The sequence below is a fragment of the Chiloscyllium punctatum genome, chromosome 22 (genome assembly GCF_047496795.1).
Source record: "Chiloscyllium punctatum isolate Juve2018m chromosome 22, sChiPun1.3, whole genome shotgun sequence".
NCBI classification, from domain to species: domain Eukaryota; kingdom Metazoa; phylum Chordata; class Chondrichthyes; order Orectolobiformes; family Hemiscylliidae; genus Chiloscyllium; species Chiloscyllium punctatum.
This window is the reverse complement of record NC_092760.1, coordinates 30,900,027-30,972,115: the sequence shown is the minus strand read 5'-3', so window position 1 is coordinate 30,972,115 and position 72,089 is coordinate 30,900,027. Positions and strand designations below refer to the sequence as shown.

Here is a 72,089-nt window from a genome sequence, read left to right as displayed (position 1 = left end):
ACTGGGAGAAATGTTTAAGCACTATGTCCAAGTTCCCCAAGTGCTCTTTATTGGTTGTCCCAGTACATCACTCAGACAAATGGCAACCTGGGGTAGCCCTTGTAAAATTGTCTTCATGGTCTGCTGGAAAAGACCACAAGCTGAAGATGCGTCAAATGGCAGTCTTATATATTGATATAAAACCTCGTGGGTATTAATTGTAGTGTACCTGGGGACTCCTCATTCAGTTGCAATTGCAGTTAGGCATAGCTCATGTCCAGCTTCATAAAGGACAGCTCACACCCCCCACCAACTTTGCGTATAAGTCTTCTGTGCAAGGGTTCGGGTATTTATCCAGCTATAAGAAGTGGTTTACCCTTTGCTTAAAATGCCCACAAAGGTGAACTGAGCTGTCAGGCTTCACATTTAGTACAATTGGTTGCTACCCATTCTGGAAACTTCATCAGTTTGATGATTCCTTGTTGAGCCAATCCACGTGAATCTTCCTCAACCAATTCTGCCCCAATAGGCTTGGGCCTGAGCTTTTTACTACCATCAGTGATAACTGCACCTACAGCTTCTCACAGGAGACTGGAATCGAAGTTGTACCTTTAATTTGCAATAGCTCCCCAGTGCACGTTCTCAGTCTGACTGAAGTCTTGCGCAAATTTAAAGGTTGGAGTCCCAAAGTGAATCTTGTTAAAGACAGCTGCTGCAACCACTGATGCAGCTGTGTCAGAACTGATCTCCATGGGAACTGGGTGACCATTTAACCAAATCTTCATTTTAATAGACACTAATTTGTGTGTCACCAAGCAATAATTTGTTCCAACCCACATATATGGGAACTTTCCAGGGCGTGCACTCTCCAGGGTACCAGCCTATGAGTTTTCCTATTCAAGTCAGGCCTTGTAGGATCCCTTTGTGTCTCAAGTTATCATACCAGCAGCAACTACATGTCCAGATCCTGAATAACTGCTTCGCCAATTGGCCAAGACTTGCCAGTTTGTGGAGTTCTGTTGTGGGTTGGCCTAGGGTCCCTCTGCTCAGGACATGATCTGTGTGAGTCTTTGATATTGCCAATATTCTAGTGGTGCTCCCCAAGCTCAGTCGGACAGGTGAGGGTGTCCACTTCCATTGGGATGCCCTGTACTTCCCATGCTCTACTAGTTGCATTTTCTAATGACAAGACCAGCTGCAGTGCCTGTTTGAAGTCGTTAAGCTTCAGCTAGTAGATGCTTCTGCCTGCTTATGTCATTAATCCCACATTCAAAATGGAATCTCAGCATCTCATTAAGGGTTAACCCAAAAACCCAGTTGTCAAAATCTTGTCTGAAATCCCAATATGGATCCTCCCAGTTCTCCAACAGCTGAATAAAACTGAAAGCATCTCAGGACTACAAGAGGTTTGGGGTTGTAATATTCCTTCGCCAATTATGTCAACTCTTGAGAGGTTTTAGTGTCTAATGCCTTGGGGAAAGTGCTCCTTATAATCAAGAATGCTGTGCAATCAGAAGGACTACTCATTGCTTTTCATCTGCCCCAATGTAATCTGCCCAGAAAAAATATCTCATTCTTTCCACATTCTGGGCCTAGTCTTTGCAGCAGGATCAAATAAGTCAAGTTTCCTAAATAGAAGTGTGATGCCAGAAATGCTTACTGTATCTCCAAGATGACAGTTACAAGTGAATGTTCTTCAGGTACATCTTGTTTTCTCCCATCACCACTGGAATAATTGCACAGAGGCCAGGTGCCATCATCAAGCCCACACTGGCTGTGTGGTTGGTCAGCTGGGAGTCAGTCCTCGACTGAGAAGATTCTGACCTCCTGGTAGTATTAGGCAGCCAAGGCTTTCATGATTGGCCCAGGTTAACAACCCCAGTCAAGAACCTCACAGTCAATGCGGTCCACATGGTCCCAAATCACTACAGTTTCAAAGTGTGTTTTACCTGAAATCTCTTTGTAGAACAGAAGAAACAGACTGCAGACATTTTGAAACCCTTGAAAGCCTGCTATGAACACCAGGTGACCATAACTTCTGACTCGCATATGTTCAATATTAGGGCCCAACATGAAAATGAGTCTGTCAATCAATATGTGACTACATTCACACAGCTAACCGGATGAATTTGTGTAACTGAAAAATGATCTAATTACGGAGAGGACTGCTTTAGGAAAACTCGATCCTGCAGTGAAAGCACCAGTGAGACTGGTAAGAGAACCTAATGCAGCAAAGACAACTGATTGTGTATGCTTTAAGATGTTAACAAAGTGGAGCAACACTTTGCTCAAATTCAGAAAGACTGCCCGGCCATTGTATTTTGTTGTGAACATTTTCACTAATATTCACTTGGAATAGACAATGTGACAAGCATCAGAACAGTGTGTGCATAATATGTAACTTGTGTAACTCACAATATGAATGATAATTCACACAATTTGCATATTTTGTTATTTTTGTACAAAAAGAAGAATCTCTGGGACATATGTGCTTCCGGGCTTGCTGTAGTCATGTGATCTCTACGATGCGGTACTCAGTGCAAGCATCCATCTTACAGCCAGTTCAATAAAAACACAATATAAACTATACTGCCAAACTGTGAGCTCATAACAAACTCCCGGGAGACTCATCTTAAAGTTCTCATTGAGTTCCAATAGACCAAACCACTTCCCATATAATAGAAATACATGGTGTCAAGCTCCATCCATCCATTTCCATTGTATTAATTTCCAATCGTCAAAGCTCCTTTAATTCACTCATGGGACATGGGCATCACTGGCTGGCCAGCATTTATTGCCTGAACCAAGTAGCTTGCTAGGCCATTTCAGAGGTGAGTTAATAGTCGACCGCATAGCTGTGGGTCTGGATTCAGATGTAGACCAGGTGAGGATCACAAATTTCCTTACCTGAAGGATAAGAGTGAACCAGATGGGGTTTTACCCTCACAAAAAAAATGGTTCCATGATCATCTTTAGATTCTTAATTCCAGATTTTTAAAAGAAAGTTGAATTCAAATTCCAACATCTGCTGTGACAGGATTCAAACTCATACAGCCATTGAGTCATAGAGATGTACAGCACGGAAGCAGACCCTTCAGTCCAAATTGTCCATGCCAACCAGATATCCTAAACTAATCTAGCCCATTTGCCAGCACTTGGCCCACATCCCTCTAAACCCTTCCTATTCATATACCCATCCAGATGCCTCTTAAATGCTGTACCAGCCTCCACCACTTCCTTTAGCAATTCATTCCATATAAGCACCAGCCTCTGCGTGAAAAAATTGCCTTTTAGGTTCCTTTTAATTTTTTCCCCTCTCACCCTAAACCTATGCCCTCTAGTTCTGGACTCCCCCAATCCAGGGAAAAGACCTATTTATCCTATCCATGCCCCTCATGATTTCATAAACGTCTATAAGGTCACCCCTCAGCATCCAAAACCCCAAGGGAACCAACGTCTGCCTATTTAGCCTCACCCTATAGCTCAAGCCCTCTAACATTCTTGTAAATCTTCTGTGATATTTTTCAAGTTTCATAATATCCTTCCAATAGGTGGGAAACCAGTTTTGCACAAGATATTCCAAAAGTGACTGAACCAATGTCCTGTACAGCTGCAACATGACCACCCAACTCCTCTACTTGAAGCTCTGACCAATAAAGGAAAGCATACCAAACTATTCTAACCACCTGTGACTCCATTTCCATGCCTTGGCCAAGTTTCTGGATTAATAGGCTATCACCTCCCCTTGCAATTTATTGAACTCCAGTCAATCTAGCCCTGTCCCATTTACTGCTCCTCATAGTTTAGATCCTTGTGCAATATAAAGAACTCCTACTCTCAGTCGTGCTGTTTCTGATGTCAGCACAATAAATGAGGTTTGTCCAAATGCTGTCGACTAAGCAGGATATTTCAGTAATCTAATCAGTCTGTGTAAAGTATGGAACAAGATGAGTGGTTTCCATTGTTGCTTTGATTGACCTCCTGAAGGAAAGATTGATTTGGCTGAGGAACTAATAATTTTAAATGTGCCATTTTGCCAGCAGTTTACAGAAATGCTGTTGCCGGCAGAACGTGTGCAGCCTACGTTAAATTTTAAGAGTTTTATTAAGATCTTGTGGTCATATTGAGAGAAAAATCTAATTATTTTTACAATATTTGTTGTTTAGATCAATCAATTGTCCCCATCCTTACTCCAAAATGCATTATATCTTCGGTAAACCTCCATTATCATTTTTTTAAAGAAACATGCGACAACAATAGAGATATTGGAATAGAACAAATGTCACTCTCCTCACAGGAAGACTGTCACCTGAGGTCAGTTCCTACTTGCTCTGGAGCCAGAGTATTGACTATAACAGATGTGATATCTGCAGCAGTGTCATTTTTGAAGAAGTGGTCTAAAGGTGGGCTGAAAATTCATAGAATCCCTACAGTGTAGAAACAGGCCATTCGGCCCAACAAGTCCACACCGACTCTCCAAAGAGTAACCCACCCAGACCCAATTCCCTACCCTATTACTCTACATTTGCCCCGAACTAATGCACCTAATCTACACATCCTTGAACACTATAGGCAATTTAGCATGGCCAATTCACCTAACCTGAACATCTTTTGATTGTGGGAGAAGGCCAGAGCATCCAAAGGAAACCCATGCAGACATGGGGAAGAATGTGCAAACTCCAGACAGACAGTAGCCCGAGACTGGAATCAAACCCAGGGCCCTGGTACTGTGGGATAGCAATGCTAACCATTGAGCCGCCATGCACCCTAACATCAGCAAAGTTCTATTCTCTTCATAACCTGTAGAATAACTGGAAGAGCCTTCTGGTGTGTCTGCAATGTCATGGAAAGAACAGAAAACACATCCTCTCCTGTAAGGCAAGTGGCAGATAAGGGTTAGAAGAGATAGAGGAACTCCAGAAGGCAAATGCTTCTGCGATTCCAGAACCATGGTTAATTCTTAGCTTCTAGTGCCATATCCATTCCATCACCTATTTCCTCCTGTTCCGCGTCACACTTTTCCAGAACATCTGCTGAAATTCTTGTCCTCATCAGTTTCAGGCTTGACCATTCTAGTGCTCTTTGGGCTGGTCAAACACTCCTTGCACCCTCTAAACTTCAGCTAATGCTGGAACTTTCCAGCCTATATCCTATCTCACCACAAATCCCATGTGCCTCTAACCCCTGGCCTGGTGGATCTAAATCAGGATCAGGTCCCTCAACAAACTGAAATTTTCACCCCCATGTTTAAGTCACTCATCTCCTCACCCCACTTTATTGTTGTAATTTTCTCCAGCTCTACAATCTCCTCACCCAGAAGTTGCCGTTCCTTCAACTCTTGCTCAATTGCCACTCATTCTCTCTCTTAATTCTTCCACTTTAATCTCCTGGGAACACATAGAAAACCTATGATTCTGGAGTTTTCTGAATGCTGTGGAATTTTAACTCCACAACTTCCAGTCTCAAGGATTCCTACATCTACTAGTCAGCTTGGTTGACAGACTTGGCTTTCAGTCAAATGAAAGATACCCTGATAAATGGTGGCTGAGTGGTTAGCACTGCTACCTCACAGCACCATGGAGCTGGATTCAATTCTGTTTGGAGTTTGCACATTCTCCCCGTGTCTATGTGGGTTTCCTCTTGGTGCTCTAGTTTCCTCCCACAGTCCAAAGGTTAGGTGAATTGGCTGTGTTCAGGGATGTGTAGGTTAAGTCCATTAGCCAGGAGTAAATATAGGGGAGGGGGAATGTGTTACTCTTTGGCAGTTTGGTGTGGACCTATTGGGCCAAAGGGCCTGTTTCCATACTTTAGGGATTTTATGAACCCTATCTACGACATTTGAGGACGTTATGACACAAGAGGAGAAATCTGATCCCCAAAAGAGGGGAGGTTCGATTTCTGCCCTACTAAATTATCATGTAAATATATGGTTGGGAATGGGGTATGAAGGTTTATTTGGAGAACACTGGCTGACAGATGAGAACAGGAGTGTCAGACATCCTGTTCATTCTGACAGCTGGCTCTGAGGGAGCTGGATCACTATCAAAGACTCTCCATGTGTAAATAAAGGGTGATTTGGTGACGGCATACCAGCCTCTGTGGAGTTATTTCAGTACCAATGAGAAAAAAAGCACACTCCTGTCGAAATTTGCTGGCAAGAATTGTCTTTGAGTTGGGTTAAGCATTTCTGGCATCATGCCTTTATTTGGGAAGCTTGACTCGTTTGATCCTGTGTTGAAGACTGGGCCCAGCATGTGGAAAGAATGTGTCATTTTTTCCAGGCAAATGATATTAGGGCAGATGAAAAACAATGAGTAATTCTCCTGACTGCTTGTGGACTGCAGCTTTTTCAGTTTTTAAGAGCCTAATTTTTCCTGAGGTACCAGATACTAAAATCTTACAAGACTTAACAGATTTAGTTAAACAATATTATGATTCCAAACCTCCTTTGATTCAGAGATGCTATTGGCTTTGCGTGGCGATTCGAGAAATAGGAGAATCTGTTTTGGGATTTGTTACTAGATTAAGATGTGGGCCGGGGCATGTGACTTTGGTGCAACCCACAATGAGATTCTGAGAGACCATTTGGTATATGGGATTAATGATGCAACTATGCAAAGGCGCCTATTAGCTGAAGTCTCACTGAACTTCAAACAGGGACTACAACTGGCTTTATCATTGGAAAATGCAGCAAGTGGAGCATATGAGTTGCACGGTATTCTAATGGAAGTGACCACCCTTGCCAGTCTGACTGAGCTTGGGGAACACCACTTGAATGAAGGTGATTGCATAGTCTCACTCAGGACATATCCTGAACAGAGGGACTCTAGGTCAGCCCACAGTAAACCCCAAAGCAAAGCCAAGCCCCAGCCAAATAGTTAACCTGTTCTTCAGGATCTGGGTCAGCAAGCCAGTTGATGCTGGTATGAGACAGCAAGAGTCCCACAAGGTCTAAATTGAGTGAGAGAACTCATAGGCCGGTATCCAGGAGAGTGGACACACTGGAACGTCTAGCTACATCTGATCTGGAACAATCAAATTACTTCAAAACATTCAAAACAGAACCAATCAAAATAAACATCTGGTTAAATGGTCACGCGGTTCAAATGGAGATTGCTACCAGTGCAGCAATTTCAGTTTCTTTTTTATCCATTCATGGGATGAGGGCATTGCTGGCTAGGCCAGCATTTATTGCCCACCCCAATTGCCCAGAGTGCAGTTTAAGGGTCAACCACATTGCGATGCATCTAGAGTCACATGTAGGCCAGACTGGCAGTTTCCTTCCCTAAAGGACTGATCATTGACTTCAGGAAGAAAGGAGAACATGCCCTCATCTACATCAACAGAGTGGAGTGTGAGAGAATTGAGAGTGTTAAGTTCCTAGAAGTGATGATAGCCGACAGCCTGTCCAGGACTTCACACATAGGTGCGACGGTGAAGAAGACACTACAATGCTTTTTTTTCCTCGGGCGGTTTAGGAAATTTGGCATGTTCATAAGGACCTCACCAATTTCTACAGATGCAATGTAGAAAGCATACTGTCCGGATGCATAATGGCCTGGTACAGCAATTGCTCTGCCCAGGATTGTAAGAAACTACAGAAGGTTGTGTGTGCAGCTCGGAACATCACAGAAGCCAACCTTCCATCCACGGACTCTATTTAGATTGCTCGCTGCCGCAGAAAGGTTTCCAACATCATCAAAGACCCATCCCACCCTGGTAATGATCTCCTACAACCTTTTCCGTCCGACAGAAGATACAAAAGTCTGAACACATGCACTAACAGGTGTGAGAACAGCTTCCTCCCTACCATTATTAGACTGGACTCTCTAATTTCAAATAATGTTGATCAAGTTAATGTTGATCTTGCCTCGTGCACATTCTGTGGGGTGTAAACTGTACACCTCACTCTTTCCAAGTTTTTTTCACCCTACGATCTGTATGTTCTTGCTTACTATGATCTGCCAGCGCTGCTCATAAACAAAGCTTTTCACTGTATTTAGATATAATTGACAATAAATCACATCAAATCAAGGACATTAGTGAACTAGATGGGTTTTCCCAACAATCAACAATGGATTCACAGTCCTCAGTAGACTTTCAATTCCATGATTTTTAAAAATTGACTTCAAATCTCATCTTCTGTTGTGGCACAATTCAAACCCAGATACCCAGGCCATTCGCTTGTCTCTGGATTAGCAGTCCAGTGATAATACCACTAGGCTGTCACCTCCCAAGTGATCACAGAACCAGTCATTAATAAAATTTGCTCTGGACTCCAACCCCTGTTTGTGCAAGACCTTGGCTAAACTGAGAACCTATACTAGGGAACATTTACAGATTAAAGATACAACTTCGGTTCCAGTCTTGTATGAGAAGTAACTTTCTCAGTTATCACTGATAAAAGACACAGGACCAAGCTTGATGGGCAAAAAATTGGTTGAGAAAGATTCACCTCGATTGGTTCAACGTTTTTCAATTAGGAAATGGCTGCCTGAGTGAAGTCCTAATTAAACACCTGGTAATTTTTAGGAAGGTCTAGGGACTATCAAAGGAGCCAAGGCCACCTTGCATGTTGACCAGGAAGCAGTTCAATGATTCTGCAAGACCTGCCATTTGCCTTAAGAGTGAAAGTAGAAGCAGAAATCAGAAGCCTGGAAAGTGAAAGAATCTCCAATCCAGTCCAATTTGCAGAATGGGCAGAACTGGTCATACCAATTGTAAAGCCTGATGGGTCGGTTCACCTTTGTGGAGATTTAAACAAATGGTAAACTGCTTTTTGCACTTGGATAAATACCCAATCCCTCACACAGAGGATTTATAACAAAGCTGGTGGAGGGGCTGTTCTTCATGAAGCTGGACATGAGCCTGTGTACTTACAACTATGGTTCCTCTGCCTTTATTCCTGATGAAGGGCTTTTGCCCGAAATGTCGATTTCAAAGCTACTTGGATGCTGCCTGAATGGCTGTGCTCTTCCAGCACCACTAATCCAGAATTCCCAGAAGTATGTTACAATTAATACCCATAAGGGTTTGTAACAATGTACGATACTGTCATTTTGGGGTATCATCAAGCCTGATTAAGTCATCAGCTGACGATGGAGAACATTTTACAAGGTCTACCCCAGGTCTCTACTTAACTAGATGATCTGCTAATAACAGGGCAAATCAATACGGAACACTTGGAGAACTTGGACATAGTTCTTAGCTGTTTCTTCCAGGTGGATGTAGAAGGGAAAAATGTGTGTTCCAAGCACCCCAAGTGACCTACTTAGATTGTAGAATTGACTAGACTGTGTTAGACCCATTGGAAGGTAAAGTGAGGGTAATCAATGTGCCTCAGCTCCCATGTCCGTACCGGAGGTTAGGACTTCCATGGGCTGGTGAATTATTACAGAAAGCTCTTAAATAACTAGTGGTGATGGGGGAAATCAAAAGGTCATCACAACTCGAATTGAAATCTTTGCGGCACCGGATAGACCAGGTCACAGTAGAGGATGACATATTATTATGGGGAGCCAGAGTGATTGTCCTGAGCAAAGGTCACTGCCAGATACTTGCTGAGCTCCACCAGAGTCATCCAGGGTTCTAAAGTGAGGATGTTGGTGAGAGGATTTGTCTGGTGGCCAGGATTGGATGCAGATTTGACTGCATTGTGGGCAGTTTCCAGAGTGCCGGCAAGGACAAAAATTACTGCGAGCAGCTTCTCCACATTCATGCGAATTGCTGGGTAAACCCTAGACTTAGTTACACATGGACTATGCAGGTTCTTTTATGGACTCAATGTTCTTAGTCATTGCAGACCTCCACTCAAAGTGGCCGGACATGCACAGAATTCATTCTTCAAACATGGAGACGACAGTGGAAAACATGCAGCATTTTTCACAATACATGGACTTCCAGAAGTGTTGGTCACAGATAATGGGCCATTATTTACCAGCAGGGAATTGGAATATTTCCTAAAGTCAAATGGTATTCGACATATAAGGACAGTTCCATAGCATCCATCATCCAATGGTCTGGCAGAAAAAGCAGTCCAAACTTTGAAGGCAGACTTAAAGAAACAGTCTACAGATTAGATTAGATTAGATTAGATTACTTACAGTGTGGAAACAGGCCCTTCGGCCCAACAAGTCCACACCGCCCCGCCGAAGCGCAACCCACCCATACCCCTACATCTACATTTACCCCTTACCTAACACTATGGGCAATTTAGCATGGCCAATTCACCTGGCCTGCACATCTTTGGACTGTGGGAGGAAACCGGAGCACCCGGAGGAAACCCACGCAGACACGGGGAGAACGTGCAAACTCCACACAGTCAGTCGCCTGAGGCGGGAATTGAACCCGGGTCTCAGGCGCTGTGAGGCAGGCTTCGCTAGATACCAAACTATGCTGGTTCCTATTTGGATTTAGAACCACCCCTCACACAATTACATGGATAGCTCCAAGACAGTTTGTAATGGGGAGAAGAATCAGTGCCAGGTAAAATCCATTCCTGATGAAGGGCTTTTGCCCGAAACATCGATTCTTCTGTTCCTTGGATGCTGCCTGACCTGCTGTGCTTTTCCAGCACCACACTCTCGACTCTAATCTCCAGCATCTGCAGTCCTCATTTTCTACCAGGTAAAATCTGGTCTTCCTAGACTTGGGGGTGGAAGTGGTGGTGGAAATGGCATCAGGAATGTCAATGCTGGACACAAGACTCAGCTGAGTGAGAGAGACGGTTTACCTCAGGAGATGAACTTTGGTATAGGAACCATGAGAATGAGGATAAAAGGCATGGACAATGTGAGGTCAGGTCCAGTGACGTATAGTTCGGGTAGGTGCCATGGATCCGAACAAGCATGTGGACCATGTGAAAGGTGCAACATCGCAAACACTGCAGCAGCAAAATGTGCCCGGCTCTTCAACAGCCTTTCCGGCCGTTCCTGTGGGTTATCTCTCTTTGTCAAATGTTGAAGATATCTTGGAATCTGAGATGGACATGATGGATGTTGTTGCTTCAACATCTTTGCCATCCAAAGAAGAGAATGAATTTCTTCCGAGATGCTCCCGGTGCAAGAGGCAAGCTGGTTGGGCCGCCTGTTTCAGAGGCAGAGTCAGAAGACTCTAACCTGGTGCTAAAAGGTTCCAGGAGGAATTACAGAAAAAAGAATCGGTCCATGTCCTCAGTTTCAGAGAGGGAGGAATGGAGCGATTGTAATGAGGTCAGGCGGGTGGATTTCATAGAATAAGAGCTCCCTGATTGGGGCTGTTAATCCAACCAGCAGGGGAGCCCTAGATGACAGGTATAAACAGGAGGGTCAAAGGTTCTGTTCACTCTGAGCGCTGGCTCTGAGGGAGCTGGATCAGTGTCAAGGACTCTCCACCTGTAAATAAAGGGTGACTTGGTGATGGGATACCGACCTCTGTGGAGTTATTTCACTCACATTTCATGTGTGGTTAAACAAACTACAGCGTTCTCAAAGTAAAATGCATTGGAGAATCCAGAGTTGGGTAAGAAAAGTGTTTGTGTTAATTTTTTCGCCTGTATCAAGGCCCATTGAAAACATCTTTTCATTTACCATTATTTATAACTGCTAACTACCTTGTCACATCTCATTCACACCCACTCTAGGGAATTAAATGCACAATATCCAATCAGTTCCGGTTCATTTCCACTACATTGAATTTCTTCTCTAAGCACAACACATAAATGCGTAATCATGATTAAAGCAGAACACAATTATTCCTGATTTATGCATGTTTTATGCTTAAGGTTGTCAATCGAGCAGCTCAAATGTCATTTCTGCACTAATGACTGTGTTTAGAAATCTGTACACAATGTATGCTTTATCATTTAGATTTATTTCTATGCAAGAGTTCTTATGCACCACATCTCAATGCACTTTATAAACATGGAAGTCCTCTTGAAGCACAATCAATGCTGTAATATAGGTAAAACGCTGTGAATTTTCACACGACAAACTCCCACAGTTGGAAGTGAGGGACATGACTAAATGTGTTTGTTTTGAGATGTTGGCTGTGGGATAAATATGCCAGGGTACTGAGGAGAACACCCTGCTCTTTTGATTTGGAGATGTCGGTGCTGGACTAGGGTGTACAAAGTTAAAAATCACACAACACCAAGTTATAGTCCAACAGATTTAATTGGAAGCACTAGCTTTCGGAGCGCTGCTACTTCATCAGGTGGTTGTGGAGTACACAATTGTCAGACACAGAATTTATAGCAAAAGTTTACAGTGTGATGTAACTGAAATTATACATTGAAAAATACCTTGATTGTTTGCTAAGTCTCTCATCTGTTAGAATGACCATGATAGTTTCACTTTTTTCATATGTAATTCACAAAACCTTTTTAAAAAGTTACATTCTCAGGTTAACTTTAACAATTGGTGTCAGCCCAGATAATAAGTGAAGGTGTTAGCACCCTGTGTGCTGTTGTCTGTGCCATAATGCTTAGACTGATTCTAATCTAAAAAATGAGTTAACAGAGTCTTACATGGATGCATGCAGTTTTTGACCAAACATATCTAACTCTGCAAGTACAAATTCACCCCACAAACTTATATGTGTATGTGTGCATGTGGGTTTGTGCATGTGTGTGTGTCTGGGGTGGGGGGTTGTGAGTGTCTGTGAGAGAGTGTATATGTGTGTGTGAGTGTAAAGAGGTCTAAGTTTGTGAGAGAGTGCACATGTGTGTCTGGAGTGGGGGGTTGTGAGTGTCAGTGAGAGGGTGTGTGTGTGTGTGTGTGTGTCTGTGTGTCTGTGTGTGTGTGTATAGTGCAATGGTGGTCATCTGTAGTGTGACATGAACCCAAGATCCCAGTTGAAGCCCTCCCTATGGGTACCGAACTTAGCTATCAGCCTCTGCTCGGCTACTTTTCACTGCTGCCTGGCCCGAAGTCCGCCTTGGAGGATGGTCACCCAAAGGTCCGAAGTCAAATGTCCTGGACCACTCAAGTGTTCTCCAACTGGGAGGGAGCCCTCCTATCTGTCGATTGTTGTTGGTGCCCATTCATCCGTTGCCGTATCCTCTGCGCGGTTTCACCAATGTACCATGCCTCAGGGCATCCTTGCCTGTAGTGTATGATATAAACAACGTTGGCTGAGTCTCATGGGTCACATCATTTTAGATTAGAATCAGTCTAAACATTATGGCATAGACAACAGCACACAAGGGGCTAACACCTTCAACATCTTATCTGGGCTGACACCAATTGTTAAAGTTAACCTGAGAATGTAACTTTTTAAAAAGAAGAATGGGCGGCACGGTGGCTCAGCGGTTAGCACTGCTACCTCACAGTGCCAGGGACCTGGGTTCAATTCCTGCCTTGCGCAACTGCCTGTGTGGAGTTTGCACATTTTCCCTATGTGTCTGCGTGGGTTTCCTCTGGGTGCTTTGGTTTTCTCCCACAATCCAAAGATGTGCAGGTTAGGTGAACTGGCCATGCTAAATTGCCTGTAGTGTTAGGTGCATTAGTCAGAGGGAAATGGGTCTGGGTGGGTTGCTCTTTGAAGGGTCGGTGTGGAGTTGTTGGGCCGAAGGGCCTGTTTCCATACTGTAGGGTAGGGAATCCAATCCAATCAAAAGTGAAACTAACGTGGTCATTCTAACAGATGAGAGACTTAACAAACAATCAAGGTATTTTTCAATGTATAATTTCAGTTACATCACACTGTAAACCTTTGCTATAAATTCTGTGTCTTACAATTGTGTACTCCACAATCACCTGATGAAGGAGCAGCGCTCCGAAAGCTAGTGCTTCCAATTAAACCTGTTGGACTATAACCTGGTGTTATGTAATTTTTAACTTTGTACACCCTGATCTTTGATACTGATCTATTTGAGAGGTTAGTTGGAATGTCTATTTAACATCTCACCTGAAAGATTTAGTTATCTATCTGGGATGCTCTTTGGAGGGTCAGTGCAGACTTGATGGGCCAAATGGGCTCTTTTTGCTCAGTAGGGATTCCATGATTTATGGTCTACACTATTTCCGACCCAAACATTGGCAAATTGAATGTGTGCACTTGATTTTTATCATGGCAATCTTTCTTTGAATCCCTTGTTTTAATGTCACCAATTAAATTTCTTCTCCCGCCACAGGGCTCTTGTCAAAGTCGTAAATTAAATTCTATATGACAGTGATAAAGGTAAACTTTCCCTTCCCAATCTGTCTGCAGCCTTTGATATAGTCGATCATACTATTGTCCTCCAGTGCTCCCCTACTGTTGTTCCCCTGAGTGTTCCCATTTAGTTTCATTTGTATCTGTCTAATGGTAGCAAAATAGCCAACTGTAATGGCTACTCTTCCTCTCCCACACTGTTGTATCTGATGTCCTTTAAGAATCTGCCCTCTTACTTATATGTACGTTAGAAACACAGCTCTAGCTTATCACCAATTTTCTTAATTACTTTGTTGTATTTAATCTGCCAAATTGCTAAAGGTGACATTTGGGCGAGCAGATACTTTCATCAACTAAATAGTGGGAAGATTGTAACCATTATCTTTGGATCCTTCCACATACTCCATTCCTGAACCCACAACTCCATCTTGCTCTCTTGCAAACTTGGTGTCATGTTTGATTTTGGAATTAACCTCCACCCACAGATCTGTATCATCACTGAGACCACCTATTTTCAGCTTGGTAACATTGTCTGTCTCAAGGAGAAAGTGAGGACTGCAGATGCTGGAGATCAGAGCTGAAAATGTGTTGCTGGAAAAGCGCAGCAGGTCAGGCAGCATCCAAGGAGCAGGAGAATCGACGTTTCGGGCATGAGCCCTTCTTCAGGAAGGCTGAAGAAGGGCTCATGCCTGAAACGTTGATTCTCCTGCTTCTTGGATGCTGCCTGACCTGCTGCGCCTTTCCAGCAACACATTTTCAACATTGTCTGTCTCCCCTACACCCACTCCATCTTGGCTCAAATCCTGCTGAATCTCTCAATTGTCTTTTTGTCACAACATTCCCACTAAGCTGTGCAGTTGCACATTTACATTGCCCCTCCAAAGGCTGCATGGATGGCTGTCTTTCTGGCTCCAGAACGTCTTGATGCTTATGGGACTTGGAGGACCACGCAGCTGGAAAGAAAATTTGAGAGAATGCTGCTCCAAACTTGACTATTCCAACATATCCAGGCTGGTCCACACACTCTTCCAGCCTGGATAAATGCGAAGTGATGCATTTTGGAAGGTCGAACTCGAATGCTAAATATAGGATTGGCAGTGTGGAGGAGCAGAGGGATCTCGGTGTGCAAGTGCATAGATCCCTCAAAGTTGCTACCCAAGTGGATAGGGTTGTTAAGAAAGCATATGGTGTTTTGGCTTTCATTAACAGGGAGATTGAGTTTAAGAGCCGCTAGGTTATGCTGCAGCTCTACAAGTCTCTGGTGAGACCACACTTGGAATATTGTGTCCAGTTCTGGTCGCCCTACTATAGGAATGATACAGAGATTTTGGAGAGGGTGCAAAGAAGGTTTATCAGGATGCTGCCTGGACTGGAGGGCTTGCCTTATGAAGAAAGGTTGAATAGGCTCAGACTTTTCTCTCTGGAAAGAAGGAGGAAGAGAGGAGACCTGATCGAGGTGTACAAAATAATGAGTGGAATAGATAGAGTCAATAGTCAGAGACATTTCCCCAGGGCAGGATTGAGTGGCACAAGGAGTCATAGTTTGAAGACATTAGGAGGAAGGTATAAAGGAGATGTCAGAGGTAGGTTCTTTACACAGAGAGTTGTGAATGCATGGAATGCATTGCCAGCTGTGGTGGTGGAAGCAGAGTCATTGGGGACATTTAAGCGACTGCTGGACGTGCACATGGATAGCAGTGAGTTGAGGGGTGCGTAGGTTAAGTTACTTTATTTAAAATTAGGATTAAACCTCGACACAACATCGTGGGCCAAAGGGCCTGTTCTGTGCTGTACTTTACTGTGCTCCATGTTCTAAAGTCTGCTGCCCATGACTTATCACTCCCAGAGTAAAGCTTACTGCTCACCCTTACATTTGCTGACCTACATGGACATCTAGATCAAGCATTACCACAATTTTAAAGGTTTCTTTTTGTTTAGAGATACCTCTGTCACTTTATACCAGTGCATTTCTGTAATTTCCTCTTCCTCTACAACCATTGAGATATCTGCAGCCTCTAAACGGGTGACTTGAGTCCTATTTGTAATTGCTCTGTCATTGGTTACCTTGGCTGTCATTACTTTTGCTCTAACTATGGAATTTCTTTTCTAAACCTCTCTGCCCTGTCCTCTTTTAAAACATCAAAAGAAACATGCTCTTTAGAGTCAGAGAGTTGTACAGCATAGAAACAGACCATTCGGTCCAATCCAACCATGCTGACCAAATATCCTAAATTAATCTAATCCTATTTGCCAACATTTGGCCCATATCTCTCTAAGCCCTTCCTATTCATATATCAATCCAGATGCCTTTTAAATGTTGTAATTGTACCAGCCTCCACCACTTCCTGTGGCAGCTTGTGACATACACGCCCCACTCGCTGCATGAGAAAGTTGCTCCTTAGATCTTTCCCCTCTCACCTTTAACCTATGCCCTTTAGTTTTGTACTCCTCTACCCTGGGGAAAGGACCTTGTCTGTTCACCCTATCCATGCCCTTCGTGATTTTTTTAAACTTCTATGAGGTCACCTCTCAGCCTCTGACGCTCCAGGGAAAACAGCCCCAACCTATTCAATCCCTCCAACCCTGGCAAAATCCTTATAAATATTTTCTGAACCCTTTCAAGTTTCATAGCATCCTTCCTATTGCAGGGAGACCAGAATTGCACACAGTATTCCAAAAGTGACCTAATCAATGTCCTGTACAGCAACAACATGACCTCCCAATTCCCATACTCAATGTTCCTTGATCAAGCTTTGACCAACTGCCCTAATATTGCCTAGTGCAGTATCGCACCAACTTTGTTTGATAATGTTCCTGTATAAGACTTCGAGACATTTTACTATATAAAAGGTAGCGTATAACTATAATTGGTTATTATATCATTTAGCAACATGCAGTAAAGCAGATTTGGACTCCCTGCCAAATGGCACTATTGTGCAACATCTAATCTGTCACCCCACCTCACCTGCCTCTCTACCCAACAACCATTCTACCCATGTATATATTCTACCATAACTCTATAAATCCCAAACAACTTATGATATTAATTATGTCGACTTTTGCATTAAAAAATACATTAATTAAATGCATTAATGCCTGAGCCAGTTGTATATGTTATTAAAAAGCCTAACCAACAAATGACTAGCTCATAAAATATTTAATCTAAACATTAAATGCAAAAATCTTTTAATGTCTAAATCTTAGACATTATTCTCAAGGTTCCAGATGCCCCATCATCAGTTTGAATTTCCAGCCAGAAAAAAATACTTTGGAGCCATGGCATGAGGGGACAGGTCTGACAGAGAACTACAGGGTGAGGAAAGACATCTTGTGGAGGTCTGCTGGGTAAGCGAAGAGGTCTGACAGAGATCTACAGGGTGAGGAGAGAGGTCTGACAGACAATACCACAATGTCTTCCTTTTCAGCAAATTCTGTTTCATATATCCTGGTTATCATTTTGTCGAAGTCGGTGCAGTTGATTCCAAGAAGTTCTGAGATTCCTAGCGATAACTGCTGCACAGACAGAATACATTTGCTGTTTTGGAAGTGAAAGGTTATTTATTAGATTATACTGAAGTACACACAGCAATCAAGCTGACGGTGGCTTAGTGAGTATTTTGTTGTCTTGGAACATCTAACATTTCACAGGACACAATGAATCGCTACTGTCACGTTGCTTCACAACATTGATGATGGATGGAGGAGTGGACAACTTGCCCCTTGTCTCAGCAACATTATTATGCTGTTGCCAGAGATCTGAGTGATGCCATTGATGGCATTCATTCCCTACTCACCGAACTAATTGGACATTACAGCTACACTCCTACATTAATGTATTGTAATGAATTTCCAAGCAACTTATGACATTAATTATGTTGACTATGCACATTAAAGATGCATTTATGTGCACAGCGTATTCTTGGTGAGAATACTGAAATACCATAATGCTGGCTGTGTGTAAATTGGTAACCATTCCCAATCAGCAAAATTGGAAATCCAATGGAGAGAAGCCCAAGTTCCAGACTGAAAACTCCAGATTATAGCCAAACTTATGCATATTTGTCTGGGCAGCACAGTGGCTCAGCGGTTAGCACTGCTGCCTCACAGTGCCAGGGACCCGGGTTTGATTCCAGCCTGGGGCAACTGTCTGTGACGTTTACACACTCTCTCTGTGTCTGTGTGGGTTTTCTCTGAGTGCTCTGGTTCCCTCCCACAGCCTGAAGATGTGCAGCTTAGGTGGGATGGCCAGGCTAAATTGTCCATAGTGTCCAGGAATGTGCAGGTTAGGTGGGTTAGCCATGGGAAATGCAGGAATAAGGTAGGGGTGTGTGTGTCTGGGTGAGATCTCTTCAGCAGTGGGGGAGGGGGATGTGTGGTTGCCGTGGACTCAATGGACCAAATGGCCTCCTTCCACACTGTAAGGTTTCTATGATTTTATGAAATAGCTGTGACAACCAATCTAAGTTGATTTATATCATGTTGGGAAACAAAATAACAGGCTATCATTTAATATCACAACTTCTCTGTGAAAGGACATTCAAGCCCTGCAAGTGTGGCAGACCTGTGGGAGCATTAAAGGAGCTGTCAAATTGAGACAAAATCATGTCAAGGCAAAGAGGTTGGACCACCCACAGAGCTCATCTGCAACGATGGATAACTGGGCCAATTCAAGACAAAGCACAGGTATCAGCTTCCATGTGGTCACAGTGAGTGTGCAGCAGTCACAACAACAGCAATGACAGATGATTGACTGTAATCAGAGGTTAGGAATCCTGCTGTGAATGGCTCACCTCTTAACTCCCCACTGTCTCTCCACAATTGACAAGGCACAAGTCAGCCGTGTGATGCAATACGTTCCTGGGTGCAGCTCCAACAACACTCAAGAAGCTTGACACAATCCAGGACAAAGCATCCCAGTTGATTGGCACACATCCACAAGCATCCACTCCTTCCATCACCGATGCTCAGTAGCAGCAGAGTGTACTATCTGTAAGATGTACAACAGAAATTCATACCAGACCCTTAGATGTCACCTTCCAAATGCATGACCTCTACCACCTAGAAGGACAAGGGCAGTAGATACATATGTGAACACAACTACCTGCATGTTCCCCTCCAAGCCACTCACCATCCTGACTTGGAAATATATCGCTGTTCCTCAGTGCCATCAGGTCAAAATCCTGGAATTGCCTCCTGAAGGGCATTGTGTGTCAACATGGACTGTAGCAGTTCAAGGAGGTAGCTCCCCGCAGACTTCTCAAGGGCAACTCAGCAACAGGCAATAAATGCTGCCCAGCCACCAATGCCCACACCCCATGACTGAATGAAACAACACCTCACAAATGTCCTGACTGAATATGCAGCAAGGCACGGTTTTCACGTGGATGAATTTGAATTAATCATAGAGACATACAGCATGAAAACAGACCATTCGGTCCAGCTTGTCCATACTGAGCAGATATCCTAACCTAAACTAGTCCCATTTGCCAGCACCTGGCCCATATTCCTTTAAAGCTTCCTATTCACATACCCATCCAGATGCCTTTTAAATGTTGCAATTGTTCCAGCCTCCACCAATTCCTCTGGCAGCTCATTTCATAAACGCACCATCCTCTGCATGAAGAAGTTGCCCCATAGGTCTCTTTTATGTCTTTCCCCTCTCACCCTAAACCTATGCCCTCTAGTTCTTGACTCCCCCCACCCCTGGGGTAAAGACCTCATCTATTTATCCTATCCATGACCCTCATGATTTTATAAACCTCCATAAGGTCACCCCTCAGCCTCTGATGCTCCAGGGAAAACAATCCCGGCCTATACAGCCTCCCCCTTGAGCTCAAACCCTCCAACGCTGGCAACATCCTTGTAAATCTTTTCTGAACCCTTTCATGTTTCACAACATCCTTCCGGTAGGAGGGAGACTAGAACTGCACACGATAATCCAGCAGTGACCGAGCCAATGTCCTGTACAGCCACAACATGACCTCCCAACTCCTATACTTTTGTTTTACTTTCTTACTAGGTCATTCTTTAATGTTTAAAGATGAAATATATATTGGTGGAAAGTGAAGCAAGGAATGTGTGACTGCCTTGGTTGTGCCAACATGGATGGCACCGGCAAGCTGTTAGTACTTGAGATGGATAAATTCAAGAAGCCACATTGTTTTGCAATATAAAGATACTGTGCCTACAGTATGAGGCCAACAAGACTGCTGGGATGATCTCTAACACTTATGATGTATGGATTGGGAAATTGGACAAAATGTTCGAATGGAGGAAAAGGATGATTATCATTGCAACACACAATAGCGCTGATCACCCTGACATTGCAAGCCCTATGAATTTCAACCTGATTTCCGTGACTCCCAACAAGCTTGAGACAATGAGCCATGGGGTTGATTGGAGACCAAAAAACTATCTACTGGTGGCAACTGATCTCTCAGGTTATTGAGGGAATCAATGAGTAGCAGGAGTACAACACAATCACTTTAGATGCTTTGTTCATGATGCACAAGGTGAGGGTGACCATGACGGAAGCCACAATTGCCAACTGCTTCTACCATACGGGACTCAAACAGGCTACAACTGCGCAAGATGCCAAGAGAGAGGCAGGTTGGCAGGGTGAGACCTCATGACAAGGCTCTTCTTGCTCATCTATGGCTAGCTGGTGTGGAAATTCCAAAATAGACAGGCTGGAAGCTGGAAGAGCACAGCAAACCAGGCAGCATCAGGAAGTGGAGAAGTTGACATTCTGAGTGTAACCCTTCTTCAGGACTGGGGGTGAGTGTGGTGAGAGCTGCAGATAAAGGGGGAGATGGGGACAGGGTGGAGAAGTGGGGATAGGTGAAGTCAGGTAGAGGGTATAACCTGGTTGGTCAATGGGAGGAATGAATCCTCCCTGGGAGGAGGGAGGATAGGAAGGGAGGGAAAGGGGCTGGGAAGGGAGTCGGGGATGGGGAGGGAGGTTATTTGAGTGCTCCATGCGGAAGATGAGGTGTTGTTCCTCCAATTTGCGGTTTGGTTAGTTTTGGCAATGGCGGAGGCCAAGGATGATCATGTCAGAAAGGGAGTGAGAAAAGGAATTGAAATGGGTGGTGACTAGAAGGTCCAGTCAGCCCCTGTCGGCCCGGCTGAGATGACTGGTGAACCGTTCTCTAAGGTTACGTTAGGCCTTGCCGATATAGAGAAGACCACATTGGGAGCACCTGATGCAGTAAACGAGCTTGGAGGAGAGGCAGGTGAACCTGTGTCTCACCTGGAAGGACTGTTTGAGGCCCAGGATGGCAGTGAGGTGGGTGGTGTACCAGCAAGTTTTACATAATTTCCATTTGCAGAGCAAAGTACCTGGGGGTCTGGGGGGAGAGTGGCACAAACCAAGGACTGTCAAAGGGAACGATCCTTGCAGAAGGCAGAGATGGGTGGGGAGGGGAAAATGTTCTTGGTGGTGGGGTCTATTTGGAGTTGGCAAAAGTGTTTGAGGATGATGCATTGTATATGGAGACTGATGGGGTGGTAGGTGAGGACAAGGGGAACTCTGTCTTTATTGCGTTGAGGGATGTTTAGAGCAGTGGAACAAGGATAGAGGTGGTGCAGTGGAGGGCTGTCTTGGTTGACAGAGGAAGGAAAAGCATGTTGTTCAAAACATCCGTGATGCTCGCGAGTGGAATGTCTCCTCGACCGAGCAAATTCAGAGGAGGCCGAAGAATTTGGAGAATGTGATTGAATTCTTGCAGGATACTGGTGGGCAGAGGTGTAATACAGGTAGTTATGGGAGTCTGTGAGTTTGTCAGAAATGTCTGTCTGGAGGCTGTCGCCGGAGATGGAAATGGTGAAGTCAAGAAAGGGGAGGGAGGTGTCCGAGATGGACCAAGTGAATTTGAGAGCAGGGTGGAAGTTGAGGATGAAGTCGATGAACTGCTCCAGTTCAGCATGGTGCAGGACACTGCACCAATGCAGTCATCAACGTAACTGTGGAAGAGTTGGGGCACAGTGCCTGTGTCGGTACTGAAGAGGGACTGTTAAATATTAAACAAAGAAGCAGGCATAGCTGGGGCCCATTCAGGTGCCCATAGCCACCCCCTTGATTTGGAGGAAATGGGAAGACTTAAAGGAAAAGTTATTGAAGGTGAGGACCAGTTCGGCAATGTGGAGGAGGGTATTGGTGGAGGGGGACTGGATGGGTCTGCTGGAGAGGAAGAAGCGGAGGTCCTGGAGGCCGTCCTTGTGGGGTATGGATGTGTATAAGGACTGCACGTCCATAGTGAAGACAAAGTGCTGTGGGCCGGGGAACCGGAAGTTGTTGAAGAGGTGGAGGGCGCGGTCGGTGTCACGGATGTTGGTGGGAAGTGCCTGAACTATGGGGGAGAGGATGATGTCGAGGTAGGAAAGATGACTTCGTTGGGACAGGAGCATGCCGAGACTATAGGTCGGCTGGGATAGTTGGGCTTGTGGATCTTGGGGAGCAGGTAGAACTGGGCAGTGCGGGGCTGGGGGACTATGACATTGGAAGCAGTAGAGGGGAGACCACTGGGGAGCAATGAGGGCATGGACAGTGTGGGTGATTTTGGCCTGATGGTCGCGGTGGGGTCGCGGGCAAGGGGGTGGTAGGACGTGGTGTCAATATGTTGGAGTTCGGTCTCTGCGATGTAGAAGTCCGTTCTCCAGACTATCACTGCCCAACCTTTGTCAGTGGGTTTGATGGTGAACTAGGGATTGTTGCAGAGTGAGTGGAGTGCTGTACGTTCGCAGAGGGTGAGGTTGGAGTGGGTGAGGGAGGTGGAGAAATTAAGGCAGCCAATGTCACATCAGCAATTTGCATTGAAGAGTTCTAGGGCAGGTACAAGGCCTTCAGGTGGTGACCAAGCAGAGGAGAAAGGTTGGAGGTGGAAGAAGGGATCTCCAGAGGGTGGTTAGGAGTTTTTGTCAAAGAAGAAGGCAGAGGCAGAAGAAGAAGAGCTGCACGTCATGGCGGATCCAGAATTCATTGAGGTGGGGCAGAAGGTATGAACATGAGCCCTTTTCTGAGGACGAACCATTTGGCCTCAGAGAGTTTGAGGTTGGGGGGAATTCGTAGCAGGGCTGGGAGTAGGGTATTGGCAGAGTCCTGGGGCAGCTGATGGGTGGAGGGAGGAAGGATGATGATGGGTGAGGTGGTGGGGAGAGCGGGTGAGGGAAACAAAGGAGATTGGGATGAGGGTGGGCTGGGGAGTGAGGTGGGGTCTGGGAAGGGGTGTGGGGGGGATTGGGGTGAAGAGGGAGTCCTGGAGGGGTAAGGTGCATGGGATATGAAGCCAAAATACTGTTTGTTGCACTGGTGGATTCTCCGTTAGATGTAGAACAGTAGGTGTCCACCACATGTTTGGGAAAGGGAGGCCTTGAGCTAGGGGATGGTGGAGGAGAGGGAATGGAGGTGCGTACACGTAGCTGAGAGGGTGGAACACAGAATCCAAAGAGGGAATTGTTGGTGGAGGCATTGGAGGTATTGTAAGTATGGAGCATCAAATTTGGAGGGTTAAAAATGCACCTGTAGGTCTGGGGGTATGAGATGGTTGCAAAGACAGCAGCTGAGGAACATCACATGGCTGTAGTATGGAGTTTGTTTCATCGTGTGGTCAAAGAGTTGGAGGGCTGAGGAGATTACAATGTTGTGGCAATGAGAAAGGGACTCATTGAGTGCACATGGTCTGAGGGAAGCAGAGAACTTCTTCAAAATGGGCATCCTTTGAAGAGGCTTCGCTGTGGAACAAACCCGGTTAGAGACAAAAAAGACTGCAGAAGCTGGAACCCAAAATAGACAGGCAGGAGGCTGGAAGAACATAGCAAGCCAGGCAGCATCAGGAGGTGGAGGTTTTGGGTGTAACCTTTCTTCAGGACTGGGGGTGTGTGCAGGGGGAGCTGCAGATAAAGGGGGAGATGGGGACAGGGTGGCGAAGTGGGGATAGGTGAAGACAGGTAGAGAGTACGACCTGGTTGGTCAATGGGAGGAATGAATCCAGTTGGTGGCAGAGAGTAGTGGAGGGGGTGGGAGGGGCTGGGAAGGGAGTCAGGGAATGGGAAGGGAGGTTGTTTGAAATTGGAGAACTCCATGTTGAGACTTCCAGGCTGTAGGCTGTCCAGGTGGAAGATGAGGTGTTCTTCCTCCAATTTGCAATGTGGCTCATTGTGGCAACAGTGCAGGCCAAGGATGGTCATGTCGGAAAGGGCGTGATTAGGGGGAATTGAAAATGGGTGGTGAAGGGGAACTCCAGTCGGCCCAGCAGAGACAACCATGGAAACCTATGCTGAGCTGGACAACATTGTATCCTGCACCATAGAACTGACACCCGGGAGCAATCAGACATGAGATACATTCTTCAGATGAGGAGACTGATGAGCTTGAAAGGACTGAGGAATATTTACCCACCTGTTACCCAGGCTGAAGACACTAAGTCAGTGCAGGGTATTGCACTGTAGCATACCCTGCACTGCACTGGAAAAGACGTTCAACTACATCGATGACGGCACCTGAGGCAGAAAAAAGCTTATTGAGTGCTTTCCAGAGTTAAATCCCAACATTTTCAATGCTTTTACCGTACAAGGTCAGGCCATTGTAAGATGTGAACAATTCAAAAAATAAAGACATTTTCTATATGCTTAGTGCATCACTGTATTCTCTTTTTTCAAAATAGAACACGTTGCTAGGCAAATCAGATTACATAGCAGCCTGCTCAATGATCTCAAAGCTTAACTTAACGTGAATTTGTGGGCAGATCTCCTATGATTCAACTTACAATAATTTTACTGTGTGTATGTGTGTGTGTATGTATACACTGTTTATAGTCCTTTAATGCCTTTTCACAGCCCTATCTGACATTTTCTGGTAAATGTTCACTGACACAATGAAGAGCTTTGGGGTATTTGAATATCTTTTCAGTGAACTTGAGCTTGTCTGGATGAATAAATATATCAGTGAAAGAGTGATTACGTAGATGTGTAAGTGGATTTGGGTGGGTGAGATAAGTGGGCAGCTTGTCTATGAGGAAGAGTGTAGGTAGATCGGTGGCAGGGTGGTAAGTGTGTACAAGAGGAACTGAGTAGACTAATGGGTGGGCGTGTTGGTATCTGGTTAGAATGGATAGAGTGGGAACTGTGTAGGATGGTACTGTGATAGATCTAGGGCAGATTTGCTTTCATTCAGAGGAATCCCTTCAGTGCTAAATCCTTTCTGTGACTTGGAGGCTCCTACACCAGGTTTTCTAAAGTTAGTGTCACTCTTCAGTTTCAAAATGCTGGTTTGTCAGGCGACCGTGTTTTCTCTATTTCTGCAATCCTTTTTCATCCTAAGTAAATATGTTTTGGCCCTCTTTGTGGCTTCCTCATAAACTCCACCACATGGCTCCATCTTCTGTCAGACTCTCAACGGAGCAGTCTGCCCAAGCAGTGCTAAACGTCAGTATAATGGCCTACCATACCATTTGCTTTTTTCCCATGTTAAACCTGTCACACACATAGATTCTGCATACAATAGTATCAGGACAACTCTGCCTTAGCACCTGACAGTCTATTGAATGATGAGTAGATCCATCTTGAAACTATTCATCAGTTAAGTATCCACAGCTCTCTAGGGTAGAGAATTCCAAAGATTCAAAAATTGAATTTATTGTCACATATGCCAAGGCACAGTGAAAAGCTTTGTCTTGTCAGCAATACAGGCAGATCACGGAGTTAAGTAGCATAAATAGTAAATAATAGGTAAACAGCGGCAAAAACGAAAACACAGGTACAAGCGAATGTTAAGAGTTTGTGAGTCCATTCAGTATTCTAACAACAATAGGGTAGAAACTGTTAGGAAACTGGCTGGCGTGTGTATTTAGGCTTCTGTACCTTCTCCCTGATGGTAGAGGTTGAAGAAAAACATTGCCAGGGTGGGATGGATCGCAAATCATTGAGTGAGGATTTTTTTCCTCAGCTCAGTCCTAAATGGTTAACCTCCTTTCTGAGACTATGACACCATGTTCCAGATTCTCCAGCCAAGGGAACCATTTTCTCCAATTTATCCTGTTGAATCCTTTGGAGGATTTTACAAGTTGCAATGTAATCCATTCTTTTTCGTCTAAACACCTGGAAATAAAGATGTAATTCATACAAATTCTTCCTTAGAGAACAATGTCCTCATCCTAAGGACAGTCTAGTCAATGTTCTTTCGATTCCTCCGAAGACAAGTATGACTCTCCTTGGATGAAAAGAATAAAACTACAAGAATTATTCCCTGTGTGTCTCACAAGTGTCCTGTATAATAACAGTGAAACTTCTTTACTGTCATACTCTATTCCATATAACAAAGCTAACATAACGCCTGATCTGCTGCCACAGTGTAAGCTTTTGTCTCCAATATTCGTACCCAATAAGACAATACATATGTTCCTTTCTGTAATTATGAGCTAGGTGTGGATAACGTACTGCTGTAAGGGAAAATCTATGTTTATTTCAACTCCGTGTGTGCACATATATTATAGGCACCAGCACTTCAGTGTCTGGGCTAATATTAAACTATTTGGTGGCCTCCAACAGCATGCTTTCATAGAATCCCTACAGTGCAGAAGAAGGCCATTCAACCCATCTGCACCGATTCTTTGAAGAGTATCCCAACAAGACTCCCACCATATCCCGTAACCCTGCATTTACCATACCTAGCTTACACATTTTCAATTTCAGCCAATCCACCTAACCTACACATCTTTAGACTGTGGGAGGAAACCAGAATATCCAGAAGAAACCCACATAGACACAGGGAGAATATGCAAACTCCACACATATAGTTACCCAAAGCTAGACTTGAACCTGGGTCCCTGGCACTGTGAGGCAACAGTGCTAACCACTGAGCCACCATGCGGTACCATCAGCATGCCATAGCATCAGTGTGACCCCAGTTAAGACAGAGTCTGAGACCTTTAAATCCTCAGGTCACACGTTACGATGCAGTGATCGTATCACCAGCATCTCTCATAAAGTTGCTACTTTTGAGATAGAACAGAACACCATTTGTCTTTTCTAATTGCTTGCACCACTGCACACTAACTTTCTGTAATTTACGAAGAAGCTCACCCAAGTCTCTCTGAACGTAAACATTTCCCAATCTACTGGTATTCAGAAAATATTCTGTTCTATTGCTTTTGCCCCATGAAATTCTTCCACAGAGGCCAGTGTCCCTCACCAAGTAACCCTTTGTTTACACATGGAAAGTTCTTGACACTGACCCAGCTCCCTCACAACCAGTTCTCAGAGTGAACAGAACCCCTTTGACATTCTTGCTTATATCTGTCAGCCAGGGCTCCCTCCCTGATTGGACTAGACGAGCTCCAATCAGGGAACACATATTCCATGAGGTCCATCAGCCTGACCTCATTATAATCGATACACTCAAAGGCATCCGTCTGGATGAGACACTGACTCTCAAAGGTAATACTACCTGTTGCTATTCTTGGACTCAAATGACTGAATTGGTGACATCAATCAAACATTCTTCACTAGGACATGACAGGCAATGTGCCACTGATGGCATTGTTGGCGATAATGTGGATAGTCCATCCTATTTGGCATCTTCTATCATCACATTATCTACTGGGCAGTTCAGCCCAGGATGAAATGCCTGCCAGAGTTCTGCAACTATATAGGGGGTCTTTGGTGAGGCCACCCATTTGGAATAGTGTGTGCAGTTTGGCCTTCTTATCTGAGGAAGGCTGGCCTTGTTATAGAGGGCAGCAAAGTTTTACTAAATCGGTTCCTGGGATGGCAGGACTGACATGTAAGGAGAGATTAAGGCAGTGAAAATGTTGTTCATTAGAGTTTGGAAGAATGAGGGGCATTTTACAGAAGCCTGTAAAATTCTAGCAGGACTGGACAGGTTAGATACAGGAAGGATTTTCCCAATCATGGTGGAGTCCAGAACCAGGATTCATGGTTTAAGGAAAAGAAGTAAACCTTTTAGGTTTTATATAAGGAGAAATTTCTTCACCCAGAGAATGATGAGCTTACGAAATTTACTACCACAGAAAGTGGTTGAGACCAAAAAATTATGTGTTTACAAGAAGGAGGTAAATAAAGCTCTTGTGGATAAAAGAATCAAGGTATATAGTGTGACAATGCTACTCCTTTAACAAGGTTATGTTGTCCTTTTTTTTTCTCAGGAGGTCATAAAGGCACAGGATCAGAAAAGTCTAGGTTTAAAGGCCTTTAGGGTCAGTTTAATTATATCTAACAGACACTGCCTCAGGCAAAAGGCTTTCAAGTTTTAAAAACAATACTTGTACAATGAAAGGGAAGTAGCCAGTTCTCCCAGCTCAGCTTTTCTCTGGATTGGTTTGGGTTTTAGCAGTCTGGCCATTCACTGAAAGTAGTCAGTCAGTTGGTCTAAGAAACAGCTACATGGAAGAAGGTATTACATGCTGAATATTTCTCTGCCATGTCTCTCTCTCTCCTGTAGGACCGTGTGCTTAAATTTACCTTTTGTGCCAAGGGATGTTCATGGGGATTGTTGCAAAAGTTTTTGGAGCAGCATTATAAAGTTGGAATGATCTATTGGGTTTTTGGATAGATTAAGTTATTTAGTATTCTGTTCTCTTTTGTTTGTGTTTCATTTGGTAATCTTGTAAATAAATTGTTTTGTTTAAAACTAAGTGGTTTGACCAGCTGATTCTCTGCTGGAATATCTACTTTACAGCTGCTTAAAACAACTAGCAAAATTAGGGTTTGGGCTCCTTTCTTGAAATGCTTTGTGGGAATCTGGTCTGGTTCATAACAATGGGGGTGGCGGGGGCTGGGGGTGGGGGGGGTGGGGGAGGTGTGGGGGTGGCGGGGTGAGTGGAATTGATCAGTTATGACTATGTAGAATGTATTATGGACCAGGCCAAACCCCCTCAAAATACATTCAGAATATAATCTAGCTTTTTCTTATTTTAAATGTAAGTGCCAGACATGGTTCAAACTACCAGAATTGAAGCACAACATCATTTATTCATACACTATAGTTAAAAAGCAACAAAAGAAATAGAGTATCATTAACTCTATTGGAAAGCTAAACAGAATAATATTTACTAAACAGTAACTGATCCAATATAGTAGCATTTAATAAGTACACTCTTAGCACTGGTAATTTCAGACAAATAGGTTGTCTTAAGGCAATTCTCCATTCCAGGAGGATAAACATCAAGAGAAAACTCAGAGAGAGAGAGAGTAGCAGGGAGAGATGTACTGCAGCTTCCAAACCCAGCTTCAAAACCCTGGCAACGGCTACTGAAAAACTAAAACGAAAAATCCTGGTTCTGTGAGAGCTTAACCCCACCCATTCAGCCTGCTTCTATTGTTCTAACCTTTAAAAAAAAGCCCAAGGCCTCATAATCTGTTTAGTTTATGGGCTTTGAAGCAGACCGATCAGCACCTCTGATCTCAATCTTGCTTCATAAAAATACCAGGTCAAAATAGACCTCTTGAAGTCATAGTATCATCACAAACACCAGAGCAATTTTGAGGGATTGAATGTCCTACTCTGATCTTCTATGTTTCTATGTTTTCTATGTTGGCATTATGGCAATGTCGGCTGGGACATTGTTCTCTCCCACTATATGAAGGTACCTCATACCCATTTCAATTAGATTTCCACTCTACCTCTCCTCTGCATAAAAGAATCTTTGACTCCATCAGCGTTGAGATTGCTCAGAGGAAGCACAAGTATTGCTGATATACATAGAACTTAGAGCATAGAACATAGAACAATACAGCGCAGTACAGGCCCTTTGGCCCTCGATGTTGCGCCGATCCAAGCCCACCTAACCTACACTAGCCCACTATCCTCCATATGCCTATCCAATGCCCGTTTAAATGCCCATAAAGAGGGAGAGCTGGAGCTTTGAACATGGACAATAATCTAAGTTTGGGTCCCAGGTAGATTGTGGGATTGGAGCACCCAAAAAGTATTTAATGTCAAGGAGATGAATGACCTCTACCTGTTCCTATGCACTAAGGAGATTTAATACTGGAAGGGAGAGGAAGGAGCAAAAATTGGGCAAGAGTTGGGGTGAGTTGCGAAGAAAATTTCAGACTCAAGTATTGACATTCCTCAGGCACCGGATCACAAAACTGAAATTAAGAAATGACTAAAAATTAATTTGATTTATTGAGAAGGTCAACTTCTCCACTGTATTTAACTTCCTTGCTTTAGAGTTTGTCAGTAGCAGCTGATATCATTAATATTCAGATGCATCTTTTCTACTCAACTATTATGCTAACCAGCATTGTGGTTTGCTTTTAGATTTACCTCCTCTCTCTGTCTCCATAAAAACCTAAGAAAAACCTTGCTGTCATCGGATATGGAAGCAGGATATATTCACATGCCCGCCATCTTCAGCCCACTCACTAATAAATGCTGAAAACTCATCAGTAAACCCAAGGCCACTAACAACGTCACAAAGAATGAAAGGAAATTTTGCTGTAGGCAAATCACAAACAGCCTGTCATGAACTCATCTTCATAAAGGGGAAGAGTGGCATTGCAGGAGAAAAAGCAATGATACAGGCTGAACTAGAATGTGTTAAAGTTTAACTTTGAAGTACAACTTCTCAACTCTCATTGTTAATGCTCATGCATAGTCTTTGTCCGTCACATTGATGCTAAAAATACTTCACCCTTAAGGCTTTTGCATCATCTGAATATGAACATGTACTTCAAACAGATTGTAATCCATTCCCAACAGCTTAAGAAGCCAGAAAAACAACAGATACCTTTTTGTAACAAGCTTTCTTAGCCATCATTGGCAAGGCTAACATTTATTGTCCATATTTATTGTTCTTGGGGAGTAGTTTATCTTGAACTGTAGAAATTTGCGTGGTGAAGGTGCTCCTATAACATGACGCAGCTACAATGAAGTAATGGCGATATCTATCCAAGTTGTAGTCGTGTGTTAGTGAAAATGGAGTGAAGCAAATGGGATACTCATGCACATGTCCTTGTTATATTAGGTGAGGGATGCTGTAGAAGAAGTTATGGTGAGTTGTTGCTGTGGTAAGGTGTGCAATTGCTATAATTTGGTGGATAGGCTGCCACTGAAGTGGATATCTTTGTTCTGAATGGTGTGAGTTGAAAAGATAAAGAAGAAAATATAATTATCAGATTAATTTCAGAAGGCTTCTGAATAGTTAAAGCCTCATTTTTCACTTTTGAAGACCTAAGTTGACTTTTTGAGTCACTCTATAACCAACCTTTATTAATTTATTTCTGCACCTCTTGATTCTAGACAGACTGTGTGAAAAGAGGTGGGAAGTTTTTTTTGCCATCTACTCTCTCCTGGATTTTGAGAAGGTTGTCCCATGGATAAAGCCCGTTGCTTTTAACATCAAATTGTTCTTTGTTATACTCAGGCCTATACTTGCCCTAATGTGTCAAATCGTTTACAAACAAATTAACAGTATAAGATATAAAAACAGTAAATAGAATCATAGAGTCAGAGAGTCCTACAGTATGGGGAGAGGCCCTTTTGCCCGATCTGATGCATACCAACCAAAATGTCCATCCATGCTAACCCCATTTCCCTGCACTTGGTCCATATCCTTCTAAACCATTCCAATCAATGTATTTGTCAAAATGCCTTTTAAATGTTGTTAATGTATCTACCTCAACCACTTCCACCGGCAGCTCATTTCATATGCATACGATCCTGTGTATATAAAAGTTGCTCCTCAGGTTCCCTTTTATTCTTTCCCCTCTAACATTGAACTGTAGCCCTTTCATCCTCGATTCCCCAACCCTGGGAAAAAGATTGAGTGCCTTCACCCTAAAATCCCTCCTCGTTCTCCTATGTTCTAAAGAAAAATCTCCCAGCTTGTCCCTTGTGTCCTAGCAACATCCTTGTAATTTTCTTCTGCATTCTTTCTAGTTTAATAACATCCTTCCGAAAACGAGGTGACCAAGACTGAACACAATACTCCCAGAATGGCCTCATCAATGTCCTGTATAACTGCAACATAACTTCCCAACTTCTATACTCAATGTCCTGATTGATGAAGGCCAGTGTGCCAAAGCCTTCTTCACTGCCCTGTGCTACCTGTGACTCCACTTCCACACAGCCATGCACCCGAAAAAACCATAATAGCATGGACTACAGGAACAGAATGAGGCCATTTGGTCCATCCAGTCTGCTATGTCATTCAATCATGGCTGATATGTATGTCAATCTCTGTGGAAGGCCAAGCCCAGGAGAGTGAGTCTGCAGGACCCTCTCATGAGCCTGGGTCCTCTATGTCTAAACACGCCTTGGAATGACCAGTCATGTTTTCTTGACCCACACCAGCAACTAAAGAGCAGGCTTCCTCCACATCAGCTCGTCAGCATTGCACTTCGATACAGTGGGAAGGAAAGAGTCAGAATCCTTACAGTATGGAAACAGGCCCTTCAGCCCAACAAGGCCACACCAACCCTCCGAACAGTGACCCACCCAGACTCAATCCCATATTATCCTACATTTATTCCTGACCAAGATACCTGGACACTATGGGCAATTTAGCATAGCCAATTCACCTAACCTGCATATCTGTGGACTGTGGGAGGAATCCGGAGCATCCAGAGGAAACCCACGATGACACAGGGCGAGTGTGCAAACTCCACACAGAGAGTTGCCCGAGGCTAGAATAGAACCAGGGTTCTGGTGCTGTGAGACAGCAGTGCTAACCACCATGCCACCCAGAAGAACAAAAAAACCTTTCTGTGGACACATAGGTGGCATGGGTGAGACCTCATTGTAAATAATCTTGCATTCTTGCAAATCTAGTGTCACTTGTACTCTCAAAATGTTTCCTTGTGTCTTTGTAGCTTGTCTGACCTGGTAAAGTCACACCTATTTCAGATATGAGCGGCTGCTTCAGATCCCGCATGATGAAAGGAGTTGTAATGGACTAATGTCAGTCATTTCTCACAGTCAACTGGCTCCTTGATTGCAGTAGCCTCAGATATCAGGGATCCATGAATGGCAAGGTTGATGTGGGCAAGACTGAGACTAAATGCAATGCGCAGGGGTTGTGTTAGGGTCTGGCCTGCTCACAGTATTCCCCACTGATACCCACCTTGTGCATGAGAGCACAGAATCAATGATGCATCTCTGCAGGTAAGTTTCATTCCATCTTCCTGTTTTTCAAGGGAGTGCATTGCCGTTCAAGACTGGGAGGTATATGGAAGTTCATATTTCCATTGACCCCGATAGCACAGTTGCCCGCAGAGAGAAGCTGGACAAAGTGCTTCCTGTCAGTTTAAACACTATCTGAAAGGATGTCCAAGCATTTCAGGGCATTGCAGTGGTCTACACAAACTCTGGAATGTAGAAGGTTAGCCAATGATAAAATGGTGAACAGGAGGTGTGTCAGGATTGCTCACAACCCGCTGCCTTTCGGGAGAGAGTTTGCTTCACAATACTCGAATTCCTTATCCTGGCTGAGGCTTTGAAAGCTATCTAAACTCAGCACCATGTGATGTTTCTGCACTGACTTACTGAGTCCTGCTGTCTCCTCCCACACAGCAACAGAGAAGTTCAAAAGTAGCCAAGTACACAACTACTGCAGACTGCCATATGACCAGCAGAAAGTTACTTAATGAAAGCAAGTCCAAACCCAGCTCCTTCTTCTAGTAACAGTTTTCAGTGAGGTTCCGTCTGGTCTCTCAATCTCCATGGTGCACAGTTCTATCATGGTCTCTTTGATGTCCTTCCTGGGCAATGTCCTGACCCTCATCCTCAGAGAACTGCTTTCAACCCCCATATCCTCCAGTTTAGCAACACCCCCTCCCCGAATTTTCATTAGCTCCAGTTGTGGAAGGCACTGCAGGATACAATAGTGTGGGGATACACTTTGTGGGCTTAGCTGTCAAAATCAGTTCGGCTTTCAAAGTCTCATCCGAAGAAGGTTTCACTGTGACATTTTTGGAACCATGGATAATGTTGTATCCCCATCCTCCAACAGGCTGAAGGTTTCATTAAGGTATAATCAGCCATGTTTGGACACAGTACTCCTTGTCTCCCATTTCTATACCTGAGAACTGATGCAATGGTGAAGCCTGAAGCAAATAGCATCAGTGACACCCTGGATGCATTTATGGGCCAAGAAGTGAGAGATGCCAAACAGGTTCCCATGTGTTTCCAGGAAAGAGCCACTGTCATAAATATTTAGGACTGATGGAAACATACCATGCAACAGGAGGGGATGGCCACTCATTACTTCCAAGCACAAGTTCCGTGATAATGGGACTAGGCATCCTTTATCTGTGCTTGCTTTGCGTTTCCAGCAAATGTAGATGATGAGAGTGAGGGTGGCAGGTTCTGGTTTTTCTCCTCCAACGTTTTGGAGAATCTTCACCCCATGTCTCTTCCTCTGGAGGCTGTGCTGAATTTGCTCTTCTCTTCGTGGGCTTAGTGATGACATAGTAATTAGTGTCTTCTTCCACACTGTCATCTCATGGCTACAAAGACAACAAAGAATCTTTCAGGCAATGGTTCCAACTCAGATGAGTGAACAGGTAATAGGTGGGGAAGGGAACAAGTTGTCAGTCACGATACTCATGATCTCTTCCTTCAATCACAATGAAGTGACATGTTATGGTCTCACACAATGAAGTGACATGGAGACCGATGTCTGGCCTTGATATGGTGCTCTGAGCTTTGTATCCTTATCCTTATATGTTACAGAGCCAAAGTTCTAATTCTACAGTGAAATGCATACACTTAGCCACCTTAAAATACTTAGAAAGTATTTTAACTCAAATTTATACAAAGTAATAAAGTAATTAACAAAGCAGACATGGCTGGGCAGGTGATGTGCTGTAGCTGTATGATGTGGGAGCTGGCTGATCCATTGTGAATGGCAGTAACCACATCAGCAGCAAGTGTTGGTTGCTGGAAGAACTCTGGCTCAGAGTTGATGATCTGGAATCTGAGCTTCAAACACTGCGGCACATCCGGGAGGGGGAGAGTTACCTGGACGCTTTGTTTCAGGAGGCAGTCACACCTGGGAGATTAAGTAATTCACATTCAGTTAGTGATCAGGGACATCAGAGTGTGACTGTAAGTGAGGCAGGTAGGGGGAACCTGAGTTCAGGAGTGCAGGAGCCTCAGCCCTTGACCTTGTCCAACAGGTATGAGATTCTTGCTCCCTGGACGGATGAGGAAAAGGGCTCTGGACAGGATGAGCCAGCTGACCACGGCACCATGGTGCAGAAGGCCATTCAAGAGCGGGGAGCAAAAAGACAAGTAGTTGTTATAGGGGATTCTATAATTAGGGGGACAGATAGTTTCCTTTGCAAACCGGATTGGGAGTCTCGCATGGTGTGTTGCCTGCCCGGTGCCAGGGTGCGGGACATCTCCGACCGGCTTGAAAGGATATTGGAGCGGGAGGGGGAGGATCCAGTTGTTGTGATCCACGTTGGGACTAACAACATAGGCAAAGCTAGGGTGGAGGACCTGTTTGGGGATTATCAAGCACTAGGAAGGGAATTGAAGTACAGGTCCTCAAGGGTCATAATCTCCAGATTACTGCCCAAGCCACGTGCTAATTGGCATAGGGATAAGAAAATTAGGGAAGTAAACACGTGGTTAAGGGATTGGTGTGGGAAAGAGGGATTCCACTTCATGGGGCATTGGCATCAGTTTTGGAACCGGGGGGATCTATACCATTGGGACGGTCTCTACCTGAACCGATCAGGTACCAATGTTCTAGCGAAGAGGATAAATAGGGTGGTCAGTAGGACTTTAAACTTCTGAGTTGGGGGGAAGGGAAAGTGAAAGTGAGAGGGAGTATGGAGTTAAATGGAAAGATAAGCAGGAGGATAACATGTATGCAGGTGGATTTAAACTTGAGGCAGATTAGGAATGCAGCAAAAAGGAAGGATAACTTAGGACATCTTATGACTTCCAATATCTCTAATGATAAGAAAGTTAGCATTAAGGCACTTTACCAGAATGCTCGTAGTATTCGTAACAAAGCAGATGCGCTAATGGCACAGATCATCGTGAATGATTATGATGTGGTAGGCATCACAGAGACGTGGTTGCAGGGGGATCAGGACTAGCAGTTAAACATTCAAAGATTTTCAACTTATCGAAAAGACAAGGAGGTGGGCAGAGGGGGCGGGGTTGCCTTGTTAGTTAAGAACAAAATTAGATCTATGGCACTGAATGACATAGCGTCGGATGATGTGGAGTCTGTGTGGGTGGAATTGAGGAACCATAAAGGCAAAAAAACCATAATGGGAGTTACGTATAGACCTCCTAACAATGGTCAGGACCAGAGGTGCAACATGTACCGGGAAATAGAGAAGGCATGTTAGAAAGGCAAGGTCACGGAGATCATGGGAGACTTCAATATGCAGGTGGACTGGGTAAATAATGTTGCCAGTGGATCCAAGAAAGGGAATTCATGGAATGCTTATAGGATGGCTTTTTGGAACAGCTTGTCATGGAGCCCACAAGGGAGCAGGCTATTCTGGACCTAGTGCTATGTAATGAACCAGACTTTATAAAAAATCTTAAAGTAAGGGAACACTTAGGAAGCAGCGATCATAATATGGTAGAGTTCAGTCTGCAGTTTGAAAGAGAGAAGGCAAAATCGGATGTAATGGTGTTACAGTTAAATAAAGGTAATTATGAGGGCATGAGAGAGGAACTGACGAAAATAGACTGGAAACAGAGCCTAGCGGGGAAGACAGTAGAGCAAAAATGGCAGGAGTTTGTGGGTATAATTGAGGACACTGTACAGACGTTCATCCCCAAGAAAAGAAAGATTATCCGGGGAGGGATTAGACAGCCATGGCTGACAAAGGAAGTCAGGAAATGTATTAAAGAAAAAGAGAGATCCTATAAAGTGGCCAAGAGCACTGGGAAATCAGAAGATTGGGAAGGCTACAAAAACAAACAGAGGATAACAAAAAGAGAAATAAGGAAGGAGAGGATCAAACATGAAGGTAGGCTAGCCAGTAATATTAGAAATGATAGTAAAAGTTTCTCTCAATACATAAGAAACAAACTACAGGCAAAAGTAGACATTGGGCCACTTCAAACTGATGCTGGAAGGCTAGTGATGGGAGATAAGGAAATAGCTGGAGAACTTAATAAGTACTTTGCGTCAGTCTTCACAGTGGAAGACATGAGTAATATCCTAATACTTAAAGGGAGTCAGGGGGCTGAGTTGAGTATGGTTGCCATTACAAAAGAGAAAGTGCTAGAAAAGCTAAAAGGTCTTAAAATTGATAAATCTCCTGGCCCCGATGGGCTACATCCTAGAGTTCTGAGGGAGGTGGCTGAGGAAATAGCGGAGGCGTTGGTTGAGATCTTTCAAAAGTCACTGGAGTCAGGGAAAGTCCTGGATGATTGGAAGACCGCAGTTGTAACCCTCTTGTTCAAGAAAGGATCAAGACAAAAGATGGAAAATTATAGGCCAATGAGCCTAACCTCGGTTGTTGGTAAAATTCTAGAATCCATCATTAAGGATGAGGCATCTAAATTCGTGGAAGAGCAGGGTCGGATTAGAACAAGTCAACATGGATTTATTAAGGGGAAGTCGTGCCTGACAAACCTGTTGGAATTCTTTGAAGAGGTGACAAGTAGGTTAGACCAGGGAAACCCAGTGGATGTGGTCTATCTAGACTTCCAAAAGGCCTTTGATAAGGTGCCACATGGGAGGCTGCTGAGCAAGGTGAGGGCCCATGGTGTTCGAGGTGAGCTACTGGTATGGATTGAGGATTGGCTGTCTGACAGAAGGCAGAGAGTTGGGATAAAAGGTTCTTTTTTGGAATGGCAGCCGGTGACAAGCGGTGTCCCACAGGGTTCAGTGTTGGGGCCGCAGCTGTTCACGTTATATATTAATGATCTGGATGAAGAGACTGGGGGCATTCTAGCGAAGTTTGCTGATGATATGAAGTTAGGTGGACAGGCAAGTAGTACTGAGGAAGTGGGGAGGCTGCAGAAGGATCTAGACAGTTTGGGAGAGTGGTCCAGGGAATGGCTGATGGAATTCAATGTGAGCAAATGCGAGGTCTTGCACTTTGGAAAAAAAGAATACAAGCATGGACTACTTTCTAAATGGTGAGAAAATTCATAAAGCCAAAGTACAAAGGGATCTGGGAGTGCTAGTCGAGGATTCTCTAAAGGTAAACATGCAGGTTGAGTCCGTGATTAAGAAAGCGAATGCAATGTTGTCATTTATCTCAAGAGGGTTGGAATATAAAAGCACCGTTGTGCTACTGAGACTATATAAAGCTCTGGTTAGACCCCATTTGGAGTACTTTGTCCAGTTTTGGTCCCCACACCTCAGGAAGGACAAACTGGCACTGGAACGTGTTCAGCAAAGATTCACACGGATGATCCCTGGAATGGTAGGTCTAACATATGAGGAACGGTTGAGGATCGTGGGATTGTATTCATTGGAGTTTAGAAAATTAAGGGGAGATCTAATAGAAACTTACAAGATAATACATGGCTTGGAAAGGGTGGACGCTAGGAAATTGTTTCCGTTAGGTGAGGAGACTAGGACCCGTGGACACAGCCTTAGAATTAGAGGGGGTAAATTCAGAACAGAAATGCGGAGACATTTCTTCAGCCAGAGAGTGGTGGGCCTGTGGAATTCATTGACGCAGAGTGCAGTGGAGGCCGGGACGCTAAATGTCTTCAAGGCAGAGATTGATAAATTCTTGATGTCACAAGGAATTAAGGGCTACGGGGAGAATGCGGGTAAGTGGTGTTGAAATGCCCGTCAGCCATGATTGAATGGCGGAATGGACTCGATGGGCCGAATGGCCTTACTTCCACTCCTATGTCTTATGGTCTTAATAGTACCTCCTCTCAAGCAGGCCACCCTGGAAATTGCAGGCCATGTCAATACATGCTTACAAGTGGATGTGATAACTATAAAGTGTTGTTTTCCAATATCAATTGGGAACTATGAGTTTGCATAACTTTGCATATCTGACAATGTCAGAAGCCCAACTGATGCAGAGTATATAATGGTCATGACTGCGTGAGTTCATAACCTCGAAAGTTAATTGTTACTAAAATAATGGCCTTTCAAACAATCCACTTGGAATTCAGATTGGGTGGCCAGACACAATTAGTGGCTGCAGGTCTAATATAATTACCCCAAGGAGGCACTCACATGCTAAAGGATTGGATTCCAACCCCGAAGCCAAAAACAGTAATTTCGTCTATCTACTCTGCATACAATGGCAGCCATTCTGGCTCCTTATTGCACCTTGAATTTGGTACAAAGATGGCAATATTTCAACTTGTGTCTTTCTCAGTGAGTTTCCGCCTGAGTTGAACAATCATTTTCCTCCACCTCTCATGTTCCCTTTTGTGATATTGGCCCCATATTCCCTGTTACCTTTCAGCTTCCCTCATTTCCATTCAGCCCCTTGAAAATTATGATATATTACAATTATGGTATATTACTCCCCTAGCCCTTGAGTCTGCAAGTTAGTGTGCCCATATTGGACAGTCACTCAGCTGTTGTTGAAGCCAGGGTGACTGTGACTTGTGATTTATGAGAACGACTTCTTTCAATCACCCCAACATCGCCCACTGCCTCCATCTCCCATTGCCTTCATCACTGCAACTTCCTGTCCCTTCTATGTCCTATGAGATCTCACACTTATATTCTGGATTGTCCCCTTTCACTATTACCATACCCTCAGCTGAATCAACTTCCAGACTTTAGTTTCCTACTTTCCCTAGAACTGCATGGACTGCCCCTGGTAAGACTCCTGATTGCTAATACCCAAATATCCAGGATTGACCATGGCCTACCCTTTGGATTCAGGAAGGACCAAGTGTCTGATTGATCATGGTCAGCAGCTGAACTAGAATCATAAGAGCTGTAGGCTGACTGTGACAGCACCCCTGACTGAATGCAGTCCAACTTCATTCAATTAAGGAGTGGCCCTCTTTGATTTTAAAACACTGTCATTTGGTTGAAGTGCATTCAGCATGTTTGCCAAGTTAGCTGATGGCAAATGCTGCAGCTGTGACATTGATGTAGCATAGTACCATACAGCAACATGCCTGCAACTTTGACTGTTCATTGCTCTGGATGGTGACAAGCCTACATGCCTTACCCTCTGTGAAAAGCAGCAATGCAAGCTACAGAGGCTGGTAGCCTGTATGTTATGACTCAAGAGCCTATGCACTGAAAAGTAATGCAAGCCACAGAGGTTGCTATCTTCCAAATAAATGCAAAATGAGTGATCAATGAGAAAGTAAGATATGATGAATCCTGAGCAGATGCTTGAGATGCAACAGTAGCTGAAATGATTGGTTGAAGCATGCAAAGTGCAGTTGTCCCTGTGCACCAAAGGGATCCTGAGGGATCGAGGTGCTGTGTAGTGGTCCAAAAGCAGCCACTATGATGTGTTGAGGTCAGCAACGTCCATTTGTCGAGGGGAAGGATGAAAAAGGATGGTGTCCATGGAGCATGCAAGGAAATGGTGATGATGATGGAGCTTGAAAAAGATCTGGAGAAGCAAAAGAAAAGTTGTTGCCACCAGTTAAGTGCCTTTGACTTACATGTCAAAAATTGGCAGCATCTCGTTTCTCAGGGAAAGAGGAGAGAATTTCAATCTGCATAAAAATGAAGTGGGTTTATTTGGCAATGAGATACAATAAGTGTATGAAAGTAAGGTAGCTTCAACTCATGAGCGAGATTGAGAAGGGAAAGATCTGAATTATTTTCATGATGGCAGGAATCGGATTTTCCATTCTCGCCATGTTCTAACCATCATCCATATCACTCCATATCATCCTCAGTCTTGAACAGGTTACGGTTTCCTCAGGCTAAATGTTGGGAAAGTTAGAGTCATTGGCTCCAAAATTTATGAAACGACAAATAATCTGTAGGGGGCTGAAAACTGTAGAGTCCAGAAGAGCAAGGGACTCAATAGTCCTACTAAATGTAACGCCACCAATGAATAAAATAACACATGACAGCAGAAAAAGGCCCAGTCTCAGGTTTGATCTTATCAACTTAAAAATTTTGTGGACTCTTATGGCTGTGTTCTTATCTCTGGACCAGAAAACTTGGGTTCAAGTCTCACCTGTGTGCATAAACATGTCTAAACAAGTTGATTATAAAGTATCAATAAACACAAATAATTATAGGTCTTGATAGACACTATTTCTGGTAGCTGAAAGATTACCAAGCCAAATATACAGATTTAAGGTAAAAAGGCAAAAAGAGGGACATTTTCTTTATGCAACGAGTTAAGCTGCTTTCTACCTGAACAGATGTTGGAATCAAATTCAATGATAACTTTTAGGAACGAGTAAGATGCATGTTTGAAGAGAAAATGTTGTAGGTCAACCTCAAGAGGACAGAGGAACAGGAGGAATTAAGTAACATTTTTAAATTTTCAATTGGCCAAATAGACTCCTTGTGCATTATATCTTTCCTTCAGTGTTCGAATACCACACTGATTGGCTAGGCAAAGATGTGTGCCAACAATAGTTTACCTCCTGACCTCATGCTACTGTGAAAAACGAGCTGTAACCAAATGGAGAAGATACTTTTCAAAGAGAGAAATGACTGTTCACAGAGGAACAAAAGTGTTTATCTTTGCAGGCTTGTCAAAACAGCTGCAAGCTTCCTCCTCTAGTTGGAATTGTCAACTAACCAGAATCCACGGTTTTTTTCTCTGCAGCTTTGGCGTCAGGCAATTAGATCTGTGACTGTCAGTGATTCCGACCATGTTGACCTGTTTTTACATCTCACAGACACAGTGGAATGCAAACATCATGAAGGACTAACCAATGTGCTAAACTGGGATTTTTGGTGTGAAAGGAAAACGATACTTTCTAATCCTGCTATTACTGCTCTAATAAATATTAGAGAAAATCTTAACCCATGATAAACTGGGCTGCAAAATTTGATAGCCCCAAAAATGGGCTGGGAATGTGAAGCGCAATGAACCCTTGTGCATTCATCAGTTGCAGACAGCATGGAAACTTTATTTGACTTGCTTATTTAGACTAAAGCTAATTGCATAAATGGAGTTTCGGAGTGGGAGTGGCAAAATGTTAAGAGACCAGCAATTGTTCAAGCTAGCCTGCACAACTTTAAGCCAGTCTCTTGAATGTAAAATGCCTTTTGGCTTGAATCGATTTAGCTTGATTTCAATGCATCAGTGAGTTTCACCTGAAAAAGCGACAGAAACGACATAGAGAACAGGCTTCAAGGTTCTCCAGTGCAGCACGGGATGCCTTGGTGAAGCTAGTCAGCAGAAGGAGAGCTGTCTCATATCCTCAACAGAACAGGAGGTGCTGCAATGAAACTTCGAAGACAGTAGGAACAGGTCAGTGCCTATGGTGTAGCACTCAGGATCTGCATGGTGGTGAAGAAACCAATTAAATGGCCTCAAATGCCTTATCTAAATCAATGAATGTGCCTTAAAATGTCACAAAATTCCAACCGAATCACTAACCCCAAACACTGTTCAATGCACAATGCCTCCGTCATTAAATTACCATCAATCTCCATCAGCTCCCAGCAGCTTGATAGAGCAGTGGTGGACTTGGGTGGGACATGGGAACGACAACAGGAAGGTTAAAAAGAGCAGCAAGAACAAGGAAGTCCCAGAAACAGAAAGCTCGATGGCAGAGCTGTGGGCAACTCTGGAGTGATGGCAGTGAGGTTAAAACGAGCATTGCAGTCAGTGTAAAATAACAGGAGATCATGTAGTTAATTGGTGGGGGTTTCTCTCAAGCGTCTGGTGAGTGGATATTGATTTAAGTTAGCAGCTTAGGAATGTTACTTGGATATTTATTATATTTCAACTTCAAAGCTAAATATCTTCACTCAATAGACTTATGGAGTTCTGGAAATTTATTTGACTTAAACAAAATAGGATTTTTTGTTTACATTTAAGGAAATATAAAAGCAAGTGTCCATACTTAGTTAGGATATGTTTGGGAGGTTCAGGCCTGTGATTTGCAGTGTGTAGGAGATCCTGGATGCTCCTGGCAGATTGGATCACCATATGTGCAGATGGTGCCTCAAATAGTTGGGGGCACAATGGTGTATTCATGAGGCTAAGAGGTTTCAGGACATGGTCACCCCACAGCCAAGGAAGTAGGGGCAGAGAGGGAATAGGAGACTGCAGACAGGTAAGGGCATCGAGATGTAGTGAAAGAATCCCCTGATTGTGTTTCAATGGCATTGGAAAGCTGTGAGAGAGGCAGTTCCTCTGTGGAGTCAAACCAGAGACAAGGCCATAGAACTGTAGGTGTCCAATTACTGGGGGAAGTAAAAGTGTGGAAGGGCATTAGTGATAGAGAATTCATGAGTGAGGAGTGTAGACAGGTGCTTCTGTGGCCAGGATGGTACGTTGCCTCCCCAGTGAAAGGATCCAGGATGTCACAGCACAGCAGCAAGACAGTCTGAAATGGAAGGTGAGTAGCCAGAGGTTGTGTTCCATATTGGGATCATTTATATAGGAAGAAAGAGAACTGAGGTCCTGAAAGCACACCTTGGGGACTTCAAAGGTGGCAATGTCTGATTACTCCTGGTGCCACACCATGGTGAGTGGAGTAATAGAAGGAACCGTTTTTATAAGCAAACATTGCAGGCACTGAAATCTAAAGCAAAAGCAGAGAATGCTGGAAACACTCAGTGGGTTTGGCATAATTTATCTGGAGTGAGAAACAGAGTTAATGAGCCTGATTTTAACTCAGAACGCACACCCACATGCTCAGAGTTCAAACAGCGAGTTGTAGTGGTCCGGAATGTTATTCAGAGAGATTAGTTTTTCTCGCTGTGTTTTAACTTGATTATTCCAGCTAGCCATGTTAATTTCTCTTCAAAAACAGCCGAGGTAGCTATCTAAGAATCCCCTTCATATTGTCTGTTGATGGCTCCTGGTTTTCTGATTGGTTTTGCTGTTTTAGTCATTTGGACTAATTGCATAGCAATCTTGGCTCCCCCTGTACTCTTTGCTGCAATTCTTGTGTGATGCTTATTGAAATGAGGCTATTTAGACTTTCCTGTTCTTATTGTTAACAACAGCAGGGACCTGGGATGAGTAGAGATGCTCTGTCAGACTATATTTTCTGCCTAATTGCACCAGCCTCCTTGCAAGGCTTCTTAGAGGTCATCATGGAGCAAGTTTTGAAATGCAAAAGCAACACATTAAGCTATATGTCATTTGAAATATATTACAGTACTTTAAAAAGTGTTTGCTCGAATGTAGGCATATCATCAGACTTCCCAACTCATTCTGATTCAGAAGAGGAACAAGTCCACTTTTGAGCAATTATTTGCACTTCCAAATGGGGGTACATTTATCTTGCAGCTTAGCTTCCTGAACTCCTGTCAACCCAGTCAAATGTAAAAGAAACAGAATCTGCAAATTTGCATTACAGCCAAATCTACATCTATGTGAAATAAGACCATAGGACATTGGAGAAGAAATTAGGCCGCTCAGCCAATCGATTCTGCCCCACCACTCAATCATGGCTGATAAGTTTCTCAACCCCATTTTCCCTGTAACCCTTGATCCCCTTGACAATCAAGAACCTATCCATCTCCATCTTAAATATACTCAACAACACTGGCCTCCACAGCCTTCTGTGGCAGTGAATTCTACAGATTCCCCACTCTCTGGCTGAAGACGTTTCTCCTTATCTCTGTTCTAAAAGGTCTTCCCTCTACTTTAAGGTTGTGCCCTCGGGTCCTGGTCTCTCTTACCAATGGAGATATCTTCCCAGCATCTACTCTGTTCTGGCCATTCAGTATTCTGTATGTTTCAATTAGATCCCCCCTCATACTTCTAAACTCCAACAAGTATAAACCCAGAGCCCTCAAGCATTCCTCACATGTTAAGCTTTTCATCCCTGGGACCATTCTTGTGAACCTCCTCTGAACACACTTCAGGGCCTGTATATCCTTCCGGAGATGTGGGGCCCAAACCTGATCACAATACTCCAATTGTGGCCTGACCAGAGTCTTATAGAGCCTCAGAAGCACATCCCTGCTTTTATATTCAAGTCCTCTCAAAATAAATGCCATCATTGCATTTGCCTTCCTAACTACTGACTCAACCTGCAAGTTTACCTTGAGAGAATCCTGGAATAGAATTCCCAAGGTTTTTTGCATTCAGACTTCTGAATTTTCTCCCCATTTAAAAAATGCTTCTATTCTTCCTACTAAAGTACATGACCTCATACTTTCCCACATTGTACTCCATCTGCCACTTGCTTGCCCACTCTCCTAACCTGTCCAAATCCTTCTGCAGCCTCCCCACCTCCTCAATATTACCTGTCCCTCTACCTATCTTTATATCATTTGCAAACTTAGCCAGAATGCTCTCAGTTCCTTCATCTAAATTGTTAATGTATAAAGTGAAAAGTTGTGGTCCCAACACTGAGCCTTACGGAACACCATTTGTCACTGGCTATCATCCTGAGAAGGACCCTTTTATCCCCACTCTCTGCTTTCTGCCAAACAGCTAAGATTCTATCCATGCTCGCACCATGCCTCTGACAGCATGGGTCCTTATCTGACTCAGCAACCTCCTGTGCGGTACCTTGTCAAAGGCCTTTTTGAAGTTCAGGTAGTTAACATCCATTGGTTTTCCTTGGTCTAACCTGCTCAGTACTTCCTCTAAGAATTCTAGCAGATTTTTCAGGCATGACCTCCCTTTGATGAAACCATGCTGAATTTTCCCTACCTTACACACACTTCCAGGTATTCAGAAATCTCATCCTTCACAATGGATTTCAGGATACAAGCACTGATCTCAGTGGAACTCCACTGCTCACAGGTCACCAATTTGGAAAAGAACCCCTTATCCCTATTTGCTGTTTCCTGCTCAAAAACCTATCGAATCTATAAAGCTGCCTCTAATTTTGTACATGTCAGTTTGGCCTACCTTCAGACCCATCTCTTTTAACGAAAGTCATCTAAACCTATCCAATATTTCCAATTGGGATGGCATGGTGGCTCAGTGGTTAGCACTGCTGCCTCACCATGCCAGGGACTTGGGTTCGACTCCAACCTCGGGTGCCTGTCTGTGTGGAGTTTGCATGTTCACCCTGTGTATGCATGGGTTTCCTCCCACAGTACAAAGATGTGCAGGTTAAGTGAATTGACCATGCTAAATTGCCCATAGTGGTCAGGGGTGTGTAGATTAGATACATTAGTCAGGGGCTAATGTAGGATAAGAGGAGAAAAGAATGGGTCTGTGTGGGTTACTCTTCAGAGGGTCGTGTGGACTGGTTGGGCAGATGAGCCTGTTTCCACACTGTAGGGATTCTATTTCCTCATAACTAAAATTGTAGATACAAGTACTTTTTAAATGTTATGAGGTCTCCTGCCTCCACAGATCTCTGGTGAAAAAGAAATTCCCTTAGAATTTTCCTTAAGCTTTCTTCCTTTCATCTGAGGTCTATAACCCCAGTTACTGACCCCTCAAACAAGATCATAAGGAATAGGAACAGGAATAAGCCATTCAACCTTTGAGCCTGCACACCATTTAATAGGATTGTGACTGAACTGACATTCCTCATGTATTTTCCTGTCCTTTAGCTGTCGCCCTCAATTCCACTACTAATCAATAATGTATCTATCTCAGCCTTAAATATACGCAAGAACACTACCTCCACAGCTCTCTGTGACAAGATATTCCAAAGACTCACAACCCTTTGACAGAAAAAAATCTTCCTCATCTCAGTCTTAAACTGGCACCCCTTTATTCTGTGACAATGTCCTCCAGTTCTGGACTCTCCCATGAGGGAAACATCCTCTCAGCATTTACCCTATCAAGTCCCATAAGAATTCTGCAAGTTTCAATGAGAACGCCTCTCATTCTTCTAAACGCCAGTGAGTAGAGTCCCAACCTGTTTGGCCATTGCTCATAAGACAATGCATCCATATCAGGGATCATCCTCATGAACTGCCTCCAATGAAATGCCATCCCAAAACTGCTCACAGTACTCCAGATGTGTACAATTAAACTGGACTTAACCTGGAAAGTGTGCAACAATGATTGACAAGTATGTTAGTGAGACTGGAGGGTTTGAGTTATAAGAAGAGACAGGATAGTCTGTGCCTTTTTTCCTGAGTGCGTGGGGGGGGCGGAAGAAGTGGTGGGGGGTGGGGGGTGGTGGTGGGGCGAGGGAAGGGGTGAGGTGGGGAGGCGGTGGTGGTGGTGTTAGTGACCTTAGCGAGGTTTATCAAATCAAGAAGTGAATAGATAAGGTGAACAGTCAAGGTCTTTTTTCCCAGGGTAGGGAAGTCCAAGGGCATAATTTTAAGGTATGAAGAGAAAGATTCAAAAGGGGCCTGAGGGCTAGGTTTTTCACACAGCGGGTGATACATATTTGGAACCAGCTGCCAGAGGAAGTGGTAGAGGCAAGTACAATTACAACTGTTAAAGGCGTTTGGACAAGTACATGGTTAAGAAAGATTTAGAGGGCTAAGGGTCGAATGCAAGCAAATGGGCCTAGTTCATTTTAGAAAACACGGTGGATGAGTTGGGTTGAAGGATCTGTTTCTAGGCTGTATATCCCCATGACTCTATGATTATACGACTGTATGTGATCTCACAAGCACCTTGTGCAGTTGCAGTAAGACTTCCCTACTCTATGCTCCAACCCTGTGAAATAAAGGCCAATATTCCATTAGTCTTCCCGATTACCTGCTGCACCTGTGTGCTAGCTTTCTATGTTTTGTATACAATACCTCCAAGTCCCTTTGTGTTGCAGCTTTCTGCCATTTTTCTCCATTTAAATAATATTCTCTTTGTTCTCTTCCAAAATGAATAACTTTGCATTTTCCCTCAGTATAATCCATTTCCAACTTGTTGTCTAACGTATTTAACCCATCAATTTCTCTCTGTCAATTGTTTGTATCCATCTCACAATCTGCCTTTTGTTTTGTCTACAAATTTGACTACAGTTTCCTTCCTTCGAGTAATTAACGAATATTGTAAACAATTGCTGTCCCTGCACTGATCTCTGTGGAGCCCCACTGCTCACAGGTCACCAATCTGGAAAAGAACTTCCTATCTCCACTTCTTGTTTCCTCCTCAGAAGACTATCTAATCTATATACCTACCTCTAATTTTGTACATGCCAGTAAGGTCTACCTTTAGATCCCCCTTTTTCAAAGAAAATCCCAAGGACTTATACACATAATGGTAAGGTCCTAGGGAGTGTTGCTGAACATTCAGGTAGGTAGGATAGTGAAGAAGGTGTTTGGTATGCTTTCCTTTATTGAGAGTATTGAGTACAGGAGTTGGGAGGTCATGTTCTGGCTATACAGGACATTGATTGGGCCACTGTTGGAATATTGCGTGCAATTCTGGCCTCCTTCCTATCAGAATGATGTGCTGAAACTTGAAAAGGGTTCAGAAAAGATTTACAAGGATGTTGACAGGGTTGAAGGATTTGAGTTATAGGGAGAAGTTGAATAGGCTAGGGCTATTTTCCCTGGAGTGTTGGAGGCTGAGGGGTCACCTTATAGAGGTTTATAAAATCATGAGGGGCATGGATAGGATAAATAGACAAAGTCTTTTCCCTGGGGTAGGAGAGACCAGAACTAGAGGGCATAGGTTTAGGGTGAGAGACGAAAGATATAAAAGAGACCTAAGGGGCAACATTTTCACTCAGACGGTGGTACGTGTACGGAATGAGCTGCCAGAGGAAGTGGTGAAGGCTGGTACAATTGCAACATTTAAAAGGCATCTGGATGGGTATATGAATAGGAAGGGTTTGGAGGGATATGGGCTGGGTGCTGGTAGGTGGGACTAGACTGGGTTGGGATATCTGGTCAGCATGGATGGGTTGGACCGAAGGGTCTGTTTCAGTGCTGTACATCTCTAAGACTCTATGACTCTAGTTATCCGAACTTGCTGTGTGTAAATTTACTGCGCTGTTTATGACATTGCAAAACTGACTGGCTTTAAAAATGCATTTTGTTGGCTGTAAAACACTTTAAATATCCAAAGTAAATGCAAGTCTTTCCATTCTTGTTAACACAAAGAGTATGGAGCATATAACCGCTGAGAGAATGCAAACTATAATTTTGCTAAAGATTTTGCTTTGATATCTTGATCTGAAAAATAAAACTTCTTCCCTAAATCTAAATCTCTGCACTCCTATTATTGAAACCTCCTTGAACCCACTTCACTGACAAATATTTGATTATTCCTCCAAAATTTGTCTTTTTTTGGTCCTGCTCCATCATCTTGTTTGGGATTCAGTGTACTTTGTTCAGACAATTTTTGCGTTACTATCTCTGATCATAAATTCCAGTTTCCACTATTAGATAGATTTCTATGATTAGATTCCCTAGAGTGTGGAAACAGGCCATTCGGCCCAACCAGTCCACACCGATCCTCCAAGGAGTAACCCATCCAGACCCATTTCCCTCTGACTAATGCACCTAACACTATGGACAATTTAGCATGGCCAATCCAAAAACAGCCACTATATTCTATAGTTATCTCGTCAGTGAGACTTCAACTGTAGGAATTCATTGCTCAAAAAGGAAAACACAAAGTTAACTGCAGTCGTTATTAGTCACCTCTCCATTATGGTGGATTGCTGGTTCAGCTTTGCATGTTGAGGAGCTGACTTAGATTTTAGGTGCTGGTGTGAAAGGGTTGATATTGATCAGCCAAGCATCCTGTTTCTCCTTGGATTTTCATTGTAGTTACTGGCTGTAGAAATCGGGAGGGATGTATAATTGGGTGACTGATATGATCGACCAAAAATTAAAGAGATCTCAGACTGTGCTGCACTATCTTTATAGTTTGCATCATTCATGGCTAAGGTCTCAACACAGGCAATTTTTTTTCTGTGATGGTCTCTCAGCTGCAGAAATTGGGAAAGTGGAACATTTCACTGCACTTCTGTCAGTGGCAATCTAATAATATTTAATAGGAACTGCAGTAACTGGAGTGGAAGAGCTCCTTATCTCCACCTTCCCAGGTAGAAAATGAGAGCCAAATAGCCACAAAGTACATATGTAATCTCAATCATATGCTATTAAATATCTGGAAGCCGTTGGGCTTATTCCATCAATGCACAGCTAACCTTGAACAGAAAGAAAAGTAATGCACTCACCTTCCACCAACTTGGGAGTATAAACTGCAACTCACCCATGAGCTTTAGATTATAATCAGCAGGATTTCCTGATGATGCAGTAAACTAGAAAGATGAAGGTTTAAGGCTTGAACACTATGTATGCCTTCTGTGTATGAGTGCTTACTTTTAATTTTATATATAGTGCAATCTTAGTGCTCATGAAGCTGAAGGATTGTGGTGTGAAGGAATGTGGAAAGAATCAAGGAGCCTTCTGAGTGGCTGACAGGAGTTGGAGGGTCGTGGAGGTGTTTTAGTGAGGTTGAGGGGATATGTTATGTGGGAGGGATGCATTGCTATTACATTACCAAATTACCGGGAAGTCAATTCTTCAGGTCACTGTCTGTAGTCTCAGTTAGATTTTTGCAAGGCTAGCAACAGTGAAGGGAAAGGCCGTAGATGGATCTGAAAATAAAGGCATTGCTAGGCTGAGGGCCAATACATGTAAACTTGGATGATGGCTGAACGGGGTCAGGTGTGAATCAGGACATGAATGGAATAGTCAAGTTTGCGGGTAGTAGTGATGGAAGCTGTCATTCCAAAACCTACATTTCTTTCAGATGGAACCCGATCAGAAAAGGCAAACAAAAAATTAAAACTGATCCCGTTTCCAGTTTCTACTGAAACTATGATTGTAAAGGCTTTTGGGAGGCTGAACCTGCTCACTAGGATGTAAAACAGTGTAGAGCTGTCCAAACACAGTCACAGATTATAATTACAGTGGTGCAATCAAGGCTGACGACAGCAAGAGGTTTGATCCAGAAGCTGAGAATGAACAAATGCACAGTTGATACATCTATTACTATTACTTGAAGTTGACATTGGTGGATGCCAGACCATCTAAATATTCATTAGCCCTTTTTGAGCCATCACCTCTATGGATTAAGCAGCCAATCCAGCAAGAGTTAGAAGGACAGAGGGGAACGTGGAGTTGAGACCAAAGCCAATTCAGCCTGATCTTAATGAATAGTATCAGAGGCTTGAGGACCCAAATGATTTACTCTTGCTATAAGTGTTACATCCCTGTGTATGTTCCGTGTTCCTACGTCTCACAGCCCATCCCTAGAAAATGTTATCAACGTTAGTGGGAAAGGGACAGGAGGCTATTTCAATCTGACTCTCTCGGGGGAGCCTTAAAGGGGCCGGAATGACATGGGCTTAAGGTGGGAAATGTGGCAGAATCATGTGAGAAGTCCAGTGATTCCTATCAGGAGCAACTCACTGCATTTTTTAACTGAGTTGCACATGTCGGGGTAAGATTCTTGCTAGGAAGCAGTGAGGCACTTACTCAGGGGTTTATTAGATGACCTCGCTAACTGCACACCTTAACTCACTAATACGTAGCTTCCTCTTGCACCTTCCACCAAACTAGATACCAAGAATTCCCAACATGGAATTCAGAACAGGTAACTGATGAATTGGCTACAATGAACCCTCCCTGGTGTCTCCGCATGATAGCAAACAATCCACACAAGGGCAACAGTCACATATGGCCTTTGTCCTCGGCATTTAATAATTGCTGACTCCTCAACATCCACATGGCACTTCTCCAAACCACCTGCAGTATGCTCAGGCAACATAGATTCACATTACAGGGTGTACCAGTAATCAGCATTGAAGGGCTGCTGCACAGAAACTCTTCACAAGGGCACAGGCACAGGCAGCCAGCTCACAGCTTGGACCATGCTACATCTCAGGGCTGCTCAGTTGCTGTCTTAATCCTCATTCATGTAACACTAACCTGTGTGCTTGCAGCAGCCTTAACTTGTCTTGTCTTACCTAGTAGCAAATTTGCACAACCAGGGAGGAATAAAGCTGTGGTAGGATTTGGCAAAGAAGGATGAGAAAGTAAAGTTGAAACATTATTGAACCGACAGCCAATGGAGGTTAGTGCATGGAGGGGTGATGGCTGAATGGTGCATGTTGGGATCCGGGCAGTGGGTACCCACTGCTTGTGTATCAAATTCACATTTCCCATAGCATGAAACTTGTGTTCACCCAAACTAAATGCAGTTCAGTGCCTTGTGACCACTGTGTTGGCAGCTCACATCGGACATTGCAATCTCACAGCTGGTAGAGAGAAGAGATTCCCATTTATCATCTGTCTGAGCTGAATTTGAACTCAGATCCCAAAGGTCCAAGTATTACGTAGTTCCTCTTTATTACCCATGTCCCACTTTAGATGAACAGTTGTTCTCGACCTGCATGCCCCATCTACATAATACCAGTGCTTTTATTCACATTAACTTTTCACATTATACTACATTAGCTCTAGTGAACCTGTTTTCAAAATTTGTGTTTGAGGTCAAATGAACATCTGCTCCAGTTCATTTAATTCAGATGTGAGTTGGTTTGGTAATATACAAAACGTGAACCTTGGAACAATCCATTGTTGTACTGTAATGGTCAAATAGCTTTCTTTGGAACAGAAGGAGTCACCCTGGCATTATAAGGAATAAAGCTAACATATCTCACCCGGCTGGAAGCCAATAGGATCAGTTGGTTTGCCAGATTTACACTCTGTCCATTGAATGCAATGGACAATACAATCAGGAGGCTCACAGGATCAGTGCTATATCAATGCTAGTGGGTTTTCAATGGGCAAGCTAGATTAAAAATATCTCTAAGTGCCAAGAAAGAAGGCTATTTCGCCCTTTGCTCTTGTGCAGGGATTTGGAAAGAGCTTTTAATTCATCACACTAACCCACACTTTCCCCACATCCCAGCAATTCTTTCCTTTCCCAACTGTGAGTCCAATTTCTTCTGGATTTTTTTTTTGTCCGGCACTTTCCATATCATGACAACTCGCACTTTTGTGGATTTCTATTATAATTTCCCCATCCACTCAATGTATATAAATCTGGCTGCATTTTAAGGTGAATGTGGATATTTTACATTTCCCTGGTCATTGAATCACTCAGTCTGAACACTGAATAATATAGTCCCAACAGTGCAAGGGCTTTTCTCAGGGTATTCGACTGTACTTTTAATGGAGCACTCGGTGAGAAATGGCAAAGTTTCAAGCCTATAGGGACAAACTTGATGGCCCCTGAAATCAGGATCAAGATGCCTGATTACCCAATGCCTGTTCAAACTGATGTGGGCATCTTTGTTGCAGTGCAGAATGTGCTCTGAGTGCCTGAATGGACCAACACGGAGCCCAGGGTTCTTGTGTGGCCTGTACCAAATGAGTTTAGCCACTTTGATCTCATAAAGGCAGAGCTGGTGAGTCAGATCTGAGAGGAGGTGGCCTCAAGTCTTTGGAATCTCAGCTGCAGAAGGTGGATGGGCAGAAAGGGGTTCTCTTCCCTCAGGGAACCAGAATGTCTCCCCTAGATGTGTCTTCAGAAGGCAGTTGGAGTTGGTATCTGTGAGACCAATGTCACAGGATACAAATGCTACAGGAAGGATAGAAGAGGGAGGCAAGTGAGGAGGGGTAGTGGCATTTTTGATAAGGGATAGCATTAAAGCTGTGCTGAGGGAGGATATTCCCGGAAAAACATCCAGGGTGGAACTGAGAAATAAGAAAGGGATGATAACTTTATTGGGATTGTATTATAGACCTCCTAATAGTCAGAGGGAATTTGAGAAACAAACTTGTAAGGAGATCTCAGCTATCTGAAAGAATAATAGGGTTGATATGGAAGGGGATTTTAACTTTCCAAACATAGACTGGGACTGCCATAGTGTTAAGGGTTTAGATGGAGAGGAATTGGTTAAGTGTGTACAAGACAATTTTCTGATTCAGTATGTGGATGTACCTACTAGAGAAGGTGCAAAACTTGACTTACTCTTGGCAAATAAGGCAGGGCAGCTGACTGAGGTGTGGGTGGGGGAGCAGTTTGGGGCCAGCGACCATAATTCTATTAGATTTAAAATAATGATGGAAAAGGATAAACCAGATCTAAAAGTTGAAGTTCTAAATTGGAGAAAAGCCAATTTTGATGGTATTAGGCAAGAACTTTCGAAAGCTGATTGGAGGCAGATGCTCGCAGTAAAGGGATGGCTGGAAAATGGGAAGCCTTCAGAAATGAGATAACAAGAATCCAGAGAAAATATATTCCTGTTAGGGTGAAAGGAAAGGCTGGTAGGTATAGGGAATGCTGGATGACTAAAGAAATTGAGGGTTTGGTTAAGAAAAAGAAGGAAGCATATGTCAGGTACAGACAGGATAGGTCGAGTGAATCCTTAGAAGAGTATAAAGGCAGTAGGGGTTTACTTAAGAGGGAAATCAGGAGGGCAAAACGGGGACATGAGATAGATTTGGCAAATAGAATTAAGGAGAATTCAAAGAGTTTTTACAAATACATTAAGGACAAAAGGGAACTAGGGAGAGAATAGGGCTCCTCAAAGATCAGCAAGACAGCCTTTGTGCAGAGCTGCAGAAAATGGGGGAGATACTAAATGAATATTTTGCTTCAGCATTTACTGTGGAAAAGGATATGGAAAATATAGAATGTCGGGAAATAGACGGTGACATCTTGCAAAATGTCCATATTACAGAGGAGGAAGTGTTGGATGTCTTGAAATGCATAAAAGTGGATAAATCCCCAGGACCTGATCAGGTGTATTCTTGAACTCTGTGGGAAGCTAGGGAAGTGATTGCTGGGCCTCTTACTGAGATATTTGTATCATCGATAGTCACAGGTGAGGTGTTGGAAGACGGGGTTGGCTAACGTGGTGCCACTGTTTAAGAATGGTGGTAAGGACAAACCAGGGAACTATAGACCAGTGAGCCTGACGTCAGTGGTGGGCAAATTGTTGGAGGGAATCCTGAGGGACTGGATGTACATGTATATGGAAAGGGAAGAACTGATTAGGAAAAGTCAACATGGTTTTGTGCATGGGAAATCATGTCTCACAAAATTGATTCAGTTTTTTGAGGAAGTAACAAAGAGGATTGATGAGGGCAGAGAGGTAGATGTGATCTATATGGAGTTCAGTAAGGCATTCGACAAGGTTCCCCATGGGAGACTGATTAGCAAGGTTAGATCTCACGGAATACAGGGAGAACTAGCCATTTGCATACAGAACTGACTCAAAGGTAGAAGACAGAGGGTGGTGGTGGAGGGTTGTTTTTCAGACTGAAGGTCTGTGACCAGTGGAGCGCCACAAGGATCCTCTACTTTTTGTCATTTACATACATGGTTTAGATGTGAGCATTAGAGATACAGTTAGTAAGCTTGCAGATGACACTATAATTGCGGTGTAATGGACAACGAAGAAGGTTACCTCAGATTACAACAGGATCTTGACCAGATGGGCCAATGGGTTGAGAAGTGGCAGATTGAGTTTAATTCAAATAAATGCGAGGTGCTGCATTTTGGGAAAGCAAATCATAGCAGGATGTATACACTTAATGGTAAGGTCCTAGGGAGTGTTGCTGAACAAAGAGACCTTGGAGTGCAGGTTCATAGCTCCTTGAAAGTGGAGTCGCAAGTAGATAGGGTAGTGAAGAAGGCGTTTGGTATGCTTTCTTTTATTGGTCAGAGTATTGAGTACAGGATTCTGGATTAGTGGTGCTGGAAGAGTACAGCGGTTCAGGCAGCATCCAACGAGCAGCGAAATCGACGTTTCGGGCAAAAGGCCTTCATCAGGAATAAAGGCAGTGAGCCTGAAGCGTGGAGAGATAAGCTAGAGGAGGGTGGGGGTGGGGAGAGAGCAGCATTGAGTACAATGGGTGAGTGGGGGAGGAGATGAAGGTGATAGGTCAAGGAGGAGAGGGTGGAGTGGATAAGTGGAAAAGGAGTTAGGCAGGTCAGACAAGTCCGGACAAGTCAAGGGGACAGTGCTGAACTGGAAGTTTGAAACTAGGATGAGGTGGGGGAAGGGGAAATGAGGAAGTTGTTGAAGTCCACATTGATGCCCTGGGGTTGAAGTGTTCCGAGGCGGAAGATGAGGCGTTCTTCCTCCAGGCGTCTGGTGGTGAGGGAGCGGCGGTGAAGGAGGCTCAGGATCTCCATGTCCTCGGCAGAGTGGGAGGGGGAGTTGAAATGTTGGGCCACAGGGCGATTTGGTTGATTGGTGCAGGTGTCTCTGAGATGTTCCCTAAAGTGCTCTGCTAGGAGGCGCCCAGTCTCCCCAATGTAGAGGAGACCACATCGGGAGCAACGGATACAATAAATGATATTGGTGGATGTGCAGGTGAAACTTTGATGGATGTGGAAGGCTCCTTTCGGGCCTTGGATAGAGGTGAGGGAGGAGATGTGGGCACAGGTTTTACAGTTCCTTCGGTGGCAGGGGAAAGTGCCAGAATGGGAGGGTGGGTCGTAGGGGGGTGTGGACCTGACCAGGTAGTCACGGAGGGAATGGTCTTTGCAGAAGGCGGAAAGGGATGGGGAGGGAAATATATCCCTGGTGGTGGGGTCTTTTTGGAGGTGATGGAAATGTCGGCGGATGATTTGGTTTATGCGAAGGTTTGTAGGGTGGAAGGTGAGCACCAGGGGCGTTCTGTCCTTGTTACGGTTGGAGGGGTGGGGTCTGAGGGCGGAGGTGCGGGATGTCAAGTCAGTCGTCACTAATGGAGAATGGAGAGGTCCAGGAAGGGGAGGGAGGTGTCAGAGGTGATCCAGGTAAATTTAAGGTCAGGGTGGAATGTGTTGGTGAAGTTGATGAATTGCTCAACCTCCTCGCGGGAGCATGAGGTGGCGCCAATGCAGTCATCAATGTGGCGGAGGAAGAGGTGGGGAGTGGTGCCGGTGTAATTACGGAAGATCAGCTGTTCTACATAGCCAACAAAGAGACAAGCATAGCTGGGGCCCATACGTGTGCCCATGGCTACCCCTCTGGTCTGGAGGAAGTGGGAGAATTCAAAGGAGAAATTGTTAAGGGTGAGGACCAGTTCGGCCAAACGAATGAGAGTGTCAGTGGAAGGATATTGTTGGGGACGTCTGGAGAGGAAAAAATGGAGGGCTTGGAGGCCCTGGTCATGGCGGATGGAGGTGTAGAGGGATTGGATATCCATGGTGAAGATGAGGCGTTGGGGGCCGGGGAAACGGAAGTCTTGGAGGAGGTGGAGGGCGTGGGTGGTGCTGAGTGACTGAGTGCAGGAGTTGGGATGTCATGTTGCGGCTGTACAGGACACTGGTTAGGCCACTGTTGGAATATTGCGTGCAATTCTGGTCTCCTTCTTATCGGAAAGATGTTGTGAAACTTGAAATAATTCAGAAAAGATTTACAAGGATGTTGCCAGGGTTGGAGGATTTGAGCTATATGAAGAGGCTGAACAGGCTGGGGCTGTTTTCCCTGGAGCATCGGAGGCTGAGGGGTGACCTTATAGAGGTTTATAAAATTATGCGAGGCATGGATAGGATAAATAGATGAAGTCTTTTCCCTGGGGTCGGGGAGTCCAGAACTAGAGGGCATAGGTTTAGGAAGAGAGGGGAAAGATATAAAAGAGACCTACGGGGCAACTGTGTTATGCAGAGGGTGGTACGTGTATGGAATGAGCTGCCAGAGGAAGCAGTGGAGGCTGGTACAATTGCAACATTTAAGAGGCATTTGGATGTGTGTATGAATAGGAAGTGTTTGGAGGGATATGGGCCGGGTGCTGACAGATGGGACTAGATTGGGTTGGAATATCTGGTTGGCATGGAGGGGTTGGACTGAAGGGTCTGTTTCCATGCTGTACATCTCTATGACTCTATGACCTGTCAGGCACTGAGGACCTGAAAGCAGTGTTACCTTGCAATAGGAGCGAACATTGGTAAATGTAACACAACATGCCAAAACCTACCAACTGCACTCAGCCTCACACTCTGCTCTGATCATCACTCGCTCACCTTCAGTCACCTCCTAACAACCTCAATCAACCTCACATTCATATGCCTTGCCTCACCCTCACCCTCCCACCACTGTTAGAAGCTGCACACTCACATCTCTTAGCTTGCACATGCTGCCATCTATTCAGCTGTGGCAGGAATGTCTCCTAGTGCCCTGTAAAACATGCTCAGTGACACCCAGCCTCTCATTAGTCCACGACAGGCAACAGCAGCAACAAACCAGCAGGGGGCAGGCAGGGCTTGTTCGATCCCCATGGAGAGGATGGTGCTGTGGATGACTGGAGAGATGTCTCTGAAACCAAGGCCAGTTGGGTCGTAGAAACTGCTGGGGATGATGGCGCGTTCCCACAGAATACACTTTCTCAAATCTCAATTCACAGTCATCTCTTAGTCTGTCATGATGCAGGTTCTATAACCTTGCACCTCTTTATCGTCTCTAATCCCAAGCCTTCTTCTGGAGCAGTTGTGCTTTCAGATGACTGAGGACAATGATGACTGAGGCTGAGGCCTGGTTTGGGGAATAGACTGAGGAGGAAGAAGCCTGTCACTGACCTTTATACTCACACCCACCAGCTCCTATACTAGCACTGCCTGGACTTTAGGGGTGGATTGATGCAGCAACCAAATGAAATAGGAAGGGTAGGTTGAATGTCAGCTTTTGAGAGTGCAAGATTACAGCTGGGTTCCACTGCAGAAAATTGAGGTGAGGACTTTGATGTGGTGATATACAGGAAATGGTTGATAATGATGAACACAGAAATGTTTGGTGTATTGGCAGCTTACCAGAGATCTTGAGGACACTGGCAAGCAGAAAGGGTACTTCTATCTGGCACTGGTCTTTCTGTGGAGTTACCAATATGTAAATAGTGACCGGTTCCATGTGAACCACTTACAGACCAAACATTGAGCAGTATCTGCCATTCAATAAGATCATTGATGTTTGTAATCTCAAATCCACATTCCTTTGTCTGATAATCTTTCATCCCCTTGCTTCACATAAATCTATCTACCCCTTTCTCTTAAAAATATCCAAAGATTCTGCTTCCACTAGTTTTTCAGGAAGAGAGTTCCAAAGATAAACAACTTCTTGGGAAAAAAGAAATCATTTAGTCTCTGTGTTAAATGGAGAAGCCCTGGAACAATGACCCCTAGTTTTAGGTCCTCCCATTAGAGAAAATATTCCTCCTTAAATGAGGTGACCCATAGTATACACAGTACTCCAGATGTGGCCTGTATACACAGTATACATAGTACTCCAGATGTGGTTTCACCAGTGCCCTGTATAGCTGAAGCATAATCTCCTCATGTATGTATGCAATAGCCCTCATGACAAATGATACATTCCTACTTCCTTTCCTAATTACTTTCTATACCTGCATATTAACTTGTAGTAATTCATGTGTTAGACTACCCAGATCCCTTTGCATCTCAGAGCTCTACAATCTCTCACTTCCTTTTATTCTTCCTACCAAAATGGACAATTTTACATTTTCTCAATTATACTTCATTTGTCACATCTTTGACTATTTGCTTAACCTGTTAAATGTCATTTTAATCTCCTTGTGAGCTCTTTGAATTTAACTTTCCTATCTTTTGACTTGCAAGCTCTTGGTTGTAATTTCTCTTTCCTCAATGTGTGAGTTATATGATATCCTGTGCATATAAAACCACACATAACCTAATAAAAACAATGTATACATTGTCAAATTTAAACCCTGAGAATCCTGCCTGCAGACTTTGCAGACAGTAACAGGGTGAATTGATGGAGACAGTAAAGATCTTTGTACCTTCAGCATATTTGGCAAACATATCGTCCATCCCTTCATCTAAGACATTGATATAAATTATAAATAGTTGAGGTCCCAACATCAATCCCAATGGCGCACCACCCATTACATCTTGGCAAGCTGAACATAATCCATTTGCACCTACTGTCTGCTTCCTGTTGGTCACCAGTCTTCCATTGGTGCCAATATGCTCATCTATCCACCAAGAGCTTTCATTTTCAGCAATAACCTTTGATGTGGCAATATATCATTTTGAGACCATGCAGGCTCAGAATGTGTTGCCAACATGATTACAGATCTCAGTGTTCAAACAGAAATCCAGATTCTCTCAGCAATCTACACCTGAGCTAAAGCCCTGCCACAGGAGGGATTGCAATGTATAAATAGAGCAAGAACCTGCTACCTTCTCTCAGGATGATTTGGAGATGCCGGTGTTGGACTGGGGTGTACAAAGTTAAAAATCACACAACACCAGGTTATAGTCCAACAGGTTTAATTGGAAACACACTAGCTTTCGGAGTGACGCTCCTTCATCAGGTGATGCTCCTTCTCTCAGGATGACAGCATCAATGCTCCCGCCAGTGTCAATTGGACAGTGCCCTTATTTTTGCCTATCTTGACCCTTACAACCCAGAACTGATCCTACCAGGTCATCTGCAGTCTCCCCCAGTGAAAGCCAACAACGTTCCACCTACCGAGCTGGAGCCACTGAGGTAGAGTTGCTGAGCGGAGTTGTTAACCCAGAAGATAACCCTTTCACAAAGCTGTAAGATTACTGTAATGGTGGACTGGTGCATGATGAAAGCATTATGACTGCTACCATGAGAATATGCATTTACTAGCATGTTGTGGCATGAGTGTATATGTTCTACATGAATGAGAGCTTTACATCTTTCTATCATCTCAACAATCAGCTTGAGGCAATCTGCCTTCCTTCCAGATGTATTGTGCCAAGAAATATATCCAGTCAGCCACTAAGCATGGGACCAATGCACATTACATGTCTTTATCCATTGATTATTAAGCATATCATTTAACTACACGAATCACAAGCTAAATATTGCCAACTAAAGATGACAACATAGTTATGTAATTTTCACTTTTGACTTTCTTGATTTTAATTTCTTTTTCCTCAGTGGAAACCAATGTAGTCATTTGATATTCTGTGCATAAAACCCAATAAAAACAATTTGTACATTGTAAAATTCAAACCATAAGAATACTGCCTGCAGACAGTAACTGGAGGTGAATTCACAAAGACAGTAAAAATTACTGAATGTATAATCAGGGCAAAATGCATCCTCTCAGCAAGAATGTACAGCCATGAAAAAAAATCCACTTACAATATGTTCAAGCATTGAAGATAACAAATACTCTGTTTTTTTATTTCCAACATCAAACGGAGCCACTTAAAGAGCAATGACTGTAAACTAGGCCAGGAGTGGAACAGCAGCCGGATCAACACTGACATCAGGCTCTGTATGTCTAAGCACTCAGGCAATGATGGCAGCTTGTTTAACAAGGCTTGACAGGTGAGGAGACATCTGCTGTGAGATTTGGCATTTTTCAGGGACATCAAATGATTGTGATACTGCAAAGTGACCCTGCTTTTCTGGTATACAGCAGCTGTTGGATCTGACAGAGAGAGAAAGCAGATCTCCCATCTTGTGATCTATCTATCCATCTTTCCAAGTCATCCTTCTATCGCCTCTCTAGTTTAGCAATCTGTCTTTTTCCTTAAAAGTGTCTCTCTCCAAATATTTGAATGGAGCTTTCAAACAGCTCAGACACTTTTTTTATATTTGTCTGTCTGCAGCCTTGATTTATCTGACTACATCTTGGTTTATATAGAGACCCATGAGATATGTAAGGATAAAAATTTGGATGCATTATGCTGTATTTCAGGGAAATATCACAGAGAACCTAATCATCACACCCTGCCATTCATTACTGCTGAAACCCTCACTATCAGCATTCTGTTGGCGATCATTGACCAGAAACTGAATTGCAATTGCAATACAAATATCTATGATTCTATGAATAGGAGACTGAAAATTCTGTGGGAAGTAAAACAACATTTGTGTAACAATTGCCTGTCCAGAATCTACAAGGCACAGGTCAGGAGTGTGATCTGGGGGGGTGACACAGTGGCTCAATAGTTAGCACTGCCATCTCACAGCACCAGAGACCCCGGTTCGATTCCAGCCTCGGGTGACCGTCTGTATGGAGTTTGCACATTCCCCCGTGACTGTGTGTGGGTTCCCTCTGGGTGCTTTGGTTTCCTCCCACAGTCCAAAGGTGTGCAGGTCAGGTGCATGTGAAACGCAAGGTGGAGGAGGGGTGCGTGGGGATTCTGGATGGGGTGCTCTTCAGGGGGATGGTGTGGGGCAGCCAAATGGCCTGCTTCTACACTGTAAGGATTCTATTCCATGAATATTTTCCACTTGCCAAACTGGGTGCAGCTCCAATAGCGTTCATGGATCTTCAAACCATGGCACCTTAAGCATAACCCTCAAAATTTATTCCTCCACCACTGACGCACAATGGCATCATTACAAGATGCTCTGATACAACTCACCAAAGCTCCTTTGTTCATATCTTCCAAACTTGCAATCTCTACCACCCAGAAGCACAAGGACATAGGAATCCTCCCAAGCCACACAGCACCCTGACAAGGAAATGAATCAACCCAAGTCTGAAATTCATGTAAATTGGGAACTTCTGCATATTTTAGGAAATCTTTAACTTTTGTGATGACTCTGGAAATAGTGAGGTTTGACTTACAGTGAGGCATAACAAAATTTGGGGCTTGGAAACATTCAAGTTTGTAGAGGCCCAGAGGAAACCAATGTAGAGATATTCTTTATGTCATTTGAGAAAATTCCTAGAAAAATGAATTGGGTAAAAATAAAAGCTGGACATTGCTAATGCAGAATAAGTTAACAGGTGAAACACAGGAGAATTAGGTTTAATTGTCAAAGGTTTCTTGGGATTATAAAACTGTGAAAAAAATTATATTTCCTGCAAGAGTTAGTGCCTGTAACATATAGGCAAAGGTTCCAGAATATAAGAAGACAGTCTGGGCAGACTTATGCTGAATTCAAAAGGAATAAGCAAAGTAATTGTGACAGGTGGATACAAGCTTTGGAAGCTAAAATCACATATGATGCTCTTAAAAAGATTATTCTCCTCAAGGAATTTTAAAACTCACTACCTACTATTAATTGATTCAGTGCTGAGGATTGCAACTGGTAGACAGGGTTATGAGCTCATCCATAAACCTGAACTTTTACGTCCATTACCATCATTGAAATGGATAGAAATTGGGAGCGAGAAAGGAAGGCAAATACTCATGGTAAAGAATGGTTAGCTGGGAATGCCCAAGGTCTCCTCCTCGGATCAGAAGAGAAAGTACTGAGGGTGGAGGTGAAAATCAGAAGACACGGTGTTTCCATTGTAACAAGGTGGGACACGTTCGTTCAGGATGCTGGAAGTTGCGAGGGAACCCCATGGGATGTGTTGAAGTTCAGAAGAATAAGTCTGAAAAGGAAAATGCCATGGATCAGATGTTGGTTTAATTACAATGAAGAGACCAGAGGTAAACACTGTCATGAGTGCAGTAGAAGGGCATAGGGTCAATGAGAGTTGTGAAAGGTTGTTATCTAAGGGCTCCTTTTTCTTCAAAGAAAGCCTCCAAGCTAGTACATGTACTGAAGGATGCACGGGCTACTCAAACTCTCTTGCTAGCAAAGGATTTAGGTTTCCCTCCAGAGAGTTCAATAAAAGCTAAGGTGTTCATAATTGGGATTGGTGAAGAGTATATCATAGTCCAAAATCCAGTTGGAGTCTAACTTGTTATCTGGACTAGTGGTAGTCGGGGTTGTTAAGAAATTACCTGTGGATGGATTTGATTTACTTCTGGGTCACAATTTGGTAGGAGTGGAAGTTATAGCTATAAGCTTTAATCATGGAAAGTCCAGTTAAGGTTGAAAAGAGTTGCAGTTACTGGTTCTGGATATTTTTCTGTCACATGTAGTAATCAGAGCAATGCTAGGGTAGCTTAACTTCTATTTGCAAATGAGGATAGTTGAAAACAAGAAATTGGCATTTCTTCATTAATTGACACGCAGCATGCAGGTCCATGGCTAAGTAAATTAGCATAGACAGCTCACACTGAAGCTGAGGCTTATGGAGTTCCAGCCTGTTATTACTGTTAGAAACAGAAATCTGATGAAGAAGTGAAGACATCCTCACAGAACAAAAATGGAAGTCATTCGTTAAATAGTGGTAACACACTTTGCGAGAGCATATGAGGTTTCTATGGGAATACCAAAAATGCAGGCATCACAAAACAGATTATTTTACATGGTCAAGATATAATAAAGATATAGTGCAGCTCTGTAAATCATGTTATTCATTCTGTTGTGATTAAAATCTCAGCATGAAATTGAATCAGCGCTTTTGAGAGCCCTACCAGTTTTTGAAGAACCATTTAGTCAAGTGTTGGTAGATTGTAGATTACTGTAACTAAAAATGAAAGCAGGTCATCAATATATCCTTACAATCATGGGTATAGCAACCTGATTCTCAGAAGTTATTTCTATAAAGACCACCACAGTTAGAATAGTAGTGGAAAACTTAACTCAGTGGTTTTTAACACATTATGGACTACCAAATGCCATAAAATCTGATTCAGTTTTAACTTTATGTTTCGAGTTTTCCAGTTAGACTCTGGAAAAACTGGGGCTGGATTTCCAACAACTATTTCCAGTGGGATGTAACACAATTTTTACAATTCCTTGCCTGAATCTTTCCATAATTTAGCTAAGAGTTTCATCCAATTTCATTCTCTCCTCAAGGTCTAGGCAGTTTCCCCATGCATGGTCCCCAAAACGCCTTATTAAATATCCAGCACAGGCCTATTGCACTCTTGTCTGATACTAGCCTATTTCTCCCACTTGCCCGACGTACACCCCACAGCCAGGACATTCTTGGGTTGTACAGTACATCCTTGGTACCATTGCCTTATTTAAAAGGCTTTTGCTCATTTGGTGAAGTAGTGGCAATCCGGCGCTGCCCTGTAGACTCGCCCAGAATATGGCAGGTGAGGAGAAATTGTCAGGCTTCTTTGTGGACAGAGGCCTAGCAGGCCTGCTGGATAGTGTGATGCAGAGGAGGGGGTCCTCTTCCCAACAGGGCCAGCAGAGAAGGCCATGCCACCAGACCCTGCCTGCCTGGGGTAAAGTTGCCACTTGGATCTGTGTGGTCTCAATGGTCCAGGTGGTGGCCAGTGATGCAGGAAAAAGGGCAGCAACCTTCGTTATTTTGTCAGGGTGAGCACCACCATCTGCTCTCTGCTTCCTCGCACTCACTCTCTCTCTCTGTGACAGTCACACCTCCCACCAAGGCTCACACTCTACCACTCCATTATTGCATGCAACATCTCTCGAAAGCACTGATTCAATTTCATGCTGAGATTTTAATCACAACCGAATGAATAACATGATTTACAGAGCTGCACTATATCTTTATTATATCTTGACCATGTAAAATAATCTGTTTTGTGATGCCTGCATTTTTGGTATTCCCATAGAAACCTCATATGCTCTCGCAAAGTGTGTTACCACTATTTAACGAATGACTTCCATTTTTGTTCTGTGAGGATGTCTTCACTTCTTCATCAGATTTCTGTTTCTAACAGTAATAACAGGCTGGAACTCCATAAGCCTCAGCTTCAGTGTGAGCTGTCTATGCTAATTTACTTAGGGCGGCACGGTGGCACAGTGGTTAGCACTGCTGCCTCACAGCGCCAGAGACCCGGGTTCAATTCCCGCCTCAGGTGACTGACTGTGTGGAGTTTGCACATTCTCCCCGTGTCTGCGTGGGTTTCCTCCGGGTGCTCCGGTTTCCTCCCACAGTCCAAAGATGTGCAGGTCAGGTGAATTGGCCATGCTAAATTGCCCGTAGTGTTAGGTAAGGGGTAGATGTAGGGGTATGGGTGGGTTGCGCTTCGGCGGGGCGGTGTGGACTTGTTGGGCCGAAGGGCCTGTTTCCATACTGTAAGTAATCAAATCAAATCAAATCTGCAGACCGCTGACTTTGATGACCCCTGCACTGTCAACTCACTCACTCAGGACATTTCTCCCATTTGCATTACATTTGTGCCAACCACCTGCACTTTATACAACCTTTTCATTCTCACATTACCGGAGGAAACAGCCCATAATAGGGCCAAATTGATTGTGGGATGTCAGATATTTTTCCAGTAGCAGCAGTAGTAGGAGCCACTGCGAGGAACAGGGGTCAGCCAGGAAGATAAATTTAAAAGTATGTAGATTTACCTTGTGAATAGGTGGAGCGCATGTTGAGCAGGATGGATCAGGGATTGCTGAGTAAGTGAGGTAATATATTTGGACAGTTGCTTTACCCAAAACACTACTTAGGTAGTGTATCCAACTCCTCTAACCAAAAAAAAAAGGGTTCTGTGTGCTGGATTGGTAAGGTAACTCATCTTTGTTTTATTTTTTATTTTTCTACAGACCCTTTGGGAATTTAGGAGGATGGGAATGGAGGTCAGGACAGTTGAATGTTCCTCCTGCAGAATACACGGTTGCTGACTGCATCTGCTGGAAGTGAACCCAACTCCAGCTCCTTTGAAACTGCACTAGGGAATTGGAGTGAATGAGCTTTGGATCATTTGGGAGGTGGAGGGGGTTATTGAGAGGAGTTACAGGGAGGTGGTCACACCTCAGGTACAAGAAGAAGGCAGATGGTTTACAGTTGGGGATGGAAAGGGAACCGGCAGACAGTGCAGGGATCCCCTGTGGCCGTTCCCCTCAAGAACAAGTATACCATTTTGGATACTGTAGGGCAGGATGATTTACAAGGGGGAAGCAATGGGGCACAGGTTTCTGGTACAGAGTCTGTCCCTGTTGCTCAGAAGGGAAGTGGGGAGAGGAGCAGAGCATTAGTCATTGGGGACTTCATGTTAGGGGGACAGATAGAAGGTTCTGTGGGGACGAGAGAGACTCACGGTTGGTGTGTTGTCTCCCAGGTGCCAGGGTCCATGATGCCTTGGATCTTGTTTTCAGCATCCTTGAGGGGGAGCAGCCCCAAGTCATGGTCCACACAGGCATTAATGACATAGGTAGGAGAAAGGATGAGGATTTAGGGCAAAAATTGAGGGAGCTGGGGTGGAAGCTTAGAGCTAGAACAGAGTTGTTATCTCTGGCTTGTTACCAGTGCCACATGCTAGCGAGGTGAGGAATAGGGAGAGAGAGGAGTTGAACACGTGGCTACAGGGATAGTGCAGGAAGGAGGGTTTTGGGTATCTGGATCATTGGGGCTCATTGTGGGGTAGGTGGGACCTCTATAAACAGGATGGTCTACATCTGAACCAGAAGGGTACCAGTATACTGGGGAAGGGGGAATTTGCTAATGCTCTTCGAATGGATTTAAATTAATTCAGCAGGGGGGTGGGAATCTGAATTGTAGCTCCAGTAGCCAGGAGTTTGAGAGTAGTGAGGTCAGAAATAAGGTCTCAAATTTGCAAGAGTTCATCGGCTAGCAGGAAAGTGGTTGAAGTGTGTCTACTTCAACACCAGGAGCATCAAGAATAATGTGAGTGAACTTGCAGCATGGGCTGGTACCTAGGACTTCAATGTTGTAGCTATTTCGGAGACATGGATAGAGCTGGGATAGGAATGGTTGTTGCAGGTTCCAGGGTTTAGATGTTTCAGTAAGAACAGGAAAGATGGTAAAAGAGTGGGCGGTGTGACATTGTTAGTCAAGGAGAGCATTACAATGGCAGAAACGACATTTGAGGACTCATCCGCTGAGGTAGTATAGGCTGAGGTTAGAAACAGGAAAGGAGAGGTCACCCTACTGAGAGTTTTCTTTTGGCCTCTGAATGGTTCCAGATATGTAGAGGAAAAGATAGCAAAGATGATTCTGGAGAGGAGTGAGAGTGACAGGGTAGTTGTTATGGGGTCTTTAACTTTCTAAATATTGACTGGAAATACTATAGTCCAAGTACTTTGAATGGGTCAGTTTTTGATCCAATGGATTTTCTGACACAGTTATGTAGACAGGCAATCAAGGGGCGAGGTCACATTGGATTTGGTACTGGATAAGGAACCAGGCCAGGTTTTAAATTTGAGGTAGGTGAGCACTTTGGTGGTAGTGATCACAATTTGGTTATATTTACTTTAGCAATGGAAAGGGATAGGTATATACTGCAGGGCAAGAGTTATAGGTGGGTACAGGAGAAAATATGGGTCCTGGCCTCCCCATGACATGGCCACAAAACAGACAACACAAAATGTCTGCACTTAGCCACTAAGCCTACCTACAATGTCTCAAATTGGCCAAACCAGCTGCCCCAGACATCGCATAATGCCTCTTGGACATAACTCATCCAGCTCCAAACCAAGAGAATAAACTTCTTCAGATTAACTGATAATGACCCTCCCACTCCACAATAGCCCAGGACTCTGGTGTCTTTCGGGCACAGCTGCTTCCACTAGGAATCAAGCCTTCACAAAGCGTACCCAGACAAGGAGGCACCAAAGGTACTTCACTTGCTCCCTCAACAATATGAACACATTGATACCAGGGTGAACACCTACTCCAGTCAAGGATTGGAAGAAGCCATAGTTCCTTCTGAACAGCCTGTCAGTGACTGTGTCAGTGGGATCAAGTCTCTTCCGCGATATCGCTGTTTGTTAAATAAATCCTTGTCAGTTCTCAGTCTGATCTGTGTGTTTCTGGTCTCTGATTAACTGGGTTAAAGTCTCCAACAGTTTAGTGTAAAGTTGGAAGGAAAGAATTACAGCTTCTTCCCTGAACAGAGAATACAGTGGAGTTCTATACCCTTACATCAATGAAGTGTGTGTTATTAGACAATGCTATGAGTTGTACAACAAAGAGAATAAAATTCATTCATTGAAAAGGTTCAAGTGTCCAGTGTCTGACAATGAGTTTCTTAATTGACTCAGGAGATTCCAATCCATGGCTGGATTAGGTGTTAGTGAGTTTCATCCTGGTATCAATACGTTCGTATTGTTGAGGGGGCAAGCGAAGTACTGGTAATTAGAGACCAGTGAGCCTTACTTTGGTTGTAGGAAAAGTGTTGGAAAAGGTTATAAGAGATAGGATTTGTAAACATCTAGAAAGAAATAAGTTGATTAGGGGTAGTCAACATGACTTTGTGAAGGGTAGGTCATGCCTCACAAACCTTGTTGAGTTCTTTGAGAAGGTGACCAAATAGGTGGATGAGAGTAAAGTGGTTGATGTGATATATATGGATTTCAGTAAGACGTTTGATAGAGTTCTCCACAGATGTCTATTGCTGAAAATACATTTTGTGTTGTCTGTTTTGTGGCTATGTCATGGGGAGGCCGGGACCCATATTTTCTCCCATACTGGGGGACAGGCAATTATGACACAATTAGGCAAGATTTAGGATGCATAGGATGGAGAAGGAAACTGCAGGGGGATGGGCACAATTAAAATGTGGAGCTTATTCAGGGAACAGTTACTGTGTGTCCTTGATAGGTACGTACCTGTCAGGTAGGAAGGAAGTGGTCAAGCATGGGAGCTGTGCTTTACTAAAGTTGAATCTCTTGTCAAGAGGAAGAAGAAGGCTTATGTAAGGATGAGACGTGAAGGCTAAGTTAGGGTGCTTGAGAGTTACAAGTTAGCCAGGAATGACCTAAAGAGAGAGCTAAAAAGAGCCAGGATGGGACTTGAGAAGTCATTGGAGCTTGGATAAAGGAAAACCTGAAAGCTTTCTATAGGTATGTCAGGATTAAAAGAGTGACTAGAGTAAGATTTGGGCTGATCAATTGCAGTAATGGGAAGTTATACATAGAGTCCATGGAGATAGGAGAAGTGCTAAATGAATATTTTTTGTCAGTATTCACACAAGAAAAAGGCAGCATTATTGAGGACAATACTGAGATACAGACTACTAACCTAGATGGGATTGAGCTTCACAAGAAGGAGGTGTTAGCAATTCTGGAAAGTGTGAAAATAGAAAAGTAACCTGGGCCAGATGGGATTTATCTGAGGATTCTCTGGGAAGTCAGGGAAGAGATTGCAGAGCCTTTGGCTTTGATCTTTATGCCATCATTGTCTACAAGAGTAGTGCCAGAAGACTGGAGGACAGCAAATGTTATTTCCTTGTTCAAGAAAGGGAGTAGAGACAGCCCTGGTAATTAGAGACCAGTGAGCCTTACTTTGGTTGTGGGAAAAGTGTTGGAAAAGGTTATAGGAGATAGGATTTGTAAACATCTAGAAAGAAATAAGTTGATTAGGGGTAGTCAACATGGCTTTGTGAAGAATAGGTCATGCCTCACAAACCTTGTTGAATTCTTTGAGAAGGTGACCAAATAGGTGGATGAGAGTAAAGTGGTTGATGTGATATATATGGATTTCAGTAAGACGTTTGATAGAGTTCTCCACAGATGTCTATTACTGAAAATACAGAGGCATGGGATTGAGGGTGATTTGACAGTTTGGATTAGAAATTGGCCAGTTGAAAGAAGACAGAGAGTATTGGTTGATGGGAAATGTTCATCCTCGAGTTCAGTTACCAGTGGTGTACCGCAAGGATTTGTTTTGGGGCTACTGCTGTTTGTCATTTTTACAAACGACCTGGGTGAGGACATAGAAAGATGGGTTAGTAAATTTGCAGATGACTCTTAGGTCGGTGCCTAAGGGTAGTGCAGAAGGATGTTGCAGATTACAGAGGGCCATAGGTAAGTTGCAGAGCTGGGCTGAGAGGTGGCAAATAGAGTTTAATGCAGAAAAGTGAGAGGTGATTCACTTTGGAATGAGTAACAGGAATGAAGAGTACTGGGCTAATGGTAAGATTCTTGGCAGTGTAGTTGAGCAGAGAGATCTCAACGTCCATGTATGTAGACCCCTGAAAATTGCCACCCAGGTTGATAGGTTGTTAAGAGGGCATATAGTGTGTTAGCTTTTATTAGTAGAGGTCATGCTGCAGCTGTACAAAACACTGGTGTGGCCGCACGTGGAGTAATGCACGCAGTTCTGGCCATTGCATTATAGGAAGGATGTGGAAGCTTTGGAAAGGGTTCAGAGGCGATTTACTAAGATGTTGCCTGGTATGGAGAGAAGGTCATATAAGGAAAGGCTGAGGGACCTAAGGCTGTTTTAATTGGAGAGAAGAAAGTTGAGAGGTGACTTAATTGAGACATATAAGATAATCAGAGAGTTAGACAGTGAGAGTCTTTTTCCTCAGCGTGATGTCTATCACAAGGGGACATAGCTTTAAATTGAGGGGTGATAGATAGAAGACAGATGTCAGAGGTAGTTTCTTTATTCAGAGACTACAAGGGGTGTGGAACACACTGCCTGCAACAGGAGTAGACTTGTCAACTTTAAGGGCATTTAAATGGTCATTGGATGAAAATGGAATAGTGTAGATTAGATGGGCTTTAGATTGGTTTCATAGGTCAGCACAACATTAAGGGCTGAAGGGCCTGTACTGCACTCTAATGTTCTATATTCTATATTCATCTACTACCTCGCTATGAGGTGAGGATTTTTGCTGTCACTGGTGGGAACCAGGATTGGCTTTCAACGCCAATGGCAAATCAATGGGGCACAAGGGTGTTGAGCTCATTTTAGATGCCCTTTCCGTACATAGAGACAGGACGGGCACCCCGGATGGAAGACAACTGTGCACAGGCTCCCCTGGAACTCTCCTCTCAGGTCAGTCAGGGTCTTCCACCTCCACCTTGATTGCCTCCCTCAGTCCTGTGGCAATTCAAGCTGAGGAGAGTATACCTGGCCTAGGGCAGGACGCAATCAGCATCTCTGGGCCCTCGAGACAGAAACAACCCCAGGGTCACTGAACGAAACCTCCCAAGACCAGTGTAGGGCAGACTCCATCTGTCCCAGTTTCCAAACCCAGGACCATACACTATCATAGTTGGAGTGAAAGCAAGAAAAAGAAGTTCTGATGGCATACAGGTGGCATGGTTGAAATACCAATGTAAATACATTAATACCTTTCTAAATACATTTTCATTTTTCCTATCAGGTGCGTATGTGAATCTCTAGCTAACTACAACTGCAGCGTTGTAGACAGAGAGCCTAGCTATCCCAGTGCAACATGATAGTCAATGGCCCAAGGTGAGAGTGAGCAGTTCATCAGCTATAGGCAACTTAGCTCTGTCATTCTAGATAGACAAACATCGCAATTGAATTACAGCCATTTGTAGAATATATTATTGTCTTGCATGATGATGGTCA

General features: G+C 43.8%; 1 long non-coding RNA gene across 1 annotated transcript; it reads right to left on the bottom strand.

Moving 5' to 3' along the window:
* Positions 1 to 19,027: 19,027 nt before the first annotated feature.
* Positions 19,028 to 61,262, bottom strand: LOC140493356 (uncharacterized). Its single transcript, XR_011963650.1, has 3 exons — positions 61,151 to 61,262; positions 24,512 to 24,612; positions 19,028 to 19,099 (listed from the first exon to the last, which is right to left on the bottom strand). It is a non-coding gene; the product is annotated as an uncharacterized lncRNA (long non-coding RNA).
* Between the last annotated feature and the right edge of the window lie 10,827 nt (positions 61,263 to 72,089).